Here is a 72,089-nt window from a genome sequence, read left to right as displayed (position 1 = left end):
GACAAATTGTATGTTTTATAGACTCATATATTTTGTACGACTTTGTGCTGCCCTATTGTTATCTCAAAAAAAAAAAAAAAAAAAAAAAAATGTCAATCGTCTCTGCTTCGTCTGCTGGAATCACAGCGCCTCCTGTTGGAGACAAACAACATCACATGATTCAGACACTGTTGAAAGTGAAAGTAACATACGGACATTTTGTTGAAGCTCATTTCTGACAGAAGACATATTTTACCTTCGGAAGACATCATTTGAGATCTTACTTCGACTGTTTTCTGTCTCTGTAAGTTCATTTATATTCATGTATTTTTAACAAACTCGTACTGAAAGTATGTGAATTCATTTTGTAAATTCTTAAATCCATAATACTTAGGACATTACAGAAATGTTGGTGTTAAGGCTTATGGGTGTTTACATATGCTTTCGAGTTTGGCTAAACATAACCTAAAGCTAACCAAAACTTCATACTAGGCCTATTTGACTTATTACGGAGCCCGGGAAGTTACCTGTAGGAGAAAAAAAAAACAATCCGTGCCGACGGTTTTGCAATCCGTTCCCTCAGTTTATAAACCGTACTCACGGATTCATGCAGCAAGCTCCTAGGTATAGCCTACGTGTTAACGAATCATATTGTATATTGTTTTATTGCATGTTATTATGTGGAATAGGCCTACAGCAAATTGTAACGGATACGAGTTGGAATACAACGATTTAATAAGAAAGATGTGCGTCAAAATCTTGTTTAATTTGTGATCATCTTAGACTTGATTATTATTGTATAATAAACCTGGCATTGTGACTGACTTTGGAGTCATTTGTTACTCTTTTGTAAGTCGTTTTGAATAAAAGCTTCTTCTAAATGCATATGTAACCTAAATATATAACAACAACAACAATAATAATAAAGAAAATTGTTATTATTATTATTTTAATTTATAGGCTAAATAAATGAGTGCACTTAAGACAATAAAATGTTTGTCATAAAATAATTCACAAATGCAGTGATAACATTTTACAGTTTTGGAAATGTGTTTGTGTACTATTCATTCTTAACATGAAGACTTATTTTGGTGATTTTATTATACTAAGCTTTTTCCCCCAGAGTTAGATACTGTTAATGTGGATGTGCCAGAACTTTCTTCAGTTAAACAATGAGAGTCATCGCATTTGGAAACAAAGATGAAGTTCTCAAGGTGAATGCAAACCTTGAATCTAGGGGTCAAACAACTAAAAGTCAAGTCAAAAATCTTGGGGTGATTCTGGAGACAGACCTTGCCCAGACAGCAAGCAGTGTCGGCCCAGATCCGGCCCACATCTGGCCCGCATGGATTTCACATGGGCCAGATGTTGGCTGGATCTGGGCCAAAACTATGTTGCTGTCTGGGTAGTTTTAGTGGTCATGTCAAAGCAGTAACTAAATCAGCATACTACCATCTCAAAAACATTGCAAGAATTAGATGTTTTGTGTCCAGTCAAGACTTGGAGAAACTTGTTCATGCCTTTATCACCAGCAGGTGGATTATTGTAATGGTCTCCTTCCAAAGAAGAGCATTAGACAGCTGCAGCTCATCCAGAACACTGCTGCCAGGATTCTGACTAGAACCAGAAAATCTGAGCATATCACACCAGTCCTCAGGTCCTTACACTGGCTTCCAGTTACATTTAGGATTGATTTTAAAGTACTTTTACTCATTTATAAATCACTCAATGGCCTAGGACCTAAATACATTGGAGATATGTTCACTGAATATAAACCTAACAGACCACTCAGATCATTAGGATCGAGTCAGTTAGAAACACCAAGGGTTCACACAAAACAAGGGGAGTCTGCTTTTAGCTATTATGCCGCCCGCAGTTGGAACCAGCTTCCAGAAGAGATCAGATGTGCTAAAACATTAGCCACTTTTAAATCCAGACTCAAAACTCATCTGTTTAGCTGTGCATTTGTTAAATGAGCACTGTGCTACGTCCCAACTGATTGCACTATGTATAATCATTTTCTATTCTTAACTATTTTAAATTCTTTTTAAACCAATTTTTATATCATTTTGTTTTTATTGCTGTGATTATTATATTTTTAATTCCTTGCTTTTACGGTTGTGATTTTTTTTTAATGATTATTTCACGTCCTTATACGTAAAGAACTTTGAATTACGACTGCATATGAAATGTGCTGTATAAATAAACTTGCCTTACCTTTCCAATCAAATCAACACTCCCAGTGTATATATAATCCACACTCAGAGTGTTAAAAAAGTAACACTGAAGCAGTGTTAAAGTTAATGAGATAATTAGTTTAGTAATTGAGTGATGATTGAGCATTAATGAAGAACACCTGCTGTTAACAAATTGAATCACTGAAAGAAAAGAGAAAGAAGAACAGAAAAAAGAGATGAGCAGAAATACAAGAACTACAACTGATTTCAGTCACAGCCTTAGATGAAATCAACACAAGATAAAAGAAGACATTAAATCTCTCAAGATCTCAGCAGAGGATGATTAAACAACTCCATAAACAGCATCACCAGCTTCACACGTTACTAACCAGATTGACTTTAGATGCTGATGTTTTAGTTTCGTTTGAATTACCATTATCGAGATCAGTGTTTGCTTTAGTTGGGCTCTTGGCCCAACTAAAACACAGGCGGTGGTGTTTTATCCTGTTGGTGGTTAATTTAAAATAAATGCTGAAAAGAAGACTATTTTGTGATTGCGTATTGTGGTCTTATAGGCTACTATAACAAAAAAATATTTAATAAACACAATACAGTGCACCTAAACAGGTGGCGTGGTTGAATAAAATCTGTGAGTTTACAAACCTGTGGGAATGGATTATGAATTTGTGGGTACGGATTCAAAAACCGAAGGTACGGTTTACAAAATCTGAGCGCACGGATTGGAAATTCGTGGGTACGGTTTATTAATCCGTGGGCACGATTTGTTAAACTGAGGGAACAGTTTAAGAATTTGTGAGTACGGTTTATAAACTGATGGATCGGATTACAAAACCGTCGGCACGCATTGTTTTGTTTTTTTTCTCCTACAGGTGACTTCCCGGGCTTCGTAGACTTAGATATAGGTTTGTTTGTTTTTTTTGTTAGATATAAGTTTTTGTCTCTGTCTTTTAAAAATATAAGAATATATATGACTGCAGTGCACCTTAGGATTCGATTAACATGCCTGAATGCAAATACTGAACATCCAGAGCATGTTATGAAACAACAAACAAACAAAGCTGACTGGATTGAACTAAATTCACTGTACTGTATGTAGGGCTGGGTATCATTTAAACATTTTTGATATTGGTACCGATGCCGAAACCTTGAGTTTGATACCAGTTCCTGAACGATACTTTTTTCAAATCACTCTCACAAATGTCAAACACTGATCAATCTGCACCAAGTCTCTTCTAGTCGAACACACCTAGGCTGCAGGCTTATTGCCTCACTAACGTTGATGAGATTAACCCCTTAGGTATCGAAATTTGGTACCGAACGACAAGATGTTTTTCGATAGTCGATGGTATCGAGGCAATTCAAGTATATATCGCTGCAGCCCGGAGACCTCCAAGTGGGAGGGACTTATGCCGCAAGTAGGTGGGACAGCTCCAATTGGGAGGGTAGGTTTAGGGTTGAGTTTGGTGTAGGGCATATTAACAAGGCCCAAGCCATTTGGAGCTGGCTCCGACCTCCGTTTATACCTATCTCAGGCAATTTGGTCGGTGCCTAAAAAGTACACTGTAAAAAATTGCTGTAAAATCTACAGTAACTTACTGGCAAGAGTACTGCAAATCAAGAATTACAATTATACTGTAAAAATACAGCAAACTCTTGCATGCTTTAAAATTGTTGCGATGCTGTGTAAACAGTTCGTTAACTTACTTAATTTGAGTCCACTGAGACGGAATATTTCTTAACATAAAACTGCAAACACTTCATCTGTAACAGTAAAGTTACTAAAAACATGACGTTAGCTCAAATCATAGCAGTTTATCATCAGCTATATACCAAAGCACTTAACAAAAAAACCATCACTGTATCAGCAACTCTACAGTTACTGTCTTTAAATAAAACAACAAACAGTGTTTGTGCTCATCATTGACTGAAGCACAGGCTCTACTCTCCACCACAATGGTGAGCCACAAAACTAAATTAGATCTCTCTTGTGCAAAATAATACAGTTCAGTTAAATATTTACTCTCCTTATAGATAACACCTGCTGTTAACAAGCAGAATCACTGAATGAAAGAGAAACAAGAACTACAACTGACTTCAGACACAGCTTTAGATGAACTCAACTGAAATACAAGACATTATTAAATCTCTCAGGATCTGATTAAACAACTCCACAAACAGCATTACCAGCTTCACACATTACAATTTGACTTTATTTCTGTCATATGTCTATACAAATTATTTGAGAATTAACAGAAGTTTAGTTGTTTTATTGAAAACATTTCGTTTGACCTCACCATTGTGGCGATCAGGGTTTGCTTTAGTTGGGCTCTTGACCATTGATTTTTAATTTTAGTTTTTTTCTGGCTGTTATATCTGTGTTTGTAGAGCATATTCGTTATAACAAGAAAGACCAGGAAAATTTGTGGTTGTATGCATTTGACTGGTTGTTGATAATAGTGATCATTATTTAGCAGTCTGATTCACTGATCTCATTCAGAAACTGATATTTAAAGGTTTGGTGTGGATTTGACGTGGTGTGGCTGATGGTAAGCTGCAACGATTTAAGTTAAAGTCATGTTTTTAGTAACTTTATTATTACAAATTAAGTGTTTGCAGTTTTATATTAAGAGATGTTCCTTCTTAGTGGGCTCAAAGGAAATAAGTTAATAAAACGTTTACACCATCACAACAATTTTACAGCATGCAAGAGTTTGCTGTATTTTTACAGTACAATTGTAATTATTGATTTACAGTATTCTTGTAAATTTACAGTCTTACTGGCAACCAAAATTGCCAGTAAGTTACTGCAAATTTTACAGCATTTTTTTACAGTGCAATTTCACCAAAATGCATTCATAACACTAAACAACAGCAAAAATATTGCAGTTGTATACAGTACAATTAATTAAGCATGGAAGACTGACATTATTACATTTTATTTCTGTAATTTATGCATTACTACTTAGCATTACTTATCACATTAATACAGTATGCATACTTTCATAATATAATTATATGAATGTAAATTAAAAAAAAAAAAAAGGCTGGACTCAACAGAGGAAGCCATATAAATAATATTTTACTCATTTTGAAGTTACAGAACTAAAGAGAAACTGCAATGTAAATTAAAAATAAAATTATAGATAGATGAATAAACATGCTAATTCAACTAAAGAAGCAAAAAGGGACCATGAAATATCAGGTGAGCAAAACAGCATATCTGAGTGTTTAAACTGACACTGATTGTGTTGTTCTGTGTTCTTTAGAGCTTTGAGAACACAGTGTTGAGAGGAGAAGAAGATGATGGCAGAAGAAGATCTCCAGCTGCTGCTGATCGGTAAAACTGGACTCGGGAAAAGCACCACAGGAAACCTCATCTTTAATGATCGGGTGTTTGAGTCAGAAAAGAGCTCTTCATCAGTGACCAGAGTCTGTAAATCACACACTGGATCTGTTCATAACAGGAGCGTGACAGTGATCGATACTCCAGACTTCAGATTCTCCACTCACACTGACTTTGATTCAGACTCGGAGCTGAAGAGAGCTCTTGAATTATGTTCAGCAGGAGCTCATGTCATCCTGCTCTTTCTGCCTTTAAGCACTTTCACTGAGCAGGAGAAGGAGTTTATCAGCTGGTTTGAGCAGAAGTTTGGAGCAGAAGCTCTCAGATTTACTCTAGTGCTCTTCACTCACGCAGATCAAAGGCACACGAGACCACTAGGAGAAATGATCAGTGCAAATCCTCGGTTATCTGCTTTTATTGAGCGATGCGGTCAGAGATATCGTGAGTTTAACATTAAAGCTCCAGCAAACAGACAGCAGGTGACTGAACTCATGGAGAAGATCGACAGACTGGTGTCTGAGAACAGACACTCCTGTTACACACTAGAGATGATGCTGGAGACGGAGAGGAGAAGAGAGGAGGAGAAGAGAGCAGAGGAGGAGAGGAGAGAGAGAGAACATCAGATGATGTTAGACAAAGTCAGAGAAGAGACTGAGATGCTAGTGAGGATAGAATATGAGTGGGAGAAATTGGATATTTCAAAAGAAGACTGCGAACAAATGATATCAGAAGGAGTTGGAAAAGAGACAGAGGAGAAAACCAGAGCAGAGTGTGATGCTGAACAGAGTAATTTACCAGAAACATCTTGGAACAATCAGAGTTATGTTTGTATGGCTGTTGGAGCTGCTGTTGGAGCTGCTGGTGGAGCAGTTATTGGTGGAGCTGTTGTTGGTGGAGCTGTTGTTGGTGCAGCTGTTGGAGCTGTTTTTGGAGCCGGTGGTGGTGTCATCGCTGACAGAGCAAAAGGTGGGACACGTTCTGTTGCTGACAGCTCCTCCAGTCTGAATAAAATTGAAGAAGCCCAGAGTAATAAACATGAGGCCTAGAATCCTCTAGTGGCAGCACTGGGTGGAGCTGTTAGTGAATATGTTTGTTGGGACAATAATTACATGTATATATAAAATCATTTATAAAGTGATTTGAAGGTATTATAAAATATAATCACAATTTAAAATTATATTACATGTATACATGAAATCATTTATGAAAATAAGTTAAAGGTAATATAAAGTAAAAACAAAATTAAAATTGATAAAATGTGGGACTAATTAACTAATATTGATAATTCAACAATATTTTGCTGAATGTGTTTTTGTGCTGGCACCTTGAGTCTGTTCACGCTGCAGCCTGTAGCACGATGACGTACTGGATCAGATTCAATACGTAGTGGATGTTTGACGCACGCGCAGTATTGGATTTTAATGTGCATGCACAAAGTGGGGCTGTCATTACAGCTAGTATTAAATGTAAATCCAACTGTAATTACGAGATATATAGGTGTGTTTCATAGGCTCACGCAAATGATAGTATACTGTGATTTTAAACCAGTAGTGCAGGCTAACTTTATTTAAGCAAGGATTGCTTAGTTTTGAATGAACAAGTTTATTTTTTTATTACTTTGATTCGTTTTTGAAACAGTCTACTAATTTTTTTTTTTTTTTTTTTTTTGTTCTTTGTGAAAAAAAATTGGTTCTATTGTCTTTATTTTTCTTAGTATTTTTCTTAGTCTTTATAGTCTTATGGTTCTGTCAATAATTCGTTCATGAATCAAATATTATTTTTCATTCTCACTCTCTGTGCTATAGGCCTACGTGACAGAATATAAAAGTTATAGGCCTACTAAAATATGCGGACATCTTTTTTTACCGTATAAAAATAAAAAGAAGAAAAACAATTCTGTCAGTCGGGGTTCCGTTAGCCAATAGACCCATTATCCCGGGTTATACTGTGTTTTTACAGTCGATCCTATGTCCAGCAAATAAATACACACACGGTCAGGGACAAGGCATATTAACACAAAGATGACCATTTCTATGTTTTTGTGTGTTATTCATATGCAAGTTAAATCCCTGGAGATAGAGAGACCTAATGACTAAAGACATAGCCTATAATCTATTCTGTTAAGTGCTCTCTCTCTCTCTCTCTCTCTCTCTCTCTCTCTATGGAGACTTTTTTTGAGTGTTTTGTATTGTATCAGACGATTTGTGAAAAGCAACTAATAAAACATTTATTTTACCTGACTGAGGCGTTATTAGCGAGGTAAAGTCTTAATATACATTTAATGTATTTTAGCCTATTGAAAATGTTTGTAATAGCTATATTAGAATAATATAAAATCTAAATAAACAAAATGGATCGGCATTAATTTAAAATCCCCAATTAAATTTAAATAAACATGACGGATACAATCAAAAAATACATTTAGGCTAACTCTGTCAGAGTGGTGTATATATTTATAATTAGCTATTTACAGTGCAACGTCTGCATACGAATTATTTAATTAGTTAATTTGCAAAAACAGATAACTCTGTTTTTAACAATTCTCAGAAATCATGTTTCTTCATTGTGCATTCCAATTAATCTCAATCAAACTGCATTTGGGTTATTTTGACTAGGTTTAAAAAAAAAAAAAAACAACACAACAAAACACAAAAAACATAATATAATAAAAGACATGATTTTGAAAATATGAAGTTATCTGTTTTTGCAAATAAACTCTTCATATCATGTTACAGTGCTTATTGTATCCTTATAACAATGGATACAGCACTGATGTGGGCATCCTGGCGATATGAAATGAAAAATAAAAAAAAAACTTTGAAGTAGCCACTAAAGACAAAAACATTGTGGATGAATTTAGACATTAATTTTTTTACATTGTGATGTAAGACGTGTTTTTTTTTTTTTTTCAAAGTTGCATAATGTCAGCTCTCCTATCGTCTCTCAGTCCCTCACAGTCACACATACATTATGTCAGGAGAATGTCTTTAAATTCTAATCAAGGAAAAATCATACCTTCTGTGGTCCTCTTTTAAAAAAAACTTCAAAAGTTGTGTTTGAACCATTTTGCGCGAAAAATGACAAACAATTGCTTCCGCTTGTGCGCAGCTTGTTACAGTACCAAGTTCTGATTGGCCAATCGCCATTATGTAGTTTGTAAATGATCATAAGTAGAGAATTTTAACATTTCATGATGCGTTTTACTTTAAGTTTTAATAAGTTTAATGAGTTTTAATCCAAAGGGAATGGTGGTTTTACAGAGGGGATACTTTTTGTTATTTTTTGGGGATGCCATCCCCCCCTCAATTTGAGACCTAGTGTGATGTATGAATTATGAACTGATTTGCATCTTTTATGTGTTATCTCTTGTAACTGAGGGTCTGGCTGATGTCAGGAGTGCAATAACTTCTAATACGATCTTTAAATGGTCCTGAATGTAAAATTGATTTTACATACACACGTGGTAAGAATTGTTGGTATCCTTGGTAAATATGATCAAAGAAGACTGTGGAAATAAATCTGCATTGTTAATCCTTTTGTTAATCCATTGTTGATCCTGTCACCCGACTCTAGTACAGTGTCGCCAGTAGACGCCCCAGTTAAAACTTAAATCAGGTGCGTAGAGGAATTTCTACAACATTGTCATGTGGCGTTTCTTGGGCTTTTGTAATTAAAAGGACCTATTCTGTTTAATAGTTAATAGTTAATAGTTTCTCCGTAATCTCTAAACCTTGATTATCAATGTGAGATAACTTATCAAGGAAAATGAGTTATCAATGTGTAGTTTACATCAATATTAATCCTTGTTTAAGAGACATTGCCAACACAATTTACACAATGGACTCAGATTTTCTTATTTCTTAAAAAAAAAAAAAAAAAAAACCTCATTGTCATATGTCTGTGGCATGAACATTATATACATCATCATCTATCTCTCTTTCTCTGTCATTAATCGTAAGTTCATATAGAGTTCAAATAAACATCATATCTGTCAGTAGTTGAAATGTATTGTATGTATTGTAAAGTGATAAACACGTCACTGCTATTAAAATTACTAATAAATGATTACCTCCTTTGTCTTTTTTTAAACACACTTCCTCTAAGAAAATCAATGGGCTATTTATTCATAAAGCACTCAAAGTTGAACAAAAAATGCTCACATTCAATTTTGAATTTTGCTTAAGCTGATACTCCAAAAAATCTAAAGAGATCATTTAGTGAAACATGTAGTGAAAGAGTTTGTGTATAGTGTAATTCGATCGTTATGTTGAGGGAACAACATCCATTTCTCGTCCTATAAGACAACATATTTTTCTTGTGGCCACGAGTTTAATGTGTAAACAAACATTACATGATCATAGCAATCCGGCATTATCAGAGATGGGTAAAGCATTTATATTAACATTTAACTTAGTATTGGTATATTATTATGATTAGTTTATATTAACTTCTTAGGGCTATATTTTTATATACATTTCATATAAATACAATATTTTATTATTTCCCCTTTCAATTCATGTAGGGCTTTACCTAATTAACGTTCTGATTTCACCAGAGAAGCAACCAAGTCAAATCCAATAAACCGTGTAAACTCAGGCTTTTAGACATGAACACTTATCATACGATCCTCAACAGTGGTGACAATAATTATTCATACTGCAGTGCATGATGGGAGTTTTTACTATGGTGTTAGCCAGCATGCATTGCAGCATGAAATATTTTGTTGGTTGTCACCATTGTTGAGATTCATATACTGGTGCTTGATGTCTGTGTGTAAGACTTCGCACAAATATTTTTTTGCATTGTATACAGTAGATTTACAATTAATGCGTTATACCAACAGAAAGAGATCTGACACAGGGGTCAAGAGCCTAACTAAAGCAAACACTGATCTCCATGATGGTGGCATCATTTTAACCAATAAAACATCAACATCTGATCCTCTATAATTCTCAATAACAGCAGGTGTTCCTCACTAATGTTCCTCTCTAATGCACAATCATCATTTAATTAGTCTCTTAATTATCTCATTAACTTTAACTCTTTGAGGACTTGATTTGACTCGAGACTCGCTTGTGACTTCAAAGGAATAGGCTTGTTCAAGATTAACTATACTAGGCTGGCGAGAGCAGCCGCTTGCAGTCGGGGCGGAATTAAAAGCGGAGATGTCAAGTCGAACACTTTCTGCTCCCGGTAGTGATGCTCTCACAGTGTTTGCATACTCTTATCACAGATAAAGTGAATTAAATGCAATATTTGTCAAATACACAGAAACTATTCCATTATTGGAATTGAATTTTTAGAATAAACACGCAACACACATTGTGCTTGTCATCACAGAATCTAACGAATGAGAATAAAGCGTGTCATCATCAAGGCTTTCACAGCCGATTTTGAGCAACTGCAGCGCCTGACCTCGGCGACTGGTCTCGTTTTGCTCTCGCTGTCCTTTGATGGCACATGTGATCGTAAGGAGGGTGCAGCGCCGATCAAAGTCAGACAAATGTTCTAACCAGAATGCATTGCTTTTGTCAGGCGGCAGCCGATCTTTGCGGCGCTGCATGAAGTCGAACACGCCTATTGACTTGGTTGCTCTTCTGGTGAAATTAGAGTTCATGGGTGGAATAAACCAACACGTTCTCACTCCCAACTCATCACATATTGAAGCTTGGTCAGGATCCCTTGGCATCATGTGTTAACTTGTCGGGATTCGGTATGGTAGGGCAAGTCGATTGGCAGCCCCCAGGTCATATTTAACAGATTTTTTATTTTAAAAATCACTCACTGCCTGTAACATCTGCATGTGTTTCTTGATGGTCGTTGACCCTTTTAGCCTTTTGACTTTTGCATATAAATTACTGACCTGGCCTCAGCGTTTACATTTATATGGGTACTAAATGGCAGATGGTCATTATCACTATCAAAAGGATGCAAAAGGATCGACTAAGTGTCCTTATCAAGCTTCAAACACATTCCACAGAAGCGGGGGGTGACATTTGTCTGTCTCCACGATTCCAAATACACATCACACACACAACTAAAGACATTTTCTCTATTTAGGCCATAATTAATCAGTTATAAATGTATCTGGTATATGCATGTGTTGTTTGTATGTCTTCTTATTATATTAGCCTAGTTACCACTCGTTATTCGTATTAGTAAGCTCTAAACACTCATATCCAGGCGTATGAATGTATCTCGGGTTTAATACCTTTTAGACGTCTCTTTCTTGATATCAAAATGATCTGCTCTTTATTCCTCACACAATGATGTACACTATGTGATCATGAAATGCATCACACTAGTTTTACTGTACTGTGGGGAAAATTACACCAGTCTCCAGATCAGTCATAAAACATGCAAATGAGGTGTCAAGCGGGACAAAGAGACATTTTCCCGCTGAAACTATGAGCCTTGTTATTGGTCAAACTAACCAAAATGGGTGTTACAGGGAAACAGATAAAACTTCTCCCACACCAAAAGTCAGGGCTTCTCTTAACTTTCGGTGCCCCGGAGACACACTTATCACCTTGGAAACCTCACGGCTCCCCTTCCGGGGGGAGTCCGATCTTCTGGCAGATTTTAAGATCAGTAACTTTGTCAACTCACTTCGGACTAACCAACCCATGGATGGAATGACAAAGCTTTCACTCCTAAAGGAATTCATCAGGAATCTACGCATTATACATGCGCCAGGATGCCTTACTCAGCACCCACAAAACCCATGCAAGTAACCGCTTGTTAACTATCTAGATGCGCTTCTAGGCTTCGACCCATTTTAATTAATGTGATGTGATTATCTGATGGTTCGTAACAGGTTGTAGTCAGCTGATGTTAAATCCTGCCATACTCTCTCTTGCGCGCGAGCGCTCCTTCTCTCTCTCTCTCTCTCTCTCTATCTCTCTCTCCATGCCTTCCTTGCGTTGGCATCCATGTTTAATGTGTGTATGTCTGTGTCTAGTTCTATGTTACATGTTCCCCTGTAGTGTAGTTTAATAAACATCCATATGTATTCACACTTGGTTGCCTGTGTCTGCTGCTCTCAGAACGAAGTCACTTTAACGTCCGGTCTTGCTACAATGCTCGGAGCAATGCTTCGGTAAGGAAATTATTTGTCGTGGCCAGAGAAATAATTTTCCTTAGACTCAATAGAAGGGTCCGTACTGCGGACGAACTAATCATTTTATTGTACTATTAATACTACAGCTAATTCCTGAAGATTGATATATAAATGATAACCCGTTATGATTAATTATGTTCATCTCATAAAGCAAATATGCTACACTGCCTGATATCAAAGTGCCGTCTATGAAACAGCATTCAATGGTGACTTTAACAACACTCCAGCGAGCAACAGCAGTAAGCACTTTAAGTGTTTTCCTAGGTTTTACGAACTTTTAATTTATAGTCTAGAGATGGAAGTAGTAACATTGAGATTGTGACCAGCCTTGTGGCGATGCAAGTGGCAAGAGACAAAGCACAACCAGAAGTGTCAACAAAAGTCGTTTATTTTACAAAATTAAGGAAAAGTAAGAAATAACAATATTAATGGCAACAAAAATAATATAGATAATTATAACAATAAATAAACGGGATAAACAAAAATGTTAAGTAAATTATATACAATATAATATAAATTATATACAGTATAATATATTATAATACATAAAATAGTCAAAACAAAATAAACCTCCACAGGAGAAAAGGACGCAAATGGCCCTAAAGAAAACAAAAGAACAAAACAAAGCCAATCTAACTCAATTTCAATCTCTAACCTAACTAAAGGGAAACAAAACAATGAAAGTAAATATTCAGTGTTTACACGCCCTTACTTTCCTACCCTATACTAACCAAACAAAAGAATACATAAGCAGCGCTCACTTCTAACCTGATGTGTCTATACATTGGAATGTGGGTGTTTGTAGTGTGTATGTTACGTGACATATCACCTGTCCAAAGCTCCTGTGGCAAAGCAAAGGTTATCATTAGCTAACAACAAAGCAAGCTGAAGGAAAAGTAATCACAAAAGTAAACAAGATGACACCTTAAATCATAACAAGAAAATATAACAAAAAGATCAAAACAAAAACGAGAGAGGCAAATTAACAATCACTAGAACGGAGCAGAAAACCAAAGTCACCTCTGCTTGGCGTTCATCTAGAGTCTAGACGTCTCTTTTAAAAGACTGGTGATGGCCCAGATTGGCAGCGATGGCCATGACGTCACTCGAGTTAATAAAGATTGACAGCCTCCTAAGCCAATAGAAGTGCCGAGGGGTTGATCCTAAGAAAATGACAGGGAGGGAGAGAAAAGCGAGAGAGAGAGACGAAGGCACACCTGCCGGGACATAACACTCCCACCCTTAAGAACAAACTAGTTTGTGATAATATTACATTACCATAACTAAGCCCTCGAAAGAGCATTGGCTACAACATTTTCAGTACCCTTTTTGTGTTTAATTTCCAAATTATAGTTTTGAACTATTAGAGACCATCACATAAAACGCTGATTTTGATTGTACATGCGAGATAAAAACACAAGGGAATTGTGATCAGTAAATGACAGGAAGGCTTCTGGAGCCAGTATAAACCCCAAAATGCTGTAAAGCAAACAACACAGCAAGGGCTTCCTTTTCAGTCGTGGAATAATTCAACTGATGCTTATTAAACTTGTGAGAAAAATAACTAATAGGATGTTCTATACCATTTTTATCCTCCTGAAGAAGAACACCCCTGGCTCCAACATCACTTGCATCGACTTCCAGTTTAACTGCCCAGCAAACCCGTTAATGTGGGGCCCACATGGGTTTCACATGGGCTGCAGGAGTACAGAGTGGGCATGGGCTCAAAATGGGTATCTTATCTGGGGCCCACCTGGGTGAACCCATGAACAACTTTCTTGCGAGGTCCCATCCCCCACGACATCAAACTACCGCGAGATGCAGCCCTGCTTCGAGCTGCATGCAGGGTGGATCCCGCGAGATTTCATCCAGCATTTCCCATCCCCCATGCGGCACGCACTGCATCGCGCAGACACCATTACTACTCACTGACTTGTCACGTTTCATCTAATCTATTCGTAAACAATGGCATGTGCTAACAGAGAGCGTTCAGTGCGCTGGCGTGCAGGCAGGGGCGGACTGGGGCTAAAAAGTGGCCCTGGACTTTTTGGCACAGAGCGGCCCACCACACCATAAACCCACCAGCTCATTATAGAGCTATTTTTACCACTTACTAACATACAAATACAGAAGTCAGTTAACTCTCAGCACATAGAAACTTTTTCACCTAGATATCACACTATAGAGACTGTGTCTGTTCCCCGAACTACAAAATACAGAAAACATCCAAACCAAAGTAATAGTAACAATTTAATTGATGTTCAACAAATAAAAAACGATATAATACAGATAAACACATGATAAAGCTTGGCTTATTGAATATTAGATCCCTTTCTTCAAAAGCACTTTTGTAAATGATATGTTCACTGACCATAAACTAGATGTGCTTTGTCTGACAGAAACCTGGCTAAAACAAGATGATTACATTACTTTAAACGAGTCTACACCCCAAGATTACTGTTACAAACATGAACCGTCCAAAAGGTAAAGGGGAGGTGTTGCTACAATTTATAGAAATATTTTCAGTATCTCTCAGAGGTCGGGTTTCAAGTATAATTCGTTCAAGTAATGGTGCTTCATATAACGTTATCCAAAGAAACAAGTGTTAATGATAAATCCTGTGATGTTTGTACTGGCTACTGTATACAGGCCACCAGGGCACCATACAGACTTTATTAAAGAATTTTCTGATCTTCTATCGGAGTTAGTGCTGACTGCAGATAAAGTCCTAATCGTTGGTGATTTTAATATCCATGTTGATAATGAAAAGATTCGTTGGGATCAGCATTTATAGACATTCTAAACTCAATTGGTGTTAAACAACACGTGTCAGGACCTACTCATTGTCGAAATCATACTCTAGATTTAATACTGTCACATGGAATTGATGTCAGTGGCATTGAAATTTGGCAGCAGAGCAATGATATTTCAGATCATTATCTAGTCTCCTGTATATTCCATATAGCTAAAGCTGTAAAGCCAACTCCTTGTTACAAATATGGTAGAACCATTACCTCTACCACAAAAGACTGCTTTATAAATAATCTTCCTGACTTATCTCAGTTCCTCAGCATATCCAATAGCTCAGAACAACTTGATGATGTAATAGGAACTATGGACTCTCTCTTTTCTAGCACTTTAGATATGGTTGCTCATTTACGCTTAAGGAAGATTAAGGATAAGAGTCCAACACCGTGGTATAATGAGCACATTTGCACCCTAAAGAGAGTAGCCGGAAAATGGAGCGCAGCTGGAGGAAAACTAAATTAGAGGTATTTCGTTTAGCTTGGCGGAAAGTACCCTATCCTACAGAAAAGCATTAAAACTGCTAGATCTGATTACTTTTCGTCTCTTCTAGAAGAAAACAAACATAACCCTCGGTATTTATTCAATACAGTAACTAAATTAACGAAAAATCAAGCATCAACAGGTGTTGGCATTTCCCAAGAGCATAGCAGTAATGACTTTATGAACTACTTCACTTCCAAGATCGATACTATCAGAGATAAAATTGTATCCTTGCAGCCGTCAGCTACAGTATCGCATCAGATAGCGCACTATAGATCCCCTGAGGAACAATTCCACTCATTCTCTACTGTAGGAGAGGAAGAATTGTATAAACTTGTTAAATCATCTAAACCAACAACATGTATGTTAGACCCTATTCCATCTAAACTACTAAAAGAGCTGCTTCCAGAAGTCATAGATCCTCTTTTGGCTATTATTAATTCATCATTGTCATTAGGATATGTCCCCAAAACCTTCAAATTGGCTGTTATTAAGCCTCTCATTAAAAACCACAACTTGACCCCAAAGATCTAGTTAATTACAGACCGATCTCAAATCTCCTTTTCTGTCAAAGATACTAGAAAAGGTAGTATCCTCACAATTATATTCCTTCTTAGAGAAAAATGATATCTGTGAGGAATTCCAGTCAGGATTTAGATCGTATCATAGTACTGAGACTGCTCTCATTAGAGTTACAAATGACCTGCTTCTATCATCTGATCGTGGTTGTATCTCTTTATTAGTTCTACTGGATCTTAGTGCTGCGTTCGACACTATCGATCACAACATTCTTTTGAATAGACTAGAAAACTTTGTTGGCATTAGTGGACGTGCCTTAGCATGGTTCAAATCGTACTTATCTGACCGCCATCAGTTCGTAGCGGTGAATGAAGAGGTATCATATCGATCACAAGTGCAGTATGGAGTACCTCAAGGCTCAGTACTAGGGTCGTTACTTTTCACGCTTTACATGTTACCCTTGGGAGATATTATCAGGAGACATGGTGTTAGCTTTCACTGTTATGCTGATGATACTCAGCTCTATATTTCTTCGCCCGGTGAAACACACCAAATTGAGAAACTAACGGAATGCATAGTCGATATAAAAACTGGATGACAAGTAATTTTTACTGCTAAATTCTGAAAAACAGAGGTGTTAATTATCGGACCTAAAACCCCACATGTAATAACCTAGAACATTATCTAACACTTGATGGCTGCTCTGTCAATTCTTCTTCATCAGTCAGGAACCTAGGTGTGCTGTTTGATAGCAATCTTTCATTTGAAAGCCATGTTTCTAGCATCTGTAAAACTGCGTTTTCATCTCAAAACATATCTAAATTGCGATCTATTCTCTCAACGTCAAATGCAGAAATGTTAATTCATGCGTTTATGACCTCAAGGTTAGACTATTGTAATGCTTTATTGGGTGGTTGTTCTGCGCTTGATCAACAAACTACAGTTGGTCCAAAATGCAGCAGCTAGAGTCCTTACTAGAACCAGGAAATATGACCATATTAGCCCGGTTCTGTCAACACTGCACTGGCTTCCTATCAAACATCGGATAGATTTTAAAATCTTGTTAATTACTTATAAAGCCCTGAATGGCTTAGCTCCTCAGTACTTGAGCGAGCTCTTATCACATTATAGTCCTCCACGTCCGCTGCGTTCTCAAAACTCTGGCCGTTTGATAATACCTAGAATATCAAAATCAACTGCGGGCGACAGATCCTTTTCCTATTTAGCACCCAAACTCTGGAACAATCTACCTAACACTGTTCGGGAGGCAGACACACTCTGTCAGTTTAAATCTAGATTAAAGACCCATCTCTTTATCCTGGCGTACACATAACACACTAATACGCTTCTATTATTCAAATCCGTTAAAGGATTGTTAGGCTGCATTAGTTAGATCAACCGGAACCGGGAACACTCCCCATAACACACGATGTACTCGTTACATCGTCAGTAGAATGGCATCTACGCTAATATTTGTCTGTTTCTTTCCTATTCTGTTTCTCAGTCCGTATCCGATCAGATGGTGGATCAGCACCAAGAGATGATGTCTACAGCCCTGAATGACAGCGGAGACCAGGACATCAGATGAGCCCCAGAGACAGATCCCCAGTGAAGACCTCGATTAAAATACAATAAAATTAAAATATAACATATAACTACAAATATAATAAAATACCTAACTACATAATACTACTATTGTTAGAAATTGCAACAAAATTAAAATAGAAATGTAAACTTTTGAACTGCGGGTTTCGTCTGGTCAGAGGAGAACTGGCCCCGACTGAGCCTGGTTTCTCCCAAGGTTTTTCTCCATTCTGTCACAGAGGAGTTTTGGTTCCTTGCCGCTGTCGCCTCTGGCTTGCTCAGTTGGGGACACTTAATTTCTAGCGATTATCGCCGATTTGATTGCACAGATATTTAAATTAAACTGAGCTAGACAATGACATCTCTGAATTCAATAATGAAATGCCTTTAACTGAAAATTGAGTGTTTAATCTTATCATTATCCATTACTGACACTCTGTCTTTGAATTTGATACTGTTAAGTGCTTTGACACAATCTGTATTGTTAAAAGCGCTATATAAATAAAGGTGACTTGACTTGACTTGACAAATATAACTCAATACAGATATATATATACACACACACACACACACACATATATATATATATATATATATATACATATATATAATTATTATCATTAACATCAATGAATGACCTTCATACTTCTTTACATAATAATTTGTCTTTCCTGGTGTATATGTCAATTTGTAAATACTATTTTTACACATCTCTTAGAGGGACAGTTTAATATCACTAAAGTTAAATGCCTACCATAATATCAGTCCATTACAATGCTCTGCTCTAGAAGACTTTGAATGTAGTGCAGAATGTGTACTGTTTTTTATTTTACCTTTCAATTGCTTGACAAGAGTTTTTTATTTATTTTTTTTATTATTTTTTTTTAATGAAGAATTGTATGATGATGAAAAATACAGTAAACTGTAATATGTGAAATATATAGAGTTACAATTTAGAATAGCTGTTTTCTGTGCAAATATATAGTAAACAATAATTTATTTCTGTGATCAAAGCTGAATTTTCAGCATAATTACTCCAGTCTTCAGTGTCACATGATCTTCAGAAATCATTCTGATATGCTGATTTGCTCAAAAACATTTCTGATTATTATCAATGTTGAACATGCTTCATATTTTTTTGTGGAAAATGTGATACATCACCATTAAGTCTAGAATAAGATTTAAAATAATAATAATAATACTTTTATTCAACAAGGTTGGATTAAAAAGTGGAAGGTACAATGTACATTGTACAATGACCATAAAGATATTCATTCATTCATTAAATTGATTTAAGTGACAGTAAATATATACTTATTACAAATTATTTTTATATAAAAAATGTTGTTATTTAACTTTGTATTCAACAAATAATCCTGAAAAATTTAAAGTGTCACAGTTTCCACAAAAATATTAAGAAACAAAAACGGTTTTCAGTATTGATAATAATAAAAACCATTATTAATAACTGAGCACAAATAATAATTGAAAATAATTAAGCAGCAAATCAGTATATTAGAATGATTTCTGAAGGATCATGTGACACTGAAGACTGGGACACGTTCAGGCTCACGTAGCCCAACGTTTTGCTACGGTTTCCGGGTTGAACGACATGTTTCCTGGAAACGGTGTACAACAGGGTTTGAGATACATTTTCTCTTGTTTGGTGGGTGTGTCAAAAATGTCAGCCCAATCAACAGCAACTTGTATATAAACCACGTGGTATTAAAGAGACAGCTCGCACAATGGGTCCAAGTGAAGTCATTTAATATGTGTCCATTGCAGCTGGTATACTGTTACGTCCCTATGTGTGATGCTGAGTCGTTGTTTGAGTGTTATTTTGTTTTTGTATTCTTTTTCCGGGTTTTCCTTTTCGTTTTTTCTTTCTCTCTCTCCTACTTTCACTTTCGCAGGTGGTGTGCGGATTGGTCGTCTCGCTTAGCAATCATTCGGGACGAGTTGATTGGGTGTGATGACATGAGAGGGGGAGTGTTCTTCAATCGCGTTCGCTGATTGATGTCCAGTAGTGCTATAAAAGGGAAATGCCGGTGTAGTAGAGAGGCTGGTCTTTGTGAATTTGTGTTGTGTTCTTTTTTCCTTTTGTGTTTGGTTTTTGTTTTATTTAGTTTGTATGGTTTAGTACATAATGTGCTTTGACGGCTGTGTAAAAACGTCTTATCTATTTGCTGTCCTGAAGCCTTTGTTCTTTAACATTTGAAAGCCCTAGAAAGCTTTTCATGTTCTGTTAAAACTGGATTGGAGGTGATGGGGGTAGGTAAATTATGTGACGTGACTTACATGGTGCACATTTAGGTTTATTTCATTGTCTAGACACCCTAGGTTAGGGACTTGTGCCGCTTTCTGTATGTTTTTGTTTGATTAGCTAGTGTAGCTGAGTTACAACATCTCGGATGTTGAAGATTGTTTTCTTTTTACATTTTTTTTTTCTTAGTTTAGGATTAGATTAATATGGGTTAGTAAGATTTCTTCTGGTTTTGTTAATTTCTTTCTTTTGGCACGGTCCAGGCTCCCATCATTCTCCCCAGTTCTTTAATAGGCTGAGGCTGCCGGTGTGTCTAGTTTTTATTTTATTTTTTTTATACATTCAGTTTATTTTGTGAAAGTAATTGTCAAAGTCTTTAATAATAAACCAAGTTTGCTTGATTTATTCTCTGGCGTTAGTTACTCTTTCTCAAATACAGATTGTACTGTTGACAGTGGTCCGATCTGGCCTAATGTTCCCCTTCTTAGTCCCTAGACGCTTAACACTCAAAGAAGGGTCGTAACATTAATGGGGGCTCGCCGGGATCAGAATATATTATTCTGAAGTTTATGTTCCTGGACTAAAATAGGTCAGTTCGGGGCATTGTCATATTTTTTTTTCTGGTGTGTTGAGAGTTAGTGTGTGCAGTGTCATAGGTATGGCTGGTTTTGATTTGAAGAAATTTTTAGATAAACCCTCGTTAGAACAGTTAGACAGTTGCAAGAAGGATGATTTGTTGGCGGTAGCAAGTCATTTTCAGGTTGCGGTCGGTAAACAGTCTCGTAAGGCGGAGATTATGTCTGTTGTGTATAATCGATTAGTGGAGTTGGATGTACTTGGTTTGCCAGCAAAGGAGGGTGCAGCGGTGGGCAGTGTGGTACTGAGTAGTGTATCGGTTGGAAGAGAGAATGAGAGTGAGGAGGAACTGATGCCTGCGGTGGAGGTGGAGGCCAAAGTTAGGGCGAGGTTGCCTCCCTTTGAGCCATTCTCTCCTATGTCTACGAGTTCAAAAGGGGACACGAGACTGAAAGTCCGTTTGGCCCGTTTGCAGATGGAAGCACAAGAGAAAGCGCAGACGCGGCAGGCGGAAATGAATTTACGATTGCAAATTCGTAAACTTGAGATCAAGGCGGAGAAATAGGTCAAAATGCGACAGCTGGAGCTTGACGCAATGAGAATTGTGGGAGGTTCAGCTGCGCAACCAGACCTCCCTTGAGTTGCCGCCGTTGTTATTCCTGTTCCTGTCATTCCTTCTGTTCCCCCTGTCCCTGTTCCACCTGTGGCAACCGAGTCATTCGATGTGAGTAAACACATTGCGTTGGTGTCACTTTTTTTCCGCGAGATGGAGATAGACTCCTACTTTAGTGCGTTTGAGTGCATTGCTACGTCCCTTAACTGGCCGAAAGAGCTTTGGGCTCTCTCGCTGCAATGTCATTTGGTGGGTAAAGCGTTAGAGGTTTTCTCTGCTCTTTCTGTAGAGGACGGTTTAAATTATGAAACTGTGAAATTAGCAATATTGCGTGCCTACGAATTATTTCCAGAGGCATATCGACAAAGATTTAGAGGCCATAAAAAGAATTAATACCAGACATTTGTAGAATTCGCTAGAGAGAAATCTATGTTATTTGAAAAGTGGTGCAGTGCAACAAAAACCAAAGACTTTGACTCCTTAAGAGAATTAATTCTGCTTGAGGAGTTCAAAGGATGTTTGTCTGAACGTGTGGTGGTCTATTTAATTGAACAGAAGGTTAACTCGTTGTCGCAGGCTGCTGTCCTAGCAGATGAATTTGTGCTCACTCATAAGGATGTGTTCTCCGTGACACGCACTGAAAAGAACATGACTAGTGCTTCATCCCAATGTCAGAGTGCTCGGATAAAATCTGTTACACCACAATCAAAGGAGGTAAGGGACTTTTTTTATTGTCATAAGCATGGACACTTGATTGCTGATTGTCCCGTGCTTAGGCGTAAGCAACAGGCTCAAAATCCTAACAGTGTTTCATTGTTAAAGACTGTGTCATCATCTGAGCTATCGAGTTGTACTGATGTCCTTCACACAAGTTACAAGCCTTTTGTTATGACTGGGTTTGTTTCTTTGTCTGGCCAGGAAGAGGATCGGAGAGAAATTTCCATTCTTCAGGATACTGGAGCTATGGTGTCCATTATGGTGGCTTATATTTTGCCTTTCTCTGATGGGTCATATTGTGGCTCAAATGTTTTGGTCCGTGGGATCGAAATGCAAGTAGTGCCTGTCCCTTTACATCGCGTGCATCTAGACTGTACACTGGTGTCTAGATTTGTCAGAGTGGGAGTTCGTAGTTCGCTTCCTGTGAAAGGAGTAACTTTCATTTTGGGAAACGATTTAGCTGGAGGTAAAGTGCTGCCAGTGCCAGAGGTGACTGATGTCCTGAGTATTTGTTTAAATTCTAATGATGTTGCTCATTTCCATCCTGAGGTGTTTTCTACTTGTGCAGTTACTCGGGCTCGGTCAGCTAAGGCTATGGAGCAAGTTGATTTAGCGGATTCATTGGTGGGACATGTGTTAGCCGAAGATGAGAACATTTTTTAAACGAAGAGAAATTATATGTGAGGTTCTAATGTGAAAAGTTCAGCGGGTTTGCTGGAAAGTTTTCATTCTTTAGATCTGCCCATTTCTCATTTTCAGATCATTGCTGCACAAAAGGATGACTCCTCTTTGACCAAGTGTTTCTCGGCTGTTATGAGCTTCGAAGCTGCGAAGAAAAGAGACACTGCATACTTTATAGATGATGGTGTGTTAATGAGGAGGTAGTGTTCTAAGGTTGAAGAGGATTTAGATTGGAATGTTATATATCAAGTGGTAGTTCTCAGCAAGTATCATTCTGATGTATTGTGTTTAGCTCATGAACACTTACTTTCTGGACATTTGGGGGTAACAAAAACTTACCATCGTATTCTCCAGCATTTTTTTTTTGGCCTGGGTTAAAACGAGACGTTGCTAAATTCTGTCGCACATGTCATACTTGTCAAATTACAGGTAAACCAAATCAGCTAATCTGATAGATGGTCTTCGGACATACAGGTGCTGGTCATATAATTAGAATATCATCAAAAAGTTGATTTATTTCACTAATTCCATTCAAAAAGTGAAACTTGTATATTATATTCATTCATTACACACAGACTGATATATTTCAAATGTTTATTTCTTTTAATTTTGATGATTATAACTGACAACTAAGGAAAATCCCAAATTCAGTATCTCAGAAAATTAGAATATTACTTAAGACCAATACAAAGAAAGGATTTTTAGAAATCTTGGCCAATTGAAAAGTATGAACATGAAAAGTATGAGCATGTACAGCACTCAATACTTAGTTGGGGCTCCTTTTGCCTGAATTACTGCAGCAATGTGGCGTGGTGTGGAGTTGATCAGTCTGTGGCACTGCTCAGGTGTTATGAGAGCCCAGGTTGCTCTGATAGTGGCCTTCAGCTCTTCTGCATTGTTGGGTCTGGCATATCGCATCTTCCTCTTCACAATACCCCATAGATTTTCTATGGGGTTAAGGTCAGGCGAGTTTGCTGGCCAATTTAGAACAGGGATACCATGGTCCTTAAACCAGATACTGGTTGCTTTGGCACTGTGTGCAGGTGCCAAGTCCTGCTGGAAAATGAAATCAGCATCTCCATAAAGCTTGTCAGCAGAAGGAAGCATGAAGTGCTCTAAAATCTCCTGGTAGATGGCTGCGTTGACTGTGGACTTCAGAAAACACAGTGGACCAACACCAGCAGATGACATGGCAGCCCAAATCATCACAGACTGTGGAAACTTAACACTGGACTTCAAGCAACTTGGACTCTGTGCATCTCCACTCTTCCTCCAGACTCTAGGACCTTGATTTCCAAATGAAATGCAAAATTTACTTTCATCTGAAACGTGGACTTTGGACCACTGAGCAACAGTCCAGTTATTTTTCTCCACAGCCCAGGTAAGACGCTTCTGACGTTGTCTCTGCTTCAGAAGTGGCTTGGTAGCCCTTTTCCTGAAGACGTCTGAGCATGGTGACTCTTGATGCACTGACTCCAGCTTCAGTTCACTCCTTGTGAAGCTCTCACAAGTGTTTGAATCAGCTTTGCTTGACAGTATTCTCAAGCTTGCAGTCATCACTGTTGCTTGTGCACCTTTTCCTACCCAAATTATTCCTTCCAGTCAACTTTGCATTTAATATGCTTTGATACAGCACTCTGTAAACAGCCACACCTTTCAGTAATGACCCTCTGTGACTTACCCTCTTTATGGAGGGTGTCAATGTTCATCTTCTGGATCATTGTCAAGTCAGCAGTCTTCTCCATTATTATGGTTTCAAAGAACAAGAGATACCCGGAATGTGTACTGTAGAGATGGTCATTTATTGAAACTCAAATGTAACTATTCTAATATTTTGAGATACTGATTTTTGACTTTCATGAGCTGTAAGCTCTAATCATCAAAATTAAAAGAAATAAACATTTGAAATATATCAGTCTGTGTGTAATGAATGAATATAATTTACAAATTTCACTTTTGAATGGAATTAGTGAAATAAATCAACTTTTTGATGATATTCTAATTATATGACCAGCACCTGTACTGTCCGGGGCCCATTAAAGGTTTTGAAAGATAAAATGATGGAAAGTAACACAGAGAATAGAACGAGTGTGTTAGAGTATGTCACACGTTTTAGAGAAAAGCTTCATAGTGCTTGTGAACTTGCTCATAAATTTCTGAAAGGTGTTCAGTTGGGAATGAATGATCAATATGACAGGCAAGCAGTTGCACGATCTTTTCAGTCTGGTGACCAGGTGTTGGTATTATTACCTAATCCAGGTTCGGCACTGACAGCTCGATTTACTGGTCCATATGTGGTCAGGAAACTCAGTGATACGGATTAAATTGTATGTACTCCTGAACGAAGGTGCAAAACTCACGTTTGTCACGTGAATATGCTTAAAGCATATCATTATCGTGAAAAAGATGATGGTGACAAACAAGCGACTGATAATGCAGCAGTTCTGGTAATGTCTGATTGTCTGTTGTCTGTTGAAAAAGATGAAAAAGACTAAAAAAAGACTGAAAAAGACTAATGTGTTACAACATGATATTGATGTGCAAGATGCGAAATCGATAAAGCAACATGCTTATCGAATTAATGTTGTCAAACGGTCTGCTATGAAGAAAGAAACTCTCCATTTGCTCGAAAATGGTTTAGCTCGTCATAGCTATAGTTCATGGAGTTATCCCTGCCTTTTGGTTAATAAACCTGATGGTTCTTTTCGTTTCTGCATGGATTTCCATAAAGTAAATGCTGTCACCGTGCCTGACTGTTATCCCCTCCCTAGAATGGAAGATTGTGTTGACAGTATTGGTTCTGCTAGATTTGTTAGTAAACTCGACTTGCTCAAAGGATACTGGCAGGTACCATTAACACAGCGTGCGTCTGACATCTCTGCATTCGTAACTCCGGATTGTTTTTTTACAATATAATGTTATGGCATTCGGGTTGTGAAACGCACCTGCTACATTTCAGCGGTTAATTCAAATGGTTTTAGCTGGTGTACCCAATTGTAACGCATACTTGGATGATTTAGTGATTTTTTTTCTAATGACAGGGAAGAACATCTCTCTTTGTTGCGCACTGTGTTTGAACGTTTGGAATGTGTTTCCTTAACCCTCAACCTGGCAAAGTGTGTGTTTGGCCAGGCCACTGTCACCTATTTGAGAAAACAAGTAGGACAGGGACAGGTAAAACCGGTGGAAGTGAAAGTTGCGGCCATTACGGAGTTCCCTGTACCTGTTACACGACGAGAGCTAAGACGATTTCTAGGTATGGTTGGTTATAATAGGAGTTTTTGTAAGAATTTTTCCACAGTAGTAACTCCTCTTACTAATAGTTACTAGCCCCAAGCAAACCTTTGCATGGACTGAAGAGTGCCAACTGGCATTCGAAAATGTTAAGACTTTAATGTGTAATAGTCCAGTTCTCACGGGCCCACAATTTGAGCGTGCTTTCAAGTTGGAGGTCCATGCGAGCATAGTTGGTGCTGGAGCAGTCCTTCTCCAGGAGGGCGCAGATGGTGTGGACCATCCAGTGTGTTTTTTTTCTCGTAAATTTAATAAATATCAAGTCAACTATTCTACGATTGAAAAGGAAACCTTAGCTTTGCTATTAGCATTACAGTTTTTTTTAAGTTTATTTGGGTTCTTCTAACTTGCCTATAATCGTATATACCGATCATAACCCCCTTGTCTTTTTGTATTGCATGTATAATGCAAATCAACGACTTATGCGTTGGGCTCTGTTTGTGCAGAGTTACAACTTGGAAATTCATCATAAAAAGGGGATCAAGAACGTCCTTGCTGACGCTCTTTCTAGAGTTTAGATATTGGGGGTGAATTGTTGGTTTGGTTATTTTCGTTTTGGGTTTTTTTTTTTTTTTTTACAAACAATGTTTGTTCTTAAATGTGGGGGTGTTACGTCCCTATGTGTGATACTGAGTCGTTGTTTGAGTGTTATTTTGTTTTTATATTCTTTTTCCGGGTTTTCCTTTGCCGCCTTCTCGTTTTTTCTTTCTCTCTCTTCTACTTTCACTTTCGCAGGTGGTTTGCGGATTGATTATCTCGCTTAGCAATCATTCGGGACGAGTTGATTGGGTGTGATGACATGAGAGGGGGAGTGTTCTTCAATCGCATGTTTTCTTTCCTTTTGTGTTTGGTTTTTGTTTGATTTAGTTTGTATGGTTTAGTACATAATGTGCTTTGACGGCCGTGTAAAAACATCTTATCTATTTGCTGTCCTGAAGCCTTTGTCCTTTTATATTTGAAAGCCCTAGAAATCTTTTCATGTTCTGTTAAAACTGGATTGGAGGTGAAGGGGGTAAGTAAATTATGTGACGTGACTTACATGGTGCACATTTAGGTTTATTTCATTGTCTAGACACCCTAGGTTAGGGACTTGTGCCGCTTTCTGTATGTTTTTGTTTGGTTAGCTAGTGTAGCTGAGTTACGACGTCTCGGATGTTGAAGATTGTTTTCTTTTTACATTTTTCTTTTCTTAGTTTAGGATTAGATTAATATGGGTTAGAAAGATTTCTTCTGGTTTTGTTAATGTCTTTCTTTTGGCACGGTCCAGGCTCCCTTCATTCTCCCCAGTTCTTTAATAGGCTGAGGCTGCCGGTGTGTCTAGTTTTTATTTAAATTTTTTTATACATTCAGTTTATTTTGTGAAAATAATTGTCATAGTCTTTAATAATAAACCAAGTTTGCTTGATTTACTCTCTGGAGTTAGCTACTCTTTCTCAAATACAGATTGTAATGTTGACAGTGGTCCGATCTGGCCTAATGTTCCCCTTCTTAGTCCCTAGAAGCTTAACACTCAAAGAAGGGTCGTAACAATACACAATTGAAGATATTAGAAGACATGTTTGTCGTAAGAGTTTTATAGTAACATAGCATATGTTACATGATGAATTTGTAAGTAAATGTAATTAACATCAAAATAAATTCACAAGAGAAAGTATATTGTTTGCACATGTTTATTTTCATTAAAGGCAAACTAACTGAAATAATAAGAGCACAAATCTGGAACTTTATTAAGTCTGTCTAAATATCATATAGTAATTGCAATGTCATCTGGTCCATATCCTTTCCTTAGGAAGGTGTGCTAGACACTAATTAATGTGACAAAAATACTACCCATTTATATATTTTGCTATTGTATGGGTGACACTTTCATAAAGGTTTCTATGCTCCTCTGACTATATAATGGTAAATATTACAATATCATAGCACAACAACAGTGATCAGCAATAATGATAAGCCTAATACTCACAATAAAAATAATAAGGTAATATAGATCATAACACAGTCTCGGAGGTAAGAAGTGGATTATCCTTCATCTGAAATGTTTTGTCTTTTCATCCTGAAATGCGAGGCAAATGTCGGATCACAATCATTAGGAACCACACTTTCCACAAATCCCTTCACTCGATTTGGATGCTCTCTTTTATTCTGGACAGCAAGGGCAGTGACTGTAACATCCAGCATATTTTGCTGTATTAAACACGTATTTATACCGATTTCATCAGGCTCTGAAAATTCTTCAAAAAGAACACAAAGAATGGCCTTCTCAGCTGCCATAGTTGCAGCTCTTGCATCATCAGTACAGGGTGTTCAAAGCATCACCGTTTCCATTTAATAAACGTTTTGCACCTTTTTTTCGGGGCTGAATGCAGCCCTGGAGTAATGATGCTGAAAATTCAGCATTGATCACATAAATAAATACATTTAACCGCTGAAACATTTACATTAAAATATCTTTAATAGAAAAATAGAATTTACCTAATCATGGCATTTGAAAGCGAAAATCTTCAGATTTACAATGTTCTAGAGTAAGTTTGAGAATTATGTTTTTACATTTTTTTGAAACATTTTCTGAGACACGTGAAATTACGGAAGAAATATAACGATATACAAAGGTCTGAATGAATGAATGAATGAATGATGCATTTATATAGCGCTCTATTGTGTATTGCTGTACACCCAAAGTGCTTTACAATCATGTGGGGGGGGGGGTCTCTCCTCAACCACCACCAGTCTGCTGAAAACGGCTATACGTTAATGTTTCTATGTAGCTACACTGTGGCAAACAATGTAAATGGCATTAAAGTCTGAGAAATTCGAAAAGGCCAATAGGCCTAGTAGTTTGCATGCCTGAAAATTAATGTTTGTCGTTAAACATTTTTTGTAAACCGTTGGCAAATATTGGAGAGGCTCCCTCTATAAGATACAGCATGGCGAATCGAGCGTGTCGCGGTTCAGCTGCTCTTGGGACTAGTCGACTTGGAATCAAACCAAGATTAAAACCTACGATCTATGAGACTGTGGATGGTAAAATAATCGTAGAGGATGAATTTCTTCATTTCCTCTCGATTAAAATAAAAACGATGAGCCAAGATCAAATAATTCTGGTTGCTTCGAGTACTTTTGATTCTGAGTGGATTGAATCATCGAAAAAACTGCTGTTTGAGCTCTGTCCGGGCACTAAGCAACGGTGCGTGGCATGTAAAGGCAGTCAGAAAGATGTAAATAATATAAAAGTTGTTTGAAAGTGCTCAATGAGTGTGGCGAAAACATTCCCAGATTTGTGTCACACTTCTTGGATGAGTTACCACCTGTAACATTTAACAATGTGGATGTGTCAAGCCTGCTCTGTAAGATGGAGTGTCTGCACAGTGAGGTGAACGCGATACGGCATGCAGTAAACTTACAGGCAGATATTGGGGAAGATCTACGTGCTGTTACTACGATCATTGATAACAGAGTGACTAATGTGGAGAGGCGGCTAGAAATAGGCCGTAAAGGAGGGCATGGTTTGGATTCACTGTGCGAGCTTAAAAATGCATGTGTGGAAGAAACGACAGACACCCCCACTGTGGAATATGATGTGGGCCTGGAGGTGACTGCAAGTGGACCGGGATCTTCGGCGGTGGAGGAGTCTACTTCCATGACATCGGAAGTGCAACGGAAATCATCAGAATGGAGTCTGGTAGTGAAACACGGCAGACCCAAGAGGAATTATGTGGATGGTCAAACACCTCCGACTAAACAGCGAGCTGGTAAAGCTAAACAAAGGATGTCTAAGCCAATTATTGGTACAGGGGCACGAGGGAATATAAGTGTGGTGCGGACGAAGCTGGTAAGTGTGTTTGCTACCAAATTTACTCCAGATCTTAACGCTGAAACTTTGTCAAACTATCTTAAAGAAAAGCTTGGCCGAGAGGTGAATTGCCAACGCATTGTCACTATGAACAATAGATACAGTTCATTTAAAGTGAGTGCTGAGTGTATTAATGTGGCGGAGATGTACAGCCCGGAGCTGTGGCCTGAAGGCTCCATTGTTCGTCGTTATTATGAGCCACGCAAAGTGAGAGCGCTGGGGGCTGATACAGCTGCCTCCACGTCAGGTGCATCTGTGTCTGAGGAGGCTGCTGCCGCCGCGGTGTGCTCTTGATCTGAATATGCGGATTATATCCTATAACTGCCGTGGACTGCGAGTCGGTGACAGTGTTGGGGATAGGGCCCGACGCACTGTAGTTGATAGTCTGTTGCAAAATTGTGATATCCTGTGCTTGCAGGAAACTTTTTTATCCAAACAGGATTTGGGAAAATTGAACTCTTTTAATGACAATTTTCATGGTGCTGGTTCATCTACAACTGATCTTACTATGGGTATAGTGAGAGGAAGGATATCGGGTGGTGTGGCTACCTTGTGGCACAAAAAGTTGGACTGTAAAGTGATAAATATCATTAAGGTTGATGTCGATTGGTGTTTTGCTGTACGGATAAGTTGCTCTAGTAAAGAGTTAATTGTCCTTAATGTATATGCACCATATGAATGTCAACAAAATGAGGATGAATATTTAAATAGATTTGCTTTTATTTGCTCTTTTATTAATGAAAATAATTTTGCAAGTGTTTTGGTGGTTGGGGACTTGAATGCTGATCTTACTGACAAATCTTCTATGTTTGCTAAGCATATGCTGCATTTTTGTGTTGATAATAATTTTAAGTTATCTAGTAAATTGTTGTTACCTATGGACAGTTATACTTATATAAGTGAAGCCTGGCATACAACTTCATGGCTTGATCATTGTATTAGTACAGCTGAGGCTCATGATACCATACAGTCAATGACAATTTTATATGGGGAATCTATATCTGATCATGTACCATTCTTAATGCTTGTTGATTTTGAAAGTTTGCCCGAAATGAAATATGACTGTAAGAGGGCTGCTTTGGGAAAATTAGATTGGTCTAAACTTACTGATGAAGATATTAAAACATATTATGTGAAAACGGACACTCTGTTGAACAAGGTGGTATTACCCAGAGATGCAATCATGTGTACAGATGTGAATTGTAATGTCACTTCCCATGGTACAGCCTTTTGTGATATGTATGATGATATTGTGAGAATTGTGCAAGAGGCTAGTAGAACATATCTTATTTGTCCTGAAAAGAAATATCATAGTAAGCCAGGGTGGAAAAAGTATGTATCAGCATACCATAAAAAAGCAAAGGAGGCATTTAAGGCATGGGATTTAGTTGGTAGGCCCAGACAAGGTGCACTTTTGGACCAGAAAAAGTTAACTAATGCCAAGTATAAATATGCAGTTCGTTATATTTGTAAACATGAACAAGTGATGAGAGCTGATTCAATGGCAGAAAATCTACTTTGTAATAATGTGAATGCTTTCTGGAAGGATGTAAGAGCAATAAATCGGAGTAATGTGACATTACCAAGCTCTATTGAGGGTGTCACGGGAGCTGAGAATATAGCAGAGTTGTGGAGACAACATTATTCTACTCTGTTTAATTGTGTAAAGAGTGAGCGATGTAAAGTGGAAGTTGTCTCTATGGATACCGGGAGTATTACAACAAATGAGGTTTATCAAGCAATAATTCAGCTTAAAGACAGGAAAACTGGTGGTTTAGATAAAATAACTGCTGAACACCTAAAATTTGCGAGCCCTAGACTTCTGGTTCTTCTCGCAATTTGTTTTACTGGTTTTATGATACATGGGCTGCCAGAGTCTATGTTGTCAGTCACCTTGTTGCCGGTTATTAAGGATAAGGCTGGCAAGGTAGGTAGTTTGGATAACTATAGACCAATTGCTTTAGTAAGTGTTGTGTCAAAGGTTTTGGAAAGAATTATATTAGATCGATTAGGTGTTTATCTTGATACCACTGATAATCAGTTTGGTTTTAAGGCTCACCATAGTACTGATTTGTGTATATATGCTCTGAAGGAAGTAGTAGAACTGTATAAAAGACAAAATTCCACTGTTATAATCGGCTTCATTGATGCTTCTAAAGCTTTCGATAGAGTTAATCATCAAAAGTTGTTCAGTAAACTAAGACAAAGGGGTGTACCTAATAGCATATTAAGAATTTTGACATATTGGTACACTAATCAAAGTATGCAGATAAAGTGGGATAATTGTGTCTCAAATTCATTTAGAGTAAGTAATGGAGTGCGGCAAGGAGGTTTACTCTCACCAGCTCTTTTTAATGTTTATATGAATGAACTGTCAGAAGAATTAAGTGACTGTAGGACTGGATGTATGCTTGGTAATACCACAGTCAATCACTATATGTATGCTGACGATTTAGTTGTTTTTTCCCCAAGTAGTGTTGGTTTTCAACAGTTGCTTAATATTTGTTCTGATTATGGGATTAGATATGATGTGCAATACAATACAAAAAAGAGTGTTGCCATGATATGTAGAACCAAAGAACATAGAGATTTGAATTTTCCAGAATTTTATTTATCAGGGCAAGTTTTAAATGTATGTACTACAGTAAAATATTTAGGACATATCATTAATAATGACATGAGTGATGATGATGATATGTATAGGCAACGTCGTAAGTTATATGCTCAAGCAAATATGTTGGTGAGAAAATTTTATATGTGTTCAGATCAGGTAAAGATAAACCTTTTTAGAGCATATTGTACTTCTTTGTATACTGCTCCTTTGTGGGTTAAGTTTAAGAAAGAGAGCCTATGTAAGCTTCAGGTTGCATACAATGATTGTATGAGGATTCTGCTGAAAAAACCAAGATGGAGCAGTGCAAGTGAACTATTCTGTAAGGCAAGAGTACAGTCATTCCCTGCTTTAAGGAGAAAATTGATGTATAAATTTATTTGTCGCCTGGATGCTTCACATAATCATATTATAATGTTGTTGTCAAATCCTGGGCTTACTGATGTGCGATATCAGTCCTCCATGAGGACCTATTGGGATAACTGTCTTTTTTAATGTGTATTGTTTTGGGTTGTAGTGTGTGTTTTTTACTAATGGACCTTGAGTCTGGAAATAAAGTTGTAATTGCTGAATGTCTCATCATGTTTAGCTGTTTACATTTTATCTCAGCTCGCTTTCAAATGCTGCAGCTCAGCTCAGCTTCTGTGAACAGTAAATCCCGCCTTCTTCAATTTGATTGGTTAAAACATTTTGACATTGACTAGCGCTTTGAGCCGCTGCGGCTGCACTGAGCCAGAACGCGCTAAATTAATTAGAATGTTTATCTCAAGTGGGCCGCGTGGGCCATTCGTCTGGGCCGATGGAGGGATAGGCTATATTTACTGTAATTAATTAATTCTTCACATTTACACAATGGGCTGGCTCACATTGTACAGCAGACCACCGGGAAAACTCCCGGTACTCCAGATGGCCAGACCCCCACTGGGTCGGCCCATCTCGGGACCTGCGGCCGATTGGGCGAATTGCTTAACATTTATTATAATTAATATTATTATTATTATAATCATAGTGAAATCATGCAAGCGATAAAAACCCATCCTATGCGCTTTTGGCCTGTAAAAAAAACATATATATATATATATATATATATAAGAAATCTGACTGGCCCACATTAAAAAAAAAAAAACGGTCCGGCCCCTCTGGCATTTGCCAGAATTGCCCAATGGCCAATCCACCCCTGTGTCCAGGTGTGGGTTACATAAATTAAACATTGATTTAATGTTATACACAGTAATTGTTATGGTTACATATGTCCATAAACTTAATTTTTTGAGGTGCATTACGCCTTTATTATTATGAAGTGAAATCAATGACTAACCATTCTCTTGCTTTGTGGATACAAAGACCAAAGTTAATTCGTACACTGTAAAAAATTGCTGTAAAATTTACAGGAACTTACTGGCAATTTTGGTTGCCAGTAAGACTGTAAATTTACAAGAGTACTGTAAATCAATAATTACAATTGTACTGTAAAAATACAGCAAACTCTTGCATGCTGTAAAATTGTTGTGATGGTGTAAACATTTGATAAACTTATTTCATTTGATTCTACTAAGAAGGAACATTTGTTAATAAAAAATTGCAAACACTTAATTTGTAATAGTAAAGCTACTAAGAACATGACTTTAACTCAAATCATTGCAGTTTATCATCAGCTATAGCACACACGCATGTGATAAAACACTTAACAAAGAGCTCATCATTGTATTAGCAACTCTACAGTTACTATCTTTAAATAAAGCAGCAGAACATCAGTGTTTGTGGCTCATCATTGACTGAAACACAGGCTCTACTCTCCACCACAATGGTGACCCACAAAACTAAATTAAACCAACAGATCTCTCTTCTGCAAAATAATACAGTTTGGTTAAATATTTACTCTCCTTAAAGATAACACCTGCTGTTAACAAGCAGAATCACTGAATGAAAGAGAAACAAGCTCTACAACTGACTTCAGACACAGCCTTAGATGAACAAAAGGACATGGAAAAGAAGGTGGCCCCACGTATACAGTGAGGAGGCTGTTGGATTCAAGACGGCGTGGCCGTGGCTTTCATTATTTGGTTGATTGGGAGGGATATGGGCCAGAGGAGCGTACCTGGGTGCCAGCACGACACATCTTGGACCCAGACTTGATTCAATCATTTCATCGCCTGCATTGAATACGAGTGGGTGAACCCTTAGTAAGAGCAGAAATGGGTATTGCAATTGTACTGAAGTTATAAATAAACCTCCTATAAAAATTGGCAAAGCCAAGAAATCTCTGTACCTGCTTCAGTGTTTTGGGCTGGGGCCAATTGGTAATGGCAGATACCTTCCTTGGTTCCATCTGGATGCCTTCTTGAGAGACAACATAGCCTAAGAATGAGACTTGGGAAACATGAAACTCACACTTTTCTAGCTTTACGAAGAGATCATTCTCAAGTAACCTCTTCAGAACTTGTTGGACATGATCAATGTGTTCCTGTAGAGAGTCTGAGAAGATTAATGTGTCATCTAAATAGACAAACACAAAATGATTTAACATCTCCCTCAAGACATCATTGATAAAGGCCTGAAACACTGCTGGGGCATTTGCTAACCCAAAGGGCATAACTCGGTATTCCCAGTGGCCAGTCGAGGTACTGAAAGCTGTCTTCCATTCATCACCCTCCTTAATGCGCACCAAGTTGTATGCACTTCGCAGATCTAACTTTGAAAAAATCTTAGCTTTCTGAAGCAATTCAAAAGCAGATGACATAAGCAGAAGAGGGTAGCGATTCTTGATAGTTATTTTATTAAGCCCACGATAGTCTATGCAAGGCCTAAGACTACCATCTTTCTTAGTGACAAAAAAGAAGCCAGCACTAGCTGGTGAAGTTGAGGGGCAAATGAAGCCAGTCCGTAAAGCCTCCTGAATATAGTCATTCATGGCCTTAGTTTCAGGGGCCGAGAGAGAATATAAATGACCTCTAGGAGGAAGTGTGCCAGAAAGAAGATCAATAGCACAATCATATGGTCTATGAGGCGGTAACCTAGTAGCACTTTGTCTGCTAAAAACTTCTCTCAAATCATAATATTCAGGAGGTATAGATGTCAATTCCAGTTGATTCAAGGAACAAGCACTCACCTCGTCAACTACTGCCAGAATTTCTTTACTCCCGACCACAAAGGAAGCAGGAGGGATACAGGAGTCCTTACACGCAGATCCCCAACAAAAAAGAGTTCCTGAGGCCCAAGAAAACTGAGGATTGTGAAGCCGCAACCAGGGGTAAGCCAGGATCAGGGGTTCTTTAGAAGATTCAATAAGATAAAAGGAGATTGTTTCATGGTGGTTATCTTCAATAGTTAACCGAAGAGGGACTGTTCTAAACTTGATCATTCCAGAACCAATAGGTCTGCCATCCAGGGCTTCAACTTTCCAAGATGAAGGACAAACCACATAAGGGATACACAACTTATTTGCCAGTTCAATATCCAAAAAATTATCAGCTGCTCCTGAGTCCACAAAAGCCTTCAATGTAATCATTCTCTCCTTAGTATCCCCCCAAGTAAGGGTAGCTGGCAAAAGTAAACGGGAGTGAGGAGTGTCAATCTGGGCAGACCCACTCACTAGGGTCCCCACACCCCCTAGTGAGCCTTGGCTTTTAACGCTAATTCAGGACAGGAGGCACGCATGTGACCAGACCCCCCACAATAGAAACAACGGCCTTCTCTCATGCGTCTCTCTCTTTCCTTAGGTGACAAGCGAGTCCTTCCCAGCTGCATTGGTTCTTCCTCTGTCTGCTGGTTAAGATGGATCATTTCAGGAATGTTTGGAGGTGCTAACATGGGCATAACTCGAGGAGTGCAACGTTCTCTTCTCCTTTCCCGAACACGGTTATCAATACGAATGGCCAAAATTATAAGTTCCTCCAAACTTGAACCCCAGTCTCTACTGGCTAGTTCATCTTTTACATCTTCAGAAAGGCCACGATAGAAAGTTGAAACTAGAGCCTCTGAGTCCCATTTACTCTCAGATGCCAGAGTACGAAATTCAATGGCATAATCAGCCACAGCCTGATGCCCCTGACGTAGCTCTAGTAACCTTCTTGCCGCCTCACGACCACTGACTGGATGATCAAACACCTGCTGAAGAGTGTCTGTGAACACCTGTAGATTTGAACAAATAAGAGACTGTTGTCTCCAAAGGGCTGAGGCCCAATCCAGTGCACGATCACACAACAGGGAAATTATATACGCAATCTTGGCCTTCTCAGAAGCAAAGGTGGAGGGTTGAAGTTCAAAGACGAGAGAAACTTGAGTCAGGAAACCCTTACAGGTACCAGGTTTACCATCATAGCGCTGAGGCGCTGGAATCTTGGGTTCCGGAGACATTGGTACTACTGATGGTGGAAGGTCTGGAGCTGGCGCTACCACCTGTTCTCGAGGCAAGAGTGCTTGGAGTTGTTGCAGAGTATCTGCAATCTGAGTCACAGCCTCTGTTAGCCTCTGAAGCTGTGTCTCATGTGATCCAATAAAGGCTCCTTGTTTGTTGACGACTCCATGAATCTCTTCGGCCTCTGCTGGGTCCATCATATTATGGCTCAGTCTTGCTGTCACAACCAGAACTTGAAAGCAGAGTGTGTTGAAACATCAAAGCACTAACCACTGTACTATAAAGCAGTGTGGACCCAAATTGCAGAGAATTACAAGAGGCAGGATTTGAGGAAAGCAAACAGTCTTTACTTAAAGTCCTTCTTGAAAACACAAGAGTCAAGCATCATAAGCTGGGCTGAGGAAGGTACAAATCCACAGTGACTCGTAGGCAAAAAGTCCTTCTAAATAGTCCAAGCTTGGATCCAAAGAGACCATGCATTAAACAAAGTTTGCCTAGACAGAAGAGTTTCAAGACTGAGCAAAGTTACAAACAAATGCAGGTCTTATATACACACACTATAACAAGCCAGGCACAGGTGATATCATTTAACTAATAATGAACAGGAAATCAGGAGAATGTTGTAGAAAGCTTTGTGCTCGCTGTTTCCCTCTGCTGGACAGTCCGTAGTGTGACAGTTCCTCTCCTTCTTTCATTATTGGAGCTTGAATTTTTCTCATATTTTTCTTTGTTAGCTCTTCGAGCTGTAATTGAGTTAGCTTTCGCTGTAGCTCTTTCTCTTGGGTCTTGAGCTTTAGTTCATTCTTTCTGTGTTGCTCCACTGCATGTGTCACATGATCACAAAATTCTTTATGAGTTTTTGAGTTCAAGCCAACAGCATCTTCTAGCCTGCTTTTTACGGCTGGAGGCATAGCATCAATCACAGCTTGTCTAAATAACGTAGCCATTAGTGGGTCTCCCTCAGGATTTATTTCAGTCTCTTGTTTCCAGTTTTTCAACTGTCTCTGGACATACGTGGCTGGATTTTCGGTATCACCCAGATCTGGTCCTTTGAGTGTCTTGGGATTCAGTCTGATCGGATACTCAAGTCTCAATGCTTGCCATATTGCTGGACGAAATGCATCAAAAACAATCCCATCCATATTGTGAGAGTTCACTGCTCTGTCCAGAGCGGCTGTTTGCAAAATTTCATCCATCTTTGCCCCTCCTAAGATTTTTGCCAGCAATGCTTTAATGTCTCCCACAGCCAAAAGTTTTCCCATTGTCTCCTCTTCAAACACTTTGATCCATTTTCCCGCGCCCTCGTTGATTTCTGGAAGGCGTGTCAACAGTCCTTCGAGGTCCTGAGAAGCCCAAGGGACATATTGTCCCTGTGCACCTTTAATTAAAATAGGGAGCTGTGCAGCCAGTGGTCTAAGCGTCCCCTTTTCCCTGCCCTGTTCCCACTTTCTTGTATCAAATATTTCCTTTTCATCATTAATTTCCTCATTGCTGTCAAACAGCTTACTTCTCCGTCTCTCTAACTCATTTTCCTTTTGAATTTTTTTGCCTGATTCCATAATGTTCTGACCCATCTCTTGTTGTAACATTTCTACCTGTGCTTCAATTTCACGGTCTTTTCTTTTTATTCTTTCTAACACTTCCTCATATCGTGTTTTGTCTTCCTGGTCTGATTTCATCAATTCTAAGGCTATTCTCGCTTGTTTATAACAATCCATAGCTACATATCTTTCACTTTCTTTTTTCTGTTCTCTGCTCTCTGTTTTTACAGCTGGTTCAATTTCAACTTGACCTTCCATCTCCATCTCTCCCATTACCTCTACCTTTCCCTTGAGAATCGGGAACTCTTTTTCAGCTGACGGATAAGGAGGGGGTTGAGAGAACAACATTTCTTTTTTGTATGTTTCTCTGTCTGCCTCCTTTAACATCTTCCTGGCCTATACTTTTTAAAGTGTTTTCCCCTTCTTTTTTAAACATAGCCAACACTTCTTGTTCTTTCTCTCTTTTACTCTCTCTCTTTTCTCGTTTTTTACTGACACCTTTAGTTTTGTAATTCTTTATCAGAGTTTCCATTTCCTCACACAATGCCACACCAAACGTCCCTTCCTTTGGCCATTTTGTCATTTTATTCTTTGTTCTCTTTTGCCATTTGTCTGAGATTTTGTTTATCATGTCTTTACACAGAGGATATTTTAATCCTAATATCTCTATCGGAGTAGCTGCCATATTTTCTCTTCCAACCTCTTAATCTTATTATTTACTCTATTTATTTTATATAAAAATGTTGCCACTACTTTTCAATTAATTTTATTCTTTATTTAATGACTTACTACTTTTAACCTAGTTTTTTTATTCTATCTGATGCATGTACACTTTCTATAAGTTTTTTTTTTCAACTTTATTTTATGTTCACACATTATGCATAAAATCTTTAACAATAATTATTTATTTATTTATTTTTCAATTATCTATCGTCTCTTCTATTTTATTTAGTGCGCACTTATTATTTTTAATGTACTTTATTTATCTTATTATCTTGATCACTCCTTCTCCACAGCCTGCACTAAGAAAATTTTCTCACTCTCTTGCTTCCTCTCACACAGACACCCAACATAAGATCTTATAATACATCTGGATTCAATCTTTATTGACCCTATTCCTAGAAACATTCACACTGCTAAGTCCCTTTATTTTCGATAATTTATTTAGGGCTCATTGATTCATACAGCATTCTCATACATTGTCTCTCATAAATTATCCCTTTATATTAGGGCTTATTCTTTCATTCATTCCTCCTGAGTTTGACAAGAGCTGCGGCTGTTCTCCACTCAGAAAAAGGCTCACTTCTCTCCTCCAACCCAATCGGAATTTATTTTTTTCTCATTCACTCTGTCTTTCACACCAACATGCATTCGGACACAGACACAGTTTCAAACATTCATCAAAACGAAACAAAGCTTTTCTCTCGAGACACCTGCTCCAAAACACTGGTTCTTTTACCGTAATTTCTCCTTTTTTTCTCTGTAAGTAAAAGAACAAGGCTCTGCCAGGAATGTTTTCTTGCCTACCTAAGCCGGGTCGGTAACCTTACAACTTTTTTTTTTCTTTTTTAATTTAATCAGGGCGGTATCCGTAGGTCTTGCGCACTCACTACACTGTATCTGCTTCACGTTTATTTCTGTCCCTTCAGGCCCAGTCTAAATAAACACAGACCATTGCTAGCAATGTAATTCTGCCTGCACTATCCAATTCCAGTTTAAGTTACTTATCAAGGCCATAAACAGTAAACCAGACAATGCATGCAGTTATTTCTTCTGGAATAAAAACTCCCTTTTATGTTTTTTTCTTTAAATTTAGAATTTTGGAAGAGCAAAATTTAAGTGACCTTACCACCATGAACAGATTTCGCAAACAACACAAAATTATATAAGCAAAAATGCTTACCTGATTAAAAAAGGTGGCCACCCTTCATGTGTTGCTCGTCAAAATCTGCTCAAAGCAGCTGTCTACTTCGTCGCTCCTTTCCAAGTCCCATCTGGGGTGCCAAATGAAGTGTCGTCCGCAGCAGCTCAAAGAACGAAACACAGTCTCGGAGTTTTGATGCCAGAAGAATAGATTTTATTCAACCGGAATAAAACCGAAGCTTTCTGCAGAAAGGCTTCCTGAATGTCCTTCGTCTCTGGTATATATACAAGATTTTAAGGCGGGTTCCCATACATTAAGCCATATGTATACAATTCTACATTTCATTTGCGTGTATAATTCTGTCTCTCCCTTAGGAGAGAAGACCACCTAGACTTTGTTATGATTAAGGGAAAAAAGCCCCCTCTTCATTTCTACCAGAAGTGTCTCTGTGTCAGAACATCTCCGCCACGTAGGCATTCCTAACACAGAGGCCTTAGAATATAATGGGAGATTAAATAGATACGTTATTCATTTATGATCCGTTAAGATGGAAGGCTCTATAGAAACAGACTGAACATAATCTTCTAATGCATCTGAAATTAAAAAAATAATCAATACATGACTGTTTAGACTGGTCTTTGTTACTCCATGTATACAAAATTTGGTTTGGATTTTTGTAACGCCAAATATCTATTAACCCTAAATGAAGGCATACATTTTTTATTTCACACATTCCATCTTCTTTGGGTGGCCATCTTTCTAATAAGTAATTATGTACGCAGTTAAAGTCCTCTCCCCATATTATTTTAGCATCAGGAAATTTGTTCTTGATCTGCATCAATTTTAATTCAACAAAATATGTTATTTTGTTGCTTGTTGTTGGTAGCATATGAATTCACCAAAATGTAATGTGACTGTACAATGCTTACTTCCAGTATAACCAATCTTCCAGAATTATCTCTCTCATGGCTAAGAACATGGCCCTTGAGTATTGCGACCCCTGCTGCTCTATTACTGCCATGGGCAAACCAAATATAATTTCCCCATTGACTTCTCCAAAACTTTTCAACTTCATTACCTGAATGTGTTTCCTGCACAAAGTAAAAATCTGTACCTTTCCCTTTACAATTTAAAAATTAAGATTTCCTTTTTAAAAGATTACGTAAACCTCTGGCATTAATTGAAAAAATTGAAACAGACATAACATTAACAAAAAAAAGGATTGTTTGAAGTTTGTGTTTAATATTCAACCAGTAGGGTGACACATTTCAATTTGTCTTTGCAAAAATACCTTTTCTTATTTTAACAAGATATATACTACAACAACAGTATCAATTAACATATGCCTTTCCACACTAAAACAGCTATATAATATTTAACCATAATTGGTAGTGATGATGAAATGAAGCTTCATGAAGCATTAAGCTTTTCAGCCAAGTGGTTCACAAAAGGGTTAAGCAGATATATTACAGACAGAGGTGTAAAGTCCAGGGGTCAGAAAGTAAAAGTCCTGCCATGTGTTTATTCCACCCATGAACTCAGCAGCTGATTTCACCAGAGGAGGAACCAAGTCATTCCTTTCAAGATACAAACGAGTCTCGAGTCAAATCCCAAGTCCTCAAAGAGTTAAAGTTAATGAGATAATTAAGAGACTAATTAAATGATGATTGTGTATTAGTGATGAACACCTGCTGTTATTGAGAATTACAGAAGATCAGATGTTGATGTTTTATTGGTTAAAATGATGCCACCATCATGGAGATCAGTGTTTGCTTAGTTGAGCTCTTGGCCCTTTTAAGCAATTACAACAGTGTTTCACACCAAACATTTGTACATTGTTGAATTAAAAACTTGCGATTTGGGTCTTTTGAGCTTGAGTTTAGCCTACACTTTCTGCTTATAAATCGTTTCAAGGAACATCATGAAGGTGTTTCTCTTTGGTTTGTTGACTGACGTTCAGCTATTACTGAATTGTGAAAAAAAGTCCTGTTAAACACATGCTACTATAATGCTTAAATATTGGGGAAAAAAATAACTGTAGCTCAGGCTTTTAAACTTGAACACTTATCATATGATCCTCAACAGTGGTGACAATAATTTTTCATACTGCAGTGCATGATGGGAGTTTTTACTATGGTGTTACCCAGCATGCATTGCAGCATGAAGCATTTTGTTGATTGTCACCATTGTTGAGATTCATATGCTGGTTAGTGATGTCTGTGTGTGTCTAATTTGAGTGAGAGTTTAAATATTTATATGCATTGTGTACAATGAATTTAAAACGAATTCGTTGTAACTATTAAATCTCTGCTTTCCTTGCATTATGTAGTTGCACTACTCTACACTGTAAAAAATTGCTGTAAAATTTGCAGTAACTTACTGGCAATTTTGGTTGCCAGTACAAATTTACAAGAGTACTGTAAATCAATAATTGCAATTGTACTGTAAAAATACAGCAAACTCTCGCATGCTGTAAAATTGTTATGATGGTGTGTAAACATTTGGTAAACTTATTTCATTTGAGTCCACTGAGAAGGAACATTTTTTAATATAAAACTGCAAGCACTTAATTTGTAATAGTAAAGTCATTACAAACATGACTTTAACTCAAATTGCTGCAGTTTATCATCAGCTACAACAAACATGAACGTGGTAAAGCACTTAACAAAGAGATTATCATTGCATCAGCAACTCTACAGTTACTGTCTTTAAATAAAGCAACAGAACATCAGTGTTTGTGGCTCATCATTGACTGAAGCACAGGCTCTACTCCACCACAATGGTGACCCACAAAACTAAATTAAACCAACAGATCTCTCTTGTGCAAAATAATACAGTTCAGTTAATATTTACTCTCCTTATAGATAACACCTGTTGTTAACAAGCGGAACCACTGAATGAAAGAGAAACAAGAACTACAACTGACTTCAGCTACAGCCTTAGATGAACTCAACTGAAATACAAGACATCATTGAATCTCTCAAGATCTGATTAAACAACTCCACAAACAGCATTACCAGCTTCACACATTACAATCTGACTTTATTTCTGTCATATGTCTATAAAAATAATTTGAGAATTAACAGAAGTTTATTTGTTTTATTGAAAACGTTTCGTTTGACCTCACCATTGTGGCGGTCAGGGTTTGCTTTAGTTGGGCTCTTGACCATCAAATTTTAATCTTAGTTTTTTTCTGGCTGCTGTAGCTGTGTTTGTAAAGCACATTTGTTATAGCATGAAAAGCCAGGAAAATGTGTGATTACGTGCTTGTGATTGACTATTGATAATGATGTAATCATTATCTAATGGCTTGATTCACTGATCTCATTCAGAGGCTGATCTTTAAAGACGTGTTGTGGATATCTTTTTTTTGTGTGTGTGTTTACAATCGCAATATGACCCTGAATAAGTGACAAACTGCTACTGAAAAATTAAAAAAATGTCTTATGTAAAACGTTTAGTACTATGGCAGCAATTAGACACACACAGACATCAAGAATGAGCATATGAATCTCAACAATGGTGACAATCAAAAGCGTAATGCTGCAATTCATGCTGGGTACCAGCACAGTACAAAACTCACCCATGAATCCCAGCATGCATTGCGGCATGAATAAATTATGCCGCTGAATTGTCCACTTACTGTCTTTAATTCTTACTATGTGCTTTTATTTTATTTTTATTTTTTTGTATTGAGTTTTAGTAGCATGTTTTGTGATGTTCAGAGTTGATCTGTTTATTTATTTTGTTGATTGTCACCGCTATGTCATCTCATAGTGATTGTAAACACACACAAAAAAAAAGATATCCACACCATGTCTTTAAAGATCAGCCTCTGAATGGGATCAGTGAATCAAGCCATTAGATAATGATTACATCATTATCAATAGTCAATCACAAGCACGTAATCACACATTTTCCTGGCTTTTCATGCTATAACAAATGTGCTTTACAAACACAGCTACAGCAGCCAGAAAAAAAACTAAGATTAAAATTTGATGGTCAAGAGCCCAACTAAAGCAAACCCTGACCGCCACAATTGTGAGGTCAAACGAAACGTTTTCAATAAAACAAATAAACTTCTGTTAATTCTCAAATTATTTTTATAGACATACGACAGAAATAAAGTCAGATTGTAATGTGTGAAGCTGGTAATGCTGTTTGTGGAGTTGTTTGATCAGATCTTGAGAGATTCAATGATGTCTTGTATTTCAGTTGAGTTCATCTAAGGCTGTAGCTGAAGTCAGTTGTAGTTCTTGTTTCTCTTTCATTCAGTGATTCCGCTTGTTAACAGCAGGTGTTATCTATAAGGAGAGTAAATATTTAACTGAACTGTATTATTTTGCATAAGAGAGATCTGTTGGTTTAATTTAGTTTTGTGGGTCACCATTGCGGTGGAGAGTAGAGCCTGTGCTTCAGTCAATGATGAGCCACAAACACTGATGTTCTGTTGCTTTATTTAAAGACAGTAACTGTAGAGTTGCTGATGCAGTGATGATCTCTTTGTTAAGTGCTTTACCACGTTCTTGTTTGTTATAGCTGATGATAAACTGCAACAATTTGAGTTAAAGTCATGTTTTTAATAACTTTGCTATTACAAATTAAGTGTTTGCAGTTTTATATTAAGAAATGTTCCTTCTCAGTGGACTCAAATGAAATAAGTTTACGAAATGTTTACACACCATCATAACAATTTTACAGCATGCAAGAGTTTGCTGTATTTTTACAGTACAATTGTAATTATTGATTTACAGTATTCTTGCAAATTTACAGTCTTACTGGCAACCAAAATTGCCAGTAAGTTACTGTAAATTTTACAGCAATTTTTTACAGTGTACTAGCTGTTGATTACTCAAAACATAAACCTGTAAAAGAAACAGAAAAAAAAAACTGTTAGAACTGAAGAAAATTCTTAATGTAAAAGCAGCTAACAGCTGCTTACTGTGTTGTAATGATCACTCTGCTTTATAACAGCACATGCATTATTTCAGAGAGAGATCTAACACAGGAGTCACGGGTCAAGAGCCCAACTAAAGCAAACACTGATCTCCATGATGGTGGCATAATTTTTATCAATAAAACATCAACATCTGATCCTCTGTGATTCTCAATAACAGCAGGTGTTCATTTAATTAGTCTCTTAATTATCTCATTAACTTTAACTCTTTGAGGACTTGGGATTTGACTCGAGACTCGTTTGTGACTTGAAAGGAATGACTTGGTTCCTCCTCTGGTGAAATCAGCTGCTGAGTTCATGGGTGGAATAAACACATGGCAGGACTTTTACTTTCTGACCCCTGGACTTTACACCTCTGTCTGTAATATATATGCTTGTTTAACACTCTTTGGCCACCAGGTGGTATTGTGAGCAAATGAAGCCTCCAGAAATTAACCCTTTTGTGAACCAAACGTAATGCTTCATGAAGCTTCATTTCACCATCACTAATAACTGGCGTGTAAGTGCAACATAAGATAAATTTCTGCCACATCAGTACATTGACAGTTGAATACGTATTACCATCTGCCACTAGGATACACGGACTTCTTTGTTGTCAATGTAAGCCTTGTTACCAACAAAATGCACAAGTTTTCCTTCTTTTCGCGCCTTCTCCACTAGTGGCCATAATTTCTTGCATGCTTCTTTATTGGCTGCAGTTAAATCTTCCTTGAAGCAGAGATGTTTGTTAGACAGAAGATAGTTTGCCTTTGAGAGCTTCCACACCAAATCCCTTGCAGACCTGGAAAGAAATCTGATAATGCTAATAATGCTACTGTCCCTTGTATCCTTCAGTCTGCCGATCCTGTGTACGACGCTACACCTTCAATTACAGACGCGTGATGTGCCTCTGGAAAAACTTCTCTGCAGATGTCTTTCACAGTCTCTTTGATGTTTTCATCAGATTTCTCGTGTACCCCGTATAGGCGCAAATTCCAACGTCTGTTGTACCTTTCTGCATCGTTTATTTTTTGCTCCATTTCTGAAATCCTTCCCTGAAATTCAGTGCACTGGACTTTGAGGCACACGTTTTCCTTTTTCAGTTCTGCTATATCTTGATGACAGCTATCGAGTGATTTCTTGATACCTTCTATTTTAAGTGTATTTTGCTTAACTGCCATGTCCGTTTTATCAGCTCTCTCATCGATTTTCGCAGTCAGAATCCGAATGATATTTTCTTGCAATTCACTTAGAGACGGTTCATTCCCTTCATTAGTCTTAGTTTTCTTTTTGAAATGTTTAGTTGGGGTGTTTGGGTCAGAATTACAATCCCCTCCATCTTTTACTTTGCAAGCATAAGAGTGAGCGTCCGGTATTTGCCTTTTCTCCTTTGCAGCTGTCTCAATCTCCATTTCTACGAAGTCCTGCATTGTGGCGTCTTTCTTTTGTTACCACGCAGCCGCGATCTTTTAAAGCTGTTTCTGTCAATTTTAGCAGCTATAACTCCTAATAAATTCCAATAGCAATTGTTGTTACTCTAGAACAAATGACTTTTGCATCTTTACAATACTAAACCATATTTTAAATGAGTAATCCCCACTTTCCTTTCTCAGCTCCAAAACATTCGACTACTCACTCCGCCATCGTGAGCTGTGATTGTAAGCTATCTCTACTTAGCATAATCATTGCATTCAATATTTCATCTGAATACTTCAAACAACTAATTATATTTAGTAATGGTGACGTGTTTTACAAAAACAAGAAAGAATAATTAAAGACAACTAAAAATGTTTATTTAAAACAAAATCTGCGTTTAGAGTGTAGAAAACAATGCATTCTGGGTAATATTTGTTGTTTTCAAGAAAGTAGCCTCTCTGCAGTCCTGTGAAGTAACCACTCAGATTTGACACTCAGAGGCTGTGTTTCAAATCACACCCTACACCCTTATTCACTATTCCCTACATGAGTTTAATAATATAGTCCACCTGACAGAGAGAATGAACACTAATGAGTGAATTCAGCCAATGATGAACAGCTGCTGTTAACAAACAGAATCACTGACAGAAAGAGAAACACAAGAACAACAACTGACTTTAGACACGCTTAGATAAAACCAACTGAAATAAAATACATTAAGTCTCAAGATCTGATTAAACAACCCCACAAACACCATCACCAGCTCCACTTATTAATAACCAGACTGACTTTATTTCTGTCAGAAATCTACAAAAGATCTTATTGAGAATTAACTAAGATTTAGATGTTGATTTATTGTTTCATTTGAAGTAACCATGTTAGAAATCAGTGTCTGCTGTAGTTGGGCTCTTGACCCTTGACTTTTTAGTTTTAATTTTTCCTGTCTGCTGTAACTGTGTTTGTGAAGCACATTTCTTATAGCAAAAAAAAAAAAAAAAAAACAAGAAAAAAATATGATTAAGTGGCTTTAGTTAGTTGGTAGTGACGGTGAAGTCATTATATAGTGGCCGGATTCACTGATCCCATTCAGTGGCTGATCTCTAACGATTCTTATTTATTTTTTTAGTATGTTAGTTTCAGGTTAGTTATTATGCTATGACACCACAAGACAAGACAACAAACTTTTATTAAAAAAAAACTTAAAACATTGTATGCACAAAACCTTTAGAATTACTGCATAATTCAGACATCAAGAATCAACATATGAATCTCAACAACGGTGATAATTAAAAGCTTCATTATCAGCACAGTAGAAAACTTTGCCCACAAAAATTTTTCATTTATGGTAGAATTTAGACTCACACAGACATCAAGAATCAGTTTGTGAACCTCAACAATGGAGACCATTAAAAAAATAAAATAAAATAAAAACCATGCATCAATGCATGCTGGGAGCCAATAATGAGTTTTGTACTATGCTAGAACCCAACATGCATTGCAGCATGTTTCTTGTTTCTTTTTTTTTTTTTTTTAATAAACAATGGTCACCATTGTTGAGGTTCATAAGCAGAGTCTAATTGCTATCATAGAGGAAAACTTTTAGAATCTGTTTAGAAAGTCCTTTATGTTGACATATGTGCATGCATATTACGTTTTTGCGCAGTGTTTATTGATCACCAACTACTAGTCTGGCATGTATGCTGTTCATTAGCATAGTTTTTTTTTTTTTTTTTGGCTGGTAAAATCAATGTCTTTGTTTGTGTTTTACTTGATTTTGTTGTGCTCTTTTATTCATTTTGATTGCTTAATTTGTGATCATCACATTTGATTAATTCTAATTAATTTTTATGCGTTGAATTTAATTAATAATATTGTTTGTAATCTGTTAACACAATTTTGAGTAAATATAGTGCATCATTTTTTACGGTGTGGGGTTTTACACGCTAGTACCGTAACGCTTAGTGTGCGTGCATTACAAAATAATGTGGCAGTTAGAAGGACCGTGTGTTGTTCAAAGTGCACAACGGTAACTTCACAAAACTATTTAAATCTCAACAGAAAATCTTTAAATCATCTTCACTTCTTACACGTGAAATGATTAATGTTATATATATATTAGGTAATTTCTCTGCTTCGTCTGCTGGTATCACAGAGCCTCCTATTGGAGACAAACAGCGTCACATGATTCAATAAGAGACACTGCTGAAAGTGAAAGTAACATTTCAATACGGACATGTTTTAAACAGAGCTTTGTTGAAGCTCTTTTCTGACAGAAGACATCTTACATCGGCCGTTTTGTGAGTATCTCTGTACGTTCATTTACATTAATGTATATTTAACAAACGTGTTCTTCTGGAAATACATGAATTAGATTGGCAAATTCTTCGCTGATTCATTGTAGCTAGAACTTAAAGAAATGTTTGTGTCTTAAGGCTTGTCGGTACACTAATGCTTTCGGGTTTGGGTAAGTTAACGGTTTAAGCTAAAACTAACCAGGACTGCTTCTCCCAAAAGCATCGTACATGCCTAAACCGTCCACAGAGACCGTAACTGTCCATTATGATAGCAATTAATAATGGTCCTAAAATCAAATTAGGCTTGCTATGCTTTTGGGAGAGGCATCCCAGAATTTGATACAGGCCTTTGTCTTTTGAGTGAATAGGCTATATATATATATATATATATACTACGGGGCAGGGCCGGGTCTAAGAGGGCTATATGCAGATCTAAATTTAATGCCGCAACAGACACTTTTCATTTCAGTTTCACTTTATACATGACACACACTCCGCATATTTTTATAGGCTATGTTTAAATCATAAGTTTACATACACCTTGCAGAATCTGCAATATATTAATAGCCCAAAAAAGAAGGGGAAAAATACAGAGCCCCTAAAGGGACATTGGCAAAAAAAAAAAAAATGAAGACTTTCGTGTGCGCACGAGAAACTATGGCGTGGGCATGAGAAACTTTATGGAGCTCAAGCATTACAGTTTCCAGTTGCATTACTTCTGCCATCTTACAAAAAAAAAAAACAAGAGCATGCATGGCATGAATTAACCTAATTGAGATCTATTTTGGTTTTCAATACTAAAACAATGCTTCTGTTCTTGCATTAAGACACAGATAAATCATCACTGAACAGCATAAGAGCAGCTATAGGCAGACATCAAGAATCAGCTTTTGAACCTCAACAATGGTGACCATTAAAAAAAAAAAAAAAAATCATGCTGCAATGCATGCTGGGTACAAGCATAGTACAAAACTCATCCATGGTTCCCAGCATTCATTGCAGCATGAACTTTTTTTTTATGTTAGATGTTTAATGTCATTTTTTTAATCCAGAACCACTGGATCTTAGAATCACTTTTACTATAATTAATACAACATCCATTTAACCAGATATTAGACACACAATGAGTCTACATTCACTCTCAATGAGATCAGTTCACTTACAGATGATTATCATTATAACCATATGCCAATCAACTACTGATCATTTTTCTCAGGGCTTTTGACTTGTAACAAACACGTTCAAAGAACACATGATTACAACAGCCACAGAGAAAAAAAAAAAACAACTAACACAGAAGTCAAGGGTCAAGAGCCCAACTATAGCAGACACTGATCTCTAACATGGTTACTTCAATTGAAAATAAATCTTAATTAATTCACAATAAGATCTTCTGTAGATGTCTGACAGAAATAAAGTCAGCCTGGTTATTAATAAGTGGAGCTGCTGATGCTGTTTGTGGGGTTGTTTAATCAGATCTTGAGATTTAATGTATTTTATTTCAGTTGATTTCATCTAAGCATGTGTCTAAAGTCAGTTGTGTTTCTCTTTCTGTCAGTGATTGTGTTTGTTAACAGCAGGTGTTCATCACTAATGCTCAATCAGCACTTAATTAATCACTTAATTGAACTCAACTGAAATAACTTCAGAGCACTCATAATTGTTAGTTTTAAAAACTTAAATGGTTTAAGGTAATCAGTTTACTCAAATGGTTTGAGTTACTCTAACTTGTCGGGTTTTACAGTGCACATGGATGCTCTTGTTTTCTTCTTTGTAAGATGGCAGAAGTGTCATAGTAGCCAAACTAATTGTGGAACTACCCACTTTTTAGCGTGTTCGCACCGCAGGAACTAGGAACTGTTTTAGTTCCCGGAACTCCATTTGGAGGAATTAAATTAGCTCCTACATCAGAGTAGGGTCTAAAACAGTTCCATAGGAACTATCGTGATGTAAGTGTACGCTGATTGGCTAAACGCGTACGAAAACGCCCTCACCCGCCATGATTTAAAACGCCATGTAAACACATACTGTGTAAACATTGCATCAACATTTATAGATGGCATTTACCTGAAGACTTCCTCTATGCCGTTTTGTGCTTCTATCAGCCTCAATGAAATGTAGCACTGCCAGTTGTCATTGGAGATTCTTTCCTCTCCGATCTTTCAATCGCTTGACGTATACGTCGACATTCCATGTCCATTATTGTGAACCCTACAAGACACAACAAAAACAGAGCTCCGATCACAGCATCTTCCATCCTCCTGTTGTTAACATTGTTCTTTTTTGTTTTCGTTGTTGAACGCCGCGCACAAATGACGTCGCTGTCGACCGGCTTACGTCACTTCCTAGTACCCACTGTCAGTGCGAATGCAACCCTTTAAATGGTACTGGGAAATAGTTAGTGCAAAATCGTCCCATTACTTTAGTACTGTGCTTTTAGTTCTGGAACTAAAGCGGTGTGAAAGGGGCTATTGTCTCATCTGGGCTGACCCCTAGGACAAAACTGCCTGGGCCCCAATTAGATAGCCCAGGAGCCACCCATCTGGCCTCCACATAAATCTGCTGGGTGGGCATGTTATAATCTGAATTCTCAGGTTATAAACTGAAATTTCTGATTATGCTTTCCTTTAATACACAAGATCCTATGAAATGTTTGCTAAGCAAGCATAATAAAACTGTAAAAGGGATGCTGAAATTTTATCAAAAATATTCTTAGATCTTCAGGATAAAGTAACATATCGATCTTAGAGAAAAATGTCTACAAATATGAAGGTGCAAATAGCAGAACTGAAGATACAGTTTTTAAATCCCTATCCTAATTTAATTTAATTGAAATGATTTGTTTGATTAACTTCACAAATGCCAAGATAAGCACATTTTGCCACAGCCTTTAAGAATGCTTTGTTACTGTAATTAGGTAGCTATTAGATTTACCTGCAGACAGCTGATGGTCTGGTGTTAATCTGTGCCTGTCAACAGGAGAAGATTCATACGAGTATTCAAAGATTCTTCACTCTCAGAAATAAAGGTACAGAAGCTGTCACTGGGGCTGTACCTTTTCAAAATACATGTTTGTACCTAAAGGGTCCATTTGGTACTTTAAAAGTACATATTATGTACTTTTAAAGTACCAAAATGGACCCTTTAGGTACAAACATGTACCTTTTGAAAAGGTACAGCCCCAGTGACAGCTTTTGTACCTTTATTTCTGAGAGTGTTCAATGTCAAACATCTAATAATGATTATTAGAAAACGGATATAATACTTGATTCTGTCTGACACGAAGTCGTATTATTTAGTTTTAGGCTACACACTGAAAATGGAAGAAATAAATGCAGAACAAACTGCACATTTGAATGTGGTATTGCTGGGAAAAACCAGGGATGGGATAAGTGCATCAGGAAACACAATCCTGGGACGAGAAGCTTTCGTCTCAAAGAAAAGGTCCAGATCAGTCACTCAAGATTTTGCTGTTCAATCTGGATCAGTTGGTCACTTCCCAGTCACTGTTTATGACACACCAGGATTATTTAACACAGATATGAATGAAGATGAGATTCAGAAGAAATATAAAGAGGTTCTTCAGAGATGTGAATCAGGTCCCTGTGTGTTTCTGTTGGTCATGAAAGCTGACAGATTCACTGAAGAAGAGAAAAAAACTGTTGAGAAGATTGAGAAGCTGCTGGGAGACGAGCGCCTGAAGAAAACCTGGATTCTCTTCACCAGAGGAGACGAACTGGAGGATGAAAACATGACCATAAAATAATTCCTAGATGACACTGAACCACTGAAGAACCTCATTCAGAAATATGATCAGAGATACCACGTGTTCAACAACAAGACAAAGGAACAAGCTGGACAAATTCAAGAGCTGTTTATAAAAATAATTAAGTCATACTTCGACATCAACTTCGGTGAGTCTTTTACAGCAATATTATATAAATATACTGGGCATGTTTTAATCTTTTTTATTTTTTATTTATTTATTTTTTTGCATTGAGTGTTAAAAATGTTATTATTATTTGTTTATTTATTTTTATTGTTTCTATATTATGTAGAAGAAGAAAAACCAGAGATTCAGAATTCAGCTATAAGAAAAAGACCCAAAGAAGACAAGTCTGAACAAGTCTCCAGTCTCTCATCCAGACGGCTTGTTCTTCTGGGTAAAAGTGGAGTTGGGAAGAGTGCAGCTGGAAACACAATCCTGGGACAGAGAGAGCTTATATCTTTACAGAGAATGAGTTCAGTAACCAGTGAATGTTCAAAGGAACACACCACTCTTTCAGGCAGATCTGTGTCTGTAGTTGATACTCCTGGATTCTTTGACACACAGATGAAACCTGAAGAGTTAGTGATGGAGATAGCCAGAAGTGTTTATATATCCAGTCCTGGACCGCACGCTTTCCTCATTGTGTTGAGAGTAACAGACAGATTCACTGAACATGAGCTGCAGATTCCTCAGATCATTGAGATGATGTTTGGTAAGGGAGTGTTAAAATACTCCTTCATTCTCTTCACTCATGGAGATCAGCTGGAAGGAGAGTCAGTAGGTGAACTCCTTAAGCAGAACTGCAGATTAAGAGATCTAGTTCAGAAGTGTGGAGGCAGATATCACGTCTTCAACAATAAAGATCTGAATAACAGAGAGCAGGTGAATGATCTCCTGCAGAAGACTGACTCAATGATAGAGCAGAATGGAGGAGGACACTACAGTAACCAGATGTACGAAGATGCTCAGAGATTCAGACGAGAGGAAGAAGAGCAGAGACAGAGAGATGAAGAGCAGAGAAAACAACAAGAGGAGAGACAAATACAAGAGGAGATTGAGCAAGTGAGAAAAGTGACAGAGGAGAGAGTCAGAGCAGAGATGAAATCTAAATCAGAGAGAGAAACAACAAATCAGAATGGATTTCGTAATTTTTTCTTCAAGTACAAGAGTTATTTTCAAATGGCAGCTTTTGTTGTTTGTGGAATCGTTATTGGAGCTTTGGTTTTAACTGGTGTTGGAGCTGCAGTTGGAGCTGGTGTTGGAGCTGTAGTAACAGCTATTAGTAGTGGAGGAGCTACTTTTACAGGTACTTTTGCTGGAGCTACTCTTTCAGCTTCTATTGGTGCAGCTGCTACTGGAGCTGCTGCTACTGGAGCTGTTGGTACTGGAGCTCTTGTTGGAGCTGGTATTGGAGCTGGTATTGGAGCTTTAGCTGGAGGTGCTGCTGGAGCTGTTGTTGGAGTTGCTGCCAGTAAGGATACCAGATGAGCTGTCACTGTTGGTGCTCTAGTCTTTACTCAGAACTTGTGTAATGAATGATTTTATAGATACACAAAAATGTATGGGAAAAAATATACAAATATTATGATTTGTTTTTTCTTATAGTTTACTTTCTATTTTGTTGTAACTGCTCAACAGACTTTGATTTTTGATTGCAATACAAAAATCACTGATTTTAACTGACCAGCCTTTCTGAAAAGCGTCTTATATGTTTTATCTGAGAGGTGACTGAGGGTCTGGTCCATTCAACCTGACATTCAGAGATGGATCTCTGTTGCTTCTTCTTGATGATGTTTCTTTGTTTTCCTCTATATTATTACTTAACATGTGTACTTGTTTTACTAATCTGTATATTCATTTGTTATATGTGACCCTGGACCACAAAACCAGTCTTAAGTGTAAATTTTTCGAAATTGAGATTTTTACATCATCTAAAAGCTGAATAAATAATCTTTCCATTGATGTATGGTTTGTTAGGATCGGACAATATTTTGCTGAGATACAAGTATTTGAAAATCTGGAATCTGAGGGTGCAAAAATATCAAAACGAGAAAGAAAATCGCCTTTAAAGTTGTCCAAATTAAGTTCTTAGCAATGCATATTACTAATCAAAAATTATGTTTTGATGTATTTACAGTAAAAAATTTACTAAATATCTTCATGGAACATGATCTTTTCTTAATATCCTAATGATTTTTGCAACCTGGTCTCATAAAAATGCGTACCTCTGCACACTTTTTGTGCGACACCGTTTTCCGTTTTATGAGCTACCGAACAAACTTGTCGTATATGAAAACCCATAGATATGAAGCTGGATGTGTGCGATGCTAACGTTCAGAAGCATCAGTTTTTAAATCTACCCGCATATTAATATTGTTTTGAAGTCATAGCATGATATTCTTCAAGTAATTGTGCGAAAATTATGCTTTATTAATCGCAACTCTGTAAATTTGTGTGAAAGTGTTCATTTATTTTGGAAACTGCAGTGATATGTACTTATTGGTAGTATTTGGTACGTATTTCATGTCATGCTAAAAAGTGCACCCAGGTACGTAAATGCCATGAGACCAGGTAGGATTTTTGGCATAAAAGAAAAATCGATCATTTCGATCCATTCAATGTATTGTTGGCTATTGCTACAAATATACCCTAGCGACTTAAGACTGGTTTTGTGGTCCAGGGTCACATATCTGTTTTTACATTTAAGCTTAATTTGTTGTGGTATCAGAAAGAGAGGCTATTTTGCTGAAATTCTATGTAATCATGTATTTGTAGATAATAACTGCAAAATTAAGACATGAATCATCAATTTAATGGCCATAGCAGTAAATTTCCTTTCCCTTTTCCTTGTTATATTAAAACTAGTTATAGGATATAAAGATAGCATACTCAAATGCAAACTGTGCATTGCTTTGTTTTTCTTTTATATGTATTTATTCTTCATTCTAATCACTTATCATTTTATTATTCCATTTAATCATATAATCATTATATATATATATACTCTTTTCATTCACCAATTAGTCATTTGTGGATTAGGATGTGTGCTGATCAGGATTAGTATGACCACTGAAACATACACAACTAAAATTATTCAGTAAACCTCATTTGTATTATCATTATTTTGTGTCCTTCTTCTGCTCTTCTATGTCTTTACTCAGTCAGCTTCTTGGCTGATAGAATAATGTTAATACAGTTTTGAGTATACTGTCACAGCGCGGTTGCAGTAAGTAAAAAAATGCTTACAAATGTTTTTAAACTTTTATGTGATCATGCCCTTGTTTTAAAAAATTCACCCTACTTACACATCTTTCAGTTAATTTATTAATCACATTGAGGAGAACAAAGATTTAAAACATCTAGTGTATCAGTGTGGAGGCAGATATCACGTCTACAACAATAAAGATCTGAATAACAGAGAGCAGGTGAATGATCTCCTGCAGAAGATTGACTCAATGATAGAGCAGAATGGAGGAGGACACTACAGTAACCAGATGTACGAAGATGCTCTGAGATTCAGACGAGAGGAAGAAGAGCAAAAACAGAGAGAGGAAACAACAAGCGGAGAAACAAAGACAAGAGGAGATTGAGAGAGTGATAAAAGAGACAGAGAAGGGAGTCAGAGCAGAGATAGAAGCTGAGAGATCTGAACTAGAAAGACTCAAAGCAGAGAAGCAGAGAGAAGAAGAGAAGAGAGAACAACAAGAGGAGAAGGTTGAAAAAAGAGGGCGGATTTATGCCGTTTTTTTTTTTTTAATAAGAATCAGCGCTATTTTTATTTTGCAGCTGTTGTAGCTGGTATTGTTGTTGGTGGAGTTCTTGTTAAATCTGTTATCGGTGTTGCTGTTGTTGGTGGAGCTGCAAGTGGAACAGTTACTGGTAGTGATGGGCAGATAATTCCATACGAAAGGCGTATTTATCATCCATTTTTATTTTAATTCAAACATGTATTTTAGATTTTTATAGAAAATATGACAACAATCACATATCTCACACTGTCATAGTGTTTGGGAATATTCATGCACAATTTAAATACATAATAGCATGAAACCAGATAAAAAAAAATAAAACATTTTAGAAGAGAAAGCAGCGTCATGGTTGTCTGAACCAATGAGCATTAAGCTGTGTCGTCAGTCAATCATTTCCCATCATGCTTTTGATCAGTGCAGTCGGTGGAGAGCAACTGTGCTCGACTGCTCAATCCGACACAGCCACCTCGCCGTCGCGAAAGTTTTTTGGACTTTTCTAACTGGAGGAGGATCCAAGATGGCATCCTGCTAAATTTGCTTTCAACATGCTTCGCTGACCAATTCACTTTTAACAGCCAAATTACACCTTTTATAATTTTGTTACCTGCAAAAGTATTTATAAATACTTCATAGTGCCCTCTGGTATTCTAAATATGAGATCTGCTGCTGACAAAAGGAAAGAAAAAGAGATGCTGCGTGCTTCATGTGTGTCTGACAATACGAGCTTCCACAGCTATGCATCTCCCGGTCCAGAAAGCCTAGGTAAACCCCCCTCAAAGAAAGGTAAAGCAGAAGACGACGCGGTGATTTCCACTCAGCTTATAAATAATCGCTCTGATGCCCTGGAGAAAATGGTGGGGGACAACGCTCTCAAAATTGAAGGGCTCAAAAAAACGATGGACTTTGTTTGTGCAGAGCTGAATGATATTAAGGGAAAGGTCAACGTTTTCGAAGCTAGACTTAATACGGAGGAAAAGAAGATGGAGCATTGTGAGAAAAGAATTGCGGACTTGTAGAGGTACTCTCGCTGCTGGAACTTACGTTTGCATGGAGTACCTGAAAAAGCAAATGAAAATGTCAGAGCCGAATCCATCCGTATTTGTGTGGCCACCTTTCCAGAGGAGAGTACAGCTCTTCCGGACAAGATTGATACTGTCCACCGCATTGGGAAGAGACTTTCAAATACTGCAAGGCCACGAGTGATCATTATCCAGTGTAATGAGAGATGGTGTGTGGAGAGCAGCGAAATCCTCAGAGTTTCTTCGGGCAAATGGTTTTCGGTTTACAGAGGATCTCACTGCTTTTGACCGAGAGAGGAGGCTGCTGCTGTGGCCGGTTGTTGAAAAGGCCCACAAGGAGGGGAAAAGGGTGCATTGCGTGGATCACCGTGCATTCATCAAAGGCTCTGAAGTTAACCCTACATAAGCCTGTTCTGCACAATCTTGAGAGGTTTTTTTATTTTCTTTACATTGTTTTTTTAGTGATGGTACAGGACACTAATGACGGCTGAAAATTTTTCTAACTTGGCCTTGTCGTCAGCTGCGTCTGCGTTTTCTACCTCAGCAAGCTCTGTTGTTCTCTGTTCATTGTTAAAAGTTCTTTACATGTCTATTTCTGTTATTTCTCTTAACGTCAGGGGTCTAAGAGGCATTACTAAAAGGAAGGCTTTGTTTTTGTATGCTAAATCCTTTAAGACAGATTTTTGTTTTTTCCAAGAGTCCCACTCCGTTGCAAGTGATATTGCTTTTTGGAAAAATCAGTGGAACAATGACGTTTGGATGGCTCATGGCTCGGAGCATTCAGCTGGAGTTTTGAATCTAAAAAACCTTTTTGCCGGGGATGTTTTGCACCATTTCAGTGACATTTTCTGCTTATTGTCATTTGTTTAAATAATACTGTGGTTATACTAATTAACATATATGGGTATAATAGTTCTCATGAGAATGACTTATTGTTTGATGCAATAGATGGGAAAATTATGCTGTGGCTTAATGCATACCCAAATGCTTTAGTTTTCATTGATGGGGATTTTAATGTTGTGCCTAATAATATTCTTGATAGATTGCCACCTAAACAGTCTTCCTCTACAAATCCTAAATTAAAAATATTTATGGATAAATTTGATGTTATTGATATTTGGAGAGAGAAATTTCCCAATATTAAATCATATACTTGGAGCAACAAAAGTTGTTCTAGAAAGTCCCGTATAGACTATTGGGCTTGTTTCACAGTCTGTGAGGGATTTTAATGTTTCTGTTAGTATTTTATCTTCCCCTACACTGTAAAAAGTGATACACTATATTTACTCAATAAAATTGTGTCAACAGATTACAAGCAATATTATTAATTAAATTCAACACAAAAAAATTAATTAGAATTAATCAAATGAGATGCTTATAAATTAATCATTCAAAATGAGTAAAATAGCACAAACAAATTAAGTAAAATTTAAACAAAAATATTGATTTCACTGGCAAAAAAAAACTCTATGCTAATGAATAGTATGCATGCCAGGCCAGTAGTTGGCGATGAAGAAACACCTCGCAAAAATGTAATACGCATGCACATGACGTCACCTTTTTCACAAATTCATGTTTTTGTTGTTCACATGGAGATGATACAGGCATTGTGTTCAAAAGCTTGTGTTTCCAGGCCCCCCCAAAAACAGTTATTGAAGACACCTGATGTTAACACACAGAATCACTGAAGGAGAAAATCTGAATTTTAGGTTACCATTACGGTGGTCAATGTTTGCTTTAGTTGGGCTCTTGACCCTTGATTCTTTAACATTAGATTTTGTTTGGCTGCTGTTGCAGAGTTAAACAACAGTTAGACAAGGTGGTCTGGTGGTGTTGATTATGTATTGTCATCATCATTTGACCTGAATCTCTGAATTAGATTTACTTTGATTGCAGCAGTCCTGTAATTCTACAGTATAAGATCTGAAGTTTTAGTATAACCCAAAGGGTTTCTTAAGAATTGTTTTTTAGGCACACTCTGACATCAAGAATCAGAGTATGAGTCTCAACAATGGTGATAAACAGCATATTCAGATAAACAGATCAACTCTGAACGTCACAAAACAAACTACTAAAAATATGCAATGCATGATGGGAGCTATTGATGAGTTTTGATTGGTGGCACCCAGAATGCACTGCAGCATTTGATGGTCACCATTGTTGAGGTTCTCACGCTGATACTTGATGTCTGTGTGTCTAGATGAAAGCTTTTTTTTATTATTTGATTTGAAGAACTTTTAAATCTGTTTATGCTGAAAATTTCAGACATTACACTGTACAATCACAGAATGGCAGAAACCGATACGGTAAATCCAACTCAGAGATACAGGTCAGATGATGATGATGATGATGATGTCAAAACATAACCAACACCACCCGATCACCTTTTCTCTTGGTTTGTCTTAACTGTTGTCTAACTCAGTTACAGCAGCCAAACAAGATCTAATGTTAAAGAGTCAAGGGTCAAGAGCCCAACTAAAGCAAACATTGACCACCGTGATGGTGACCCAATGGTAAAACATGATTTTCTCCTTCAGTGATTCTGTGTTAACATCAGGTGTCTTCAATAATTCAGTTTTGGGGGCCTGGAAACACAAGCTTTTGAACAAGATGCCTGTATCATCTCCATGTAAACAGAGGCGGACAATCCAGGGGTCAGAAAGTAAAAGTCCTGCCATATTTTTGTTCCACCCATGAACTCTGCAGCTGATTTCACCAGAGGAGGAACCAAGACATTCCTTTCAAGTCACAAGCAAGTCTCAAGTCAAATCCCAAGTCCTCAAAGAGTTCAAGTTAATTAGATAATTAAGTGTCTAATTAAATGATGATTGTGCATTAGTTATGAACACCTGCTGTTATTGAGAATTACAGAGGATCAGATATTAATGTTTTAATGGTTAAAATGATGCCACCATCACAGAGATCAGTGTGTGCTTTAGTTGGGCTCTTGGCCTTTGACTTCTGTGTTAGATCTCTCTTTGCAGCAATACATGTGTTGCTGTAAAATAAAGAGATCAGGGCTGCACAATGAGCAACCATGCTTTTACAGCTGTACTGATTGTTCTTTTTTTCTGTATGTTTAGGTTTTGAGAAGTCAACCCTGTGAAACAGCATGCAAGGAACTTGCTCTAATAGTTATGATGAATTCATTTGAAATCTACTGTATTTAATGCATATAAACACTTGAACTCTTCTGGTATTTAGGCATGCGCAGACATAATGAACCAGTATATGAATCTCAACAATGGTGACAACCAACAAAATTCTTCATGCTGAAATGTATGCTGGGTAAGACCATAGTAAAAACTCCCATCATGCACTGCAGTATGAATTATTTTTGTCACCACCGTTGAGGATCATATGATAAGTGTTCATGTATAAAAGCCTGAGCTGATGCAGTTCTTCCTCTAATACGTAATCACTACAGTAGCATTTCTTTGATAGGACTTTTTTCCTTAAATTCAGTAATAGCTGAATATCACGCAGTAAACCAAAGTGAGACACTTTCATGATGTTCATTCAAATGATTTAAAAGCAGAAAACGTAAGCTAATCTGCTACATCAAGTTCTTGATTCAGCAATGCACAAATGTTTGCTGTGAAACAATATTGCACTTGCTTAAAAGCAAATTACTTTGCTTTATTAAAAGGGTCAAGAGCCCAACTAATGCCGAGTTCACACTGCACGATTTTCAAACTCGTCGGATCGCTGTTGTTTTCACACTGCGTGACTATCTGGGGTAGCATTCAGTCGCTTCTGTGTTCACATTGCACGATGGATCGGCGACAGGGCTTTCACATTGCCCGATTTCACAATAGGAAGAATCGCCGACAACTCTGTCTGACCCGCAAACTACGTTTCACAACAAAACCCACGCGAGAAGTGATAAGGAAATAACGCGAGAACCTGCGTGTGTCAGCCCGTTGTTCTCGAGCCAGACTGGAAGTATTAAAAAATATAGCCCGCAATTGTCTGTGCGCTGATTTCCAGCTACAAAAAGAAAAACAGATTATGCAGGAGGGAGATGCAGGGATTGTGTTCTGCAAAGAGTGGTAAATAATAATTTGCAGTAACTGTTATGCTGATGTTGCGGCTGGTCAAGCGTTTGTGCTTGTTTCTGTATGATATTGTATATATTAAAATACTGATATGGTCTATAACTCCTCACCGAACTTCCCTCTGCCCTGTATCTTTGTCTCTCATTGGCTGAAGGTCATCGTGATGTAGTTTTCAGTCAGAACTCATTGCACACAGCGTGATTGTGAATCGCCGACAGCTCCAGATATTTAGCATGTCAAATATTTCGCGGGCGTCGGCGACGTGTCGGCGATTCTCTCAGATCGCGTCGTTGATAATTCACACTGCGCGATTGTCACTCGCGTGAACGAGCTCCGATTTGCCTCCGATGTCGGGCATTTGTCGGCGATTTATCAAAACCTGTCGGCGAGTGAAAAATCGGGCTAAAATCGTGCAGTGTGAACTCGGCATAAAGCAAACACTGATCTCCATGATGGTGGCATCATTTTAACCAATAAAACATCAACATCTGATCCTCTGTAATTCTCAATAACAGTAGGTGTTCATCACTAACGCACAATCATCATTTAATTAGACACTTAATTATCTCATTAACTTTAACTCTTTGAAGACTTGGGATTTGACTTGAGACTTGCTTGTGACTTGAAAGGAATGACTTGGTTCCTCCTCTGGTGAAATCAGCTGCAGAGTTCATGGGTGGAACAAAAATATGGCAGGACTTTTACTTTCTGACCCCTGGATTGTCCGCCTCTGCATGTAAACAACAAAAACATGAATTTGTGAAAAAGGTGACGTCATGTGCATGCATATTACGTTTTTGCGCAGTGTTTCTTGATCGCCAACTACTGGCCTGACATGCATAACATAGTATCACTAGCATAGTGTTTTTTGTCCAATGAAACCAATATTTTTGTTTAAATTTTACTTAATTTGTTTGTGCTATTTTACTCATTTTGAATGGATAATTTATAAGCATCTCATTTGATTAATTCTAATTAATTGTTTTGTGTTGAATTTAATTAATAATATTGCTTGTAATCTGTTGACACAATTTTATTGAGTAAATATAGTGAATCATTTTTTACAGTGTATGACGGATCATAAGGCAACTCTTATCCAGTCCCCTCTGTCTTCAGGTTTCTCTTCTTCAAGACTGGAAGCTCAACTCTTCTTTGCTTAATTATGATCAACTGAGAAAAAATATTTTATTTTTGATTAAATATTACTGGATCAAAGCTCAAAAGGAAACTAAATATGGTCTCAATTGGGAGCTCCTTAAACATGAAGTTGGTAAATGTGTGAGCAATTTCAGTCATTTAACTAAACTTAAAAGACTCGAAGAGGAATCTGTCGTCTCTAAAATAATGATTCTTTGTAGTGAAATGCAGGAAGGTTTGTCAGATGCTGAGTTAGATACTATGTATAGGTGTAGGGCAGAGGGAGCTTTTATTCGCTCTAGAAGAAGATGGCTAGAGCAAGGAGAGCAAAGTACAGCATACTTCTTCAGAATGGAAAAGAATATTTGTAGAAATTTAACTATTAACTCTTTAAATATCAATGGTACTCTTATTTCTGATCGTAAAGAAATCAGTTAGTTTTGTGCAAACTTCTATTCCAATCTTTAAAAGTCCAATTTTTGTATGGATACAACTTTGTCATTTTTCCAGTCTTTGAAGAATATTAGACCATTATCTAATGAAGATAAGATCACCTGTGATAGTGACATATCCACTAATGAAATAATTGAGTCTATTGAAGCTCTTAAGAACAATAAGTCTCCGGGTACAGACGGGCTGATAGCCGAATTTTACAAAAGTTTTGCTGATGATTTAGCTCCCTTTTTGCTTAAGACTTTTTTGGAGAGTATTGCTTCTGCAACAAGCAATACTCGTTTATATAAGGTTATCACAAGGGTTACTTACTTTAATACCTAAACCTAAGAAAGATATTCTGTTGACTGACAATTGGCGTCCAATCTGCTTGTTAAACTGTGATTATAAGATATTAGCTTTACTAATGGCAAAATTAACTAAACGTGTTCTGGGCTCAGTAATAGACAAAACTCAGTCAGGCTTCATTCCAAAGAGGCATATTGCTGATAACATACGCCTTGTTTTGGATTTATTAGACTATGATGAACTGATTAGAGAGGAAAGTTTTATCTTGTTTGTGGATTTTTATAAAGCCTTCGACTCCCTTGAACATGATTTTATTTTACAATCCCTGTATAAATTCAGTTTTGGTGATTTCTTTTGCAAAATGGTACAGACTTTATATAAAAATGGCAACTGCTCAATTAGTCTTAAATCTGGAGTTTCTCCAAGGTTTGATGTGTCTAGAGGAGTTTGCCAGAGCTGCCCTGCACTGTAAAAAATGATTCACTATATTTACTCAATAAAATTGAGTGATACACTATATTTACTCAATAAAATTGTGTCAACAGGTTACAAGCAATATTATTAATTAAATTCAACACATAAAAATTAATTAGAATTAATCAAATGAGATTATTACAAATTAACCATTCAAAATGAGTAAAATAGCACAAAAAATATTAAGTAAAATTTAAACAAAAATATTGATTTCACTGGCCAAAAAAAAACAAAAAAAAAAACACTATGCATGCCAGGCCAGTAGTTGGCAATGAAGAAACACTGCACAAAAATGTAATATGCATGCACATGAAGTCACCTTTTGAGATGATACATGCATCGTGTTCAAACGCTTGTGTTTCCAGGCCCCAAAACAGTTATTGAAGACGCCTGATGTTAACAAACAGAATCACTGAAGGAGGAAATCTGATTTTTTTAGGTTACCATTACGGTGGTCAATGTTTGCTTTAGTTGGGCTCTTGACACTTGATTCCTTAACATTAGATTTTGTTTGGCTGCTGTCACAGTTAGACAAGCCCAATGAAGAGGTGGTCTGGCCGTGTTGGTTATGTATTGTCTCTGAGTTAGATTTACATTGATTACAGCAGCCCTGTAACTCTACAGTATAAGATCTGAAGTTTTCATTATAATTCAAAGGGCTTCTTAAAAGTTGTTCTCTTAGGCACACTCTGGCATCAAGAATCAGAGTATGAATCTCAACAACGGTGATAAACAGCATATTTAGATAAACAGATCAATTCTGAACGTCACAAAACAAACTACTAAAAATATGCAATGCATGATGGGAGCTATTGATGAGTTTTGATTGGTGGTAGCCAGAATGCACTGCAACATTTGATGGTCACCATTGTTGAGGTTCTTATGCTGATACTTGATGTCTGTGTGCCTACATGAAACCTTTTTGTTATTATTATTTGGTCAGAAGAGCTTTTAAAATCTGTTAATGCTGAAAATTCCAGGTATTACAGTGTACAATCACAGGATGGCAGAAATAGATACTGTAAATCCAACTCAGCAATTCAGATCAGATGATGTTAAAACATAACCAACACCACCCAAACACCTTTTCTCTTGGCTTGTCTTAACTGTTGTCTAATTCAGTTACAGCAGCCAAACAATATCTAGTGTTAAAGAGTCAAGGGTCAAGAATCCAACTAAAGCAAACATTGACCACCGTGATGGTGACCCAATGTTAAAACATGATTTTCTCCTTCAGTGATTCTGTGTTAATATCAGGTGTCTTCAATAATTCAGTTTTGGGGGCCTGGAAACACAAGCTTTTGAACACGATGCCTGTATCATCTCCATGTAAACAACAAAAACATGAATTTGTGAAAAAGGTGACGTCATGTGCATGCATATTATGGTTTGCGCAGTGTTTCTTGATCGCCAACTACTGGCCTGACATGCATAACATAGTATCATTAGCATAGTGTTTTTTGTCCAATGAAACCAATATTTTTGTTAAAATTTTACTTAATTGTGCTATTTTACTTATTTTGAATGGTTAATTTGTAATCATCTCATTTGATTAATTCTAATTAATTTTTGTGTTGAATTTAATTAATAATATTGCTTGTAACCTGTTGACACAATTTTATTGAGTAAATATAGTGTATCACTCAATTTTATTGAGTAAACATAGTGAATAATTTTTTACAGTGCTGTTTCTGGAGGAGCTGCTGGAGCTGTTGGTGTTGCTAAAGCTTTTGGTGGAGCTACTGATTAGAGGTCTACACGGGCTTTAAACTGAAGCCTGAACCTGGCCCCTACCCAAGATTGGTTTCTCACAACAAATAGCATAACTTTTTAAATATACTCTACTTCAGGACTGAACGCAACAGTCAGTAAACAGTACATGCATAGAAAGTTAAAGTGGCTATATATATATATATATATATATATATATATATATAGTGGTGTAGTGGTGCCTGGAGAAGTGGGTATACTCTTTATTTATGCATTTTTTTTTTTAAACGGCCCGGCAAAGGATGAACAACCTGTGTCAAACAGTGACATGTAAAACTAGTCTATTTAGTTCACTATTGAAATATTTTCACACTGTCACTTAACTTCTGTTACTTGAGTAAGGATCATTATGAAAATAATATTATCCACAGAAGAGGTGCAGATTTTGTAATAAATTAATAAATATAAATAGATTGCAGCAACTGACATTTTGTCAGAACCTCAAGTAAAAATTTTTTAGTTGTCAGAATTGTGGGAGAATTGTTATTTCTATTTGAAACAAACAAAAAATCGTGATTCTCAATCATTTCAGAAGTGAGGGGGACAAACATGTCAAATATAATAACGTTTTTGTCTAATTGACAGATTTTATTACGATTATTATTATTTATTAATTATTACCTCTTGCTTTTAATTGGCTGAGAAATCAAATAGACTATGACAATAACCAATATATTTTTTATATTTTTCCTGTATATCCCTAATGACAATTTTATGATTTGTTTAGCCTATATGTAGCGGATTTCACCCAGCACCACAAATAGACCACCGACACCAGACTTGGGTAAAGTTGGTTTTATATTCACACATTCACACGTTTCTGCGTTCAATAACTTTCTAATTATATGTGCAATAAAGTTATTTTTCAGCAAATTCTAATCAGCGACATCATTGTCAACTTACTAAATTTTTTTCACAATCGATCAAAATGAGCGAGTATTGTTTTAATGTCATATTTACTTGTGAATGTCCGCTGAATATCCAATGTAGTGTGATTAACAAAGTAATTGAATGCAATTGTCTGCATGTGCCAATATAAAACCAACTTTACCCAAGTCGACACACTTATTTCAAGTTTGAAATAACATGTTTGATGTCTTACATATATGCTTGGTGTTTTATGTTATGCGTGGTGTGCTTTATTTCGATCTTTACCTTATAACTTTCTTTTGAATAGATTGCCATGTGTAGTATCATGTTAAAGCATATTTCAAATGCATGAAGTTTCGTATGAATGGTGAATACTTTTATAACAATTATTAGAAATATTCCTCACATGATGGATGAAACATTATTTTAATATATGCACAGAAAGAAGCCGTGCGGGGCGTGGCTTCGCCCTGCAGAGAAAATCTGATTGGAAGAAGCCTTTAGTGGGTGGACAGAATCCAGCCCGTTAAAACTCCGTGACACAAAGCTCATTTGCTGCTGCTAAGAAAAACTGGGCTGCTAAGAACAACGGGGCTGCTGGATAACCTTTGCTGCTGGAAAACCTACAGCCTACGGCCTTGACATCAGGTTGACCATCCAAGACTTCAACACTCTGTCAACTTCTGACCAAAGAAACTTGCAAAGCCTGCAGCCTAAGAACTTCAAAGCCTTGCCATTCGCGTGATGCCAGGAAGCCAGCAATCCAAAAGGGATTCCCCGAGTGACGTCACACGACAATGACACAGCAGCCGCAAAATCAGCTCCAGGATTCCCTCAAGCAACCCTCCAGAGAGCAAGCCTTCAACTAACCAAACAAACCATCTCTATTTGCTGAGCTGGTTTGAATTAATCTTTAAGAGTAAATTCAATACCTCTGTTTGTGACTTCCTCAGGTCTTAGAAACTTAAACTTTCTTCAAATCGCAACCCTCTTGCCAGAACGTGTGTATGTGTGTGTATGTGTTTTGTTAGTATTGTATCATAGAATAGCAAATAAACTCTCCTTTCATTTATAATGAATGGTCTGGTGCAGTGTTTTTCAAGTTTGAAACTATTTGCCAAAGATCGTGTTACCTGCTGCTCAAAATTTCCCAATGAATTCTGTATTATTATCGTGGCCACGAAATAAACAGAATTGCTAAAATATACTGGTGTAATGCTCGCTGGCTCGAGTTGTTAAGAAAGTATAAATTATATGTTTTGATTAATACCAATTAATCAGATCCAGCGAATCTCTATGATTCGATTTCCTAAAGCTAAAATTAAAAATAGAAGCTTAAATGAGGAGCTAATCAAATTTATTACATATAAATAAGAGCTAATTCTATTATTACAATATACTGTAAACTGTATGTTTAATCTGTTCACTGAAAATAAATTTGCAATTGCCATTGTACATTGTTTTTGATCCATTATTGTGTGCAAGGACATTTTGGTTAGCGAACCACGGTGAACCACAGACCGACCGTGGACAGCCAGTAAACAGTAATTATAAACCAGCAGCTCATAAGCGGACCGCTGTCGGAAAAGCGGTGGCTGCTGCTGATGGTCCACTGGAATAACGATGAGCAAAACGCCGGTGAACCGTGGGCGGCGTCCGCCGGTGAGCCGCCGACTTTGCCACCAGTGGCCCGCTGGTCTTATGTTAGCTGGGTTATTTATGTGCTATGGAAGGCTGAAAAACAGCGTAGACTCGTTCGGCGCCGTGTCTGGGTCCATCAGATCCTTCAGAGGTGTGAATATACGCCAAAGATCAGATTTTTCAACCCGCGCAAATCATGCATTAAGCACGTCAAACGCCCGAAATGCTCAATCCGTGCCGCATCATTCGTGCGAATCGCGCCGCCTCATTCGCGCTAATCACGCTGCAGGATGTCTATTCGCGTCTTTTCATTGATTTAACATGTAAATCAGTCGTGCTTAACACTTCATTCGCATCTGGTGTGAACACACCATGAGAGAGCAGGCGCGACCGGTCCATTATCAATGACGTCACTCCCGGAATAACTCAAAATATTAATAATAAATAAAAATACCTATTTTTTTCTTCTTCTATGAGGTAAACAAATAATGATCATACATCTAAAATAAAGTAACGTAAACAATCGTTTGCTTAATGAAATAAATAATTTGGAAACCGTTTAAATCGTTAAACACAAGGAAAAGTTTGCTGGAACAGTTACAAAAAAAAACACCTTACAACACTACATATAAACTGCATGTTTTCCCCACATTTTTATCACAGAATAAGGCAGAATATATATTTTATAGCCTAGTAGCCTATCTATTGCCAAGTGTAATACATGCTATCAATTAGCACTGCATTAATCGGAATCAGATGCTTTTTTATTACCTGGAGATGACTTGAAAAACACACACTGTAAAAAAGTGCTGTAAAATTTACAGTAACTTACTGGCAATTTTGGTTGACAAAAAATTTACAAGAGTACTGTAAATCAATAATTACAATTGTACTGTAAAAATACAGCAAACTCTTGCATGCTGTAAAATTGTTGTGATGGTGTAAACATTTGGTAAACTTATTTCATTTGAGTCCACTGAGAACGAATATTTCTTAACGTCAAACTGCAAACACTTAATTTATAATAGTAAAGTTTGACTAAAAACATGACTTTAACTCAAATTGTTGCAGTTTATCATCAGATATAGCACTCATGTATGTGGTAAAGCACTTAACAAAGAGACCATCGCTGTATCAGCAACTGCACAGTTAGTCTTTAAATAAAGCAGCAGAACATCAGTGTTTGTGTCTCATCATTGACTGAAGCACAGGCTCTACTCTCCAGCACAGTGGTGACCCACAAAACTAAATTAGATCTCTCTTGTGCAGAATAATACAGTTCAGTTAAATATTTACTCTCCTTATAGATAACACCTGTTGTTAACAAGCAGAATCACTGAATGAAAGAGAAACAACTACAACTGACTTCAGCCACAGCCTTAGATGAATTCTTGGTTTGTCTTAACTGTTATCTAATTCAGTTACAGCAGCCAAACAATACCTAATGTTAAAGAGTCAAGGGTCAAGAATCCAACTAAAGCAAACATTGACCACCGTGATGGTGACCCAATGTTAAAACATGATTTTCTCCTTCAGTGATTCTGTGTTAATATCAGGTGTCTTCAATAATTCAGTTTTGGGGGCCTTTTGAACACGATGCCTGTATCATCTCCATGTAAACAACAAAAACATGAATTTGTGAAAAAGGTGACGTCATGTGCATGCATATTATGTTTTTGCGCAGTGTTTCTTGATCGCCAACTACTGGCCTGACATGCATAACATAGTATCATTAGCATAGTGTTTTTTGTCCAATGAAACCAACATTTTTGTTTAAATTTTACTTAATTGTGCTATTTTACTCATTTTGAATGGTTAATTTGTAATCATCTCATTTGATTAATTCTAATTAATTTTTATGTGTTGAATTTAATTAATAATATTGCTTGTAACCTGTTGACACAATTTTATTGAGTAAATATAGTGTATCACTCAATTTTATTGAGTAAACATAGTGAATAATTTTTTACAGTGCTGTTTCTGGAGGAGCTGCTGGAGCTGTTGGTGTTGCTAAAGCTTTTGGTGGAGCTACTGATTAGAGGTCTACACGGGCTTTAAACTGAAGCCTGAACCTGGCCCCTACCCAAGATTGGTTTCTCACAACAAATAGCATAACTTTTAAATATACTCTACTTCAGGATTGCACGCAACAGTCAGTAAACAGTACATGCATAGAAAGTTAAAGTGGCTATATATATATATATATATATATAGTGGTGTAGTGGTGCCTGGAGAAGTGGGTATACTCTTTATTTATGCCAATTTTTTTTTTTAAATGGCCCGGCAAAGGATGAACGACCTGTGTCAAACAGTGACATGAAAAACTAGTCTATTTAGTTCACTATTGAAATATTTTTCAATATTGAGTTCAATATCACTATTGAACTCAACTGAAATACAAGACATCATTAAATCTCTCAAGATCTGATTAAACAACTCCACAAACAGCATGACCAGCTTCACACATTACAATTTGACTTTATTTCTGTCATATGTCTATACAAATTATTTGAGAATTAACAGAAGTTTAGTTGTTTTATTGAAAACGTTTTGTTTGACCTCACCATTGTGGCGATCAGGGTTTGCTTTAGTTGGGTTCTTGACCCTTGATGTGTAGTCTTTTCTCTGGTTGTTGTAGCTGTGTATGGAAAGCACATTTATTATAGCAAGAAAAGCCAGAAAAAATTGTGATTACATAGCTAGAAATGGCCTTTACAGATTTGCTTTCGACTGACTATAGATCCAAAGCTACGTCTTCAACGCTCTTGATATTACAACTCTGAGTGAGAGCTGCTTCAAACGACTCAGTGTGTGCGGCAGGGAACTGAACGAATCATTCAAACTGATTCATGAACCAATTCACTGGTCTGCCAACTGGTTTGATCAAGCCTTCGAACAGAATCGATTCAAAAGAATGAATCATTCGCGAACGGGCTTTGCTCATTGCCCAGAAAAAAAGTAGACTTTTGGAATAAATTGAAGGATTTTGAACTTGTATTGCATTAAGATAAAGTAACGAGAGGAGTGTCGCCCAAGGTAACAAAGTAAAAGTACAGTTTTTTCGCTAAAAATGTACTAGAGTAAGAGTAAAAGTACCCATTTTTAAATATACTCTAAAAGTATTAGTTACCCCAAAAATTTACTCAAGTAAATGTAACGAAGTAAATGTAACTCGTTACTACCCACCTCTGTTTCTACTTCCTTGAGTAAAATCTCTAATCTAATCTAATCTCTTTATTGTCACACATCACGTACACAAGTGTACCAATGGTGAAATTCTTAGGTACAGACTCTGTGCCATGGCAGTACAAGCAACAATATATAAAAAATTTAAAATATACATAGACAAGAATATACAACAATATACACACTTTACACAATATACACATTGCACAGTATACAATAAACAATATACAATTGTACACAATATACATTATACATACATATTTCTATAATATACACATAGTATATTATATATACACATATACACATAGTAAGTACACGTGTTCTCGAGAGACTTAAAGATGTATGTATAGCTTTTATATTTGACTTATAGCTTTATGTTGACTTACAGTGATGTATACTGTTAGTGTTTTAACTATGAAGTGCAGTGCAGTAGTTAGTGCAGAAGAGAAGATGGAGCTGCATGTGTTCTAAGCTGCACAGTGCAAGACATGCTACAGTGCTGTCAGAGTCAGTGTGACTGGTGTGTAGATGGAATCCAGTGTGAGGGGTAGGGATAGGTGGGTGAGTGTCGTTTGCTATCTGGAGTTCAGTAGTCTGATGGCCTGCGGAAGAAGCTGTCTCGTGTTCT

General features: G+C 37.2%; 1 protein-coding gene and 1 pseudogene across 1 annotated transcript; both read left to right on the top strand.

Annotated features, from left to right (window-relative positions):
• The first annotated feature begins 170 nt into the window (after positions 1 to 170).
• On the top strand, positions 171 to 9,586 carry LOC131530535 (GTPase IMAP family member 9-like). The gene is made up of 2 exons (XM_058760861.1): positions 171 to 283; positions 5,444 to 9,586. Exon 2 carries the CDS (start codon positions 5,478 to 5,480, stop codon positions 6,564 to 6,566), a length of 1,089 nt encoding a protein of 362 aa, XP_058616844.1. The 5' UTR covers positions 171 to 283; positions 5,444 to 5,477; the 3' UTR covers positions 6,567 to 9,586.
• Positions 9,587 to 49,036: 39,450 nt separating this feature from the next.
• LOC131530783 (GTPase IMAP family member 8-like) lies at positions 49,037 to 55,935 on the top strand (annotated as a pseudogene).
• The last annotated feature ends 16,154 nt before the right edge of the window (positions 55,936 to 72,089 follow it).

The sequence above is a fragment of the Onychostoma macrolepis genome, chromosome 22 (assembly GCF_012432095.1).
Source record: "Onychostoma macrolepis isolate SWU-2019 chromosome 22, ASM1243209v1, whole genome shotgun sequence".
NCBI classification, from domain to species: domain Eukaryota; kingdom Metazoa; phylum Chordata; class Actinopteri; order Cypriniformes; family Cyprinidae; genus Onychostoma; species Onychostoma macrolepis.
This window is presented reverse-complemented; position numbering and strand designations above follow the sequence as displayed.

Excerpts from the sequence above, each read along its gene's own strand:
- LOC131530535 (XM_058760861.1), top strand. The coding sequence starts at position 5,478 with ATGATGGCAGAAGAAGATCTCCAGCTGCTGCTGATCGGTAAAACTGGA.